This window comes from Trifolium pratense, linkage group LG7 (assembly GCF_020283565.1).
Source record: "Trifolium pratense cultivar HEN17-A07 linkage group LG7, ARS_RC_1.1, whole genome shotgun sequence".
NCBI classification, from domain to species: domain Eukaryota; kingdom Viridiplantae; phylum Streptophyta; class Magnoliopsida; order Fabales; family Fabaceae; genus Trifolium; species Trifolium pratense.
Genome location: NC_060065.1, coordinates 17,692,398 through 17,756,030, shown reverse-complemented (window position 1 = coordinate 17,756,030; position 63,633 = coordinate 17,692,398). Strand labels below are relative to the sequence as shown.

Sequence of the window (63,633 nt, the reverse complement as noted above, 5' to 3'; positions counted from 1 at the left end):
CTTCATCTGATTTGTGATGTTTGTGATCTTGTTAAAGTAATCTGCAATGCTTTCATTGTTTTCCATCTGCAGCAGTTCAAATTTTCTTTTCCAAGTTTGTAATCTAACCTGCTTCAACTTCTCATTCCCTGAGTGTGCTTTCTCAAGAATGTCCCAACATTCCTTAGCTGATGTTGCATTCTCAATCTTCTGGAAATTCACCAAATCAACACATTGATGAATGAAGAACATTGCTTTGAAATCTTTTTTCTTCAATGCACGATGTGCATTCCTCTGATTGTCTGTTGCATCTGCTGCTAATTCAGTGATAGCAGTTTCAATCACATCTTGCACTTCTTGAAACCCAAATATCACTTTCATTTGCTTATTCCATCGATCCCAATTGCTTGCATCAAGAATTGGCAATTTCCCACCAAAGCTGTTGCTAAGTGTTTCTAGTTGGCTTGTCATCTTCTTCCTGAGGTAATTGATCAAATTGCAGAGAATCTTGATCAATTCTTTAATGCCACGAACCTTGAGGCTCTAGATACCAGTTTGTTAGAACTATGAACAATGAATGGATGAATGTGAATGAACTAATTGTGAGAAAGAATGAGAGAAAAGGGGTTAATTTCATTAATGATCAATTGGTATATCTTTACAATGGTGTAGTATGGTTTTTATACACAAAACCAATGAGTTAGCATTAACCAACTATGGTTACTTATTAACATAGCAGTTAACTCAACTAACTAACCTACACACTAACTAATTCTGTTTTACTTGTAAAGCAAGTAACAGCTTTTGCAACAACCAAACTAACTCAATTTTAACTAACTTTGAATTATTCTTAACAAGTATACGATCATGAGTTCATGACGTTTCGTTGGAGCATGAACAACAAAATTAACTTGTCTTATAATAAAACTTGCAATAAATTAAGTTTGGATATTTGGTAAAATGCATCTTACAATCATTTGAAATATTGCCAAGTTTAGTTTGATTATGAACGTACGCTACCAATTATACTGGCAACCATTACAATCTAATCAATTAATAACATATATATTTGATATATTCATTTCACCAAAGCTAAGAATAATAGCTTCTTGATACACTTTAATTTTTGAGTAGGTTGAGTAGTGTTATTTTTATGATGCCATTTTATATATCATTTTTATTTATCTATCTTCGAAGGAAAAATATTTTATTTTATTTTATTTTTACTCAACAAAGGAAATATTATGAGTATGAAAGTTTGGTAAATGATAAATTGAGCCCAAAAAACATAAGAAAACTATCATTTCAATGTTTAACACGTTGTATTGGTCACTGATTCAGACGAAAATACAAGTACATTTTCCACTCTTCACTTGATTAGTCTCTTTAGTCCCCGGTATAAATAGTACATTAACTTGTTCAAAAAATGTTGATGTAGCTAATAAATAGAAGTACAAAACATATGATGATTAGGAAAAAGTTAATGTATATATTAGAGACCAAAATGAACAAAACAAAACAAGTTTTTTAGTGTATATATTAGAGACCAAAATGAACAAAACAAAAAGTTAATGTATATATTAGAGGCCAAGTTTTGTTTTTGTTTTGTTTTGTTCAAAAGATAGTTTTTTAGTGTATTTATTAGAGATTGTAGAAAAAGATGCAATATAATTAGGGGTATATATTGGTAAAAAAATATTTAATTTTCATGGAAATTTGAAAGACGTCTTATAAAAGGGACAAAAAAAAATCTCAAAAGGGTCTTAAAATTAGGGACGGAGGTAGTATATAATTGAATTTCTAATATTATTCAGTTATCTCTGTGTGTATTGCTTTTTATAAATTGACGAATTTAAGGATTGTGTTGTGAATTCGGATTGAATCACACCAATAAAATAATTGATGTGTGGAGCAAATAACGATTAAGCAATCAAATAATGAGATCGGCAATAAAAATCACAAATCAAAAGATAAAGCGATAAAAGAAAAGAACACAACAGAATTGTTTACCCAGTTCAGTCAATGTGACCTACTCTGGGGGAGAGAGCAGTTCTCCGATCCACTATCAAACTTGTTCCTTGATTACAATGAAATTCACCACAAGAGTTACAAGATTTAGAGTTTTTCCTAAATCTACCCTAAGCCCGAATTTCTTCCCGTGACCAAGAAATTCAATATGAAAGTGTTTCCCAAGGTGATAGAATGTTTCCCTAACCCTAGAGTCTTCCCAAGATGAAATCTCTCAACCCTAGCCTTTTTGTTAGCCTTTGAAACCCTAAAATCCCCTTAAAAAAGTCAGAAAACGCATAACATATATATAGGCCCGCAGACACTACGCCTGGGCGCAGCCTCCCACGCCTGGGCGTGAGCAACCTGAGTTCAGCCCAGTTTTTCACGCCTGGGCGCCAACTCCCACGCCTGGGCGTGAGCAGGCAGAGACTACCAAAACATGATTTTCTGATTTTTACATTATTTCAAGGCAATATTCAACAATTCTCCACCTTGCCTTTAAATCAATGGTGATGCCGACTTCTCATCAACCACCGTGCTGCTCTCTCCAACCTCCGTCTACTCTTCAACGAAGTTAATCAAGTCCAAGCAATGCTTGAACTTAGCTCTAGGTAACGATTTGGTGAACATGTCAGCTGGATTCTCCTCCGATGCAATTTTCTCCACCATGATCTCTTTTGTCTCAATCATGTCTCTTACAAAATGCAACCGAATGTCAATGTGCTTTGTCCTTTCATGATACACCTGGTGATTTGCCAAATGAATGGCACTCTGATTGTCACAATGTATCTTCACACATCCTTGACTAATCCCCATTTCTCCAATCATACCCTTCAACCATATGGCTTCCTTGACCCCTTCAACAAGGGCTATGTATTCTGCTTGAGTTGTTGACAAAGCTACAACAGATTGTTGATTGGCCTTCCACGTTACCGCTGTACCGAACAATGTAAACACAAAACCCGATAAGGATTTTCTAGTGTCTATGTTACCTGCATAGTCCGCATCCACATATCCCTCCAAAGCATCTCTTCCTGGATCAGTTCTTGTGTACTTCAGACCACCCTTCAAAGAACCATTCAAATACCTCAAAACCCACTTCAAAGCTTGCCAATGAACTTGGCCCGGATTTGCCATAAACCGACTTACCACGCTAATTGCATATGATAAATCAGGCCTACTACAAACCATGCCATACATGATGCTTCCAACCCCACTTGCATAGGGAGTACTCTCCATCTTCTTTCTCTCATCCTCGGATTGAGGACACTGTTTTATCGACAACTTTGAATGGTGACCAAGTGGCGTGTTCACTACCTTAGAATCTGTCATTCTAAACCGCTCCACCACTTTCTTCAAATAATCATGCTGAGATAAGAACAACTCACCTTTACTCCGGTCTCTCAAGATATCCATACCAAGTATCCTCTTCGCATTGCCAAGATCCTTCATCTCAAATTCACCATTTAGTTTCTCTTTGAGCTGTTGAATCACTTGCTTGTCAGAACTTGCCATAAGAATATCATCTACATAAAGAAGAAGGTAGAGAATGACTTTCTCATTCCTCTTCATCATGTACACACAACTATCATAGTTGCTTCTCACAAATCCAGCCTTCAATAAGAAATCATCAAACCGACGATACCACTGCCTTGGACTCTACTTCAACCCATACAAAGATTTCTTTAACAAACACACTTTTGAATTATCTTTCACAAAACCTTCAGGTTGTTGCATATAGATAGTTTCTTCTAACTCTCCATGTAAGAATGCGGTCTTCACATCCATTTGTTCTAACTCAAGATCATACATGTTAACAATCGCCATAAGTACCCTTATAGAACAATGTTTCACCACAGGTGAGAAGATTTCGTTGTAATCAATCCCCTCAACCTGAGTAAAACCCTTTGCTACAAGTCTTGCCTTATACCTTGGTGCTTCGACCCCTGGTATACCTTCTTTTCTTTTGAACACCCACTTGCTACCAACTACCCTTTTATTTTTAGGTAATGGCACAAGCTTCCAAGTCTGGTTCTTCTCCAATGAAAGCATTTCCTCATTCATTGCCTTCAACCAGTCTTGACTATCTATGCTTTCTGATGCTTCCCTGAAGTTCTTTGGTTCCGAGTCTTGCACTTCTTCAGCTGCATTCAAAGCATAACAAATAAGGTCAGCATAACCGAGTCTATTAGGTGGACGAATAACTCTCCTCTCCCTATCTCTTGCTAGCTGATAGTCAGGAACAGTTGTTTCATCACTTCCACTTTCATCAGGTACTTGAGTCTCATCCTCCTTTTCCCTCTCATCTGTGGAAGGCTCCACCTCAAACTGAATTCTCTCCACCCCCGTTTATGGTCTTTTCTCAAGGTCTTTGCACTTCATCCCCATTCGGGTCTCATCAAAAGTGACATCCCTGCTTATGATAAACTTTGATCCTCCAGGCTCCATCTTCCACAGCTTGTAACCTTTCACACCTTCAGGGTAACCAATGAAAACACACTTCACAGCTCTAGCATCAAGCTTATCTTGCTTGACATGTGCAAATGCTAAAGCTCCAAAGATTTTCAAGTTAGAGTAGTCTGCCGGCTTGCCACTCCAAACCTCCATAGGTGTCTTTAGATCAATTCCTGTTAATGGACATCTGTTGATCAAATATGCAGCAGTGTTAACTGACTCTCCCCAGAAACTCTTGGGTAATCCAGCTCCCAACAGCATACATCTCACGCGCTCCAGCAAGGTCCTGTTCATCCTTTCAGCCAGTCCATTCTGCTGCGGTGTGTATGTAATGGTCTCATGCCTCTTTATACCTATTTTCCTGCAAAACTCATTAAACTGCTCTGAAACAAACTCCAGGCCATTGTCAGTCCTTAAAAGTTTTAGTTTACTTCCTGTTTGATTTTCTATTAAGGTATGCCATTCTTTGAATTTTTCAAAAGTGTCACTTTTATTCTTTATTATGTAAACCCATACCCTCCTAGAGTAATCATCAATTATTGAAAGAAAATATGAACCTCCCCCATGAGTAGACACAGATGCTGGACCCCAAAGATCCGAGTGAACATACTCGAATGGCCTAGTAGACTTATGCACTCCCACCCCAAACTTAACCTTATGTTGTTTTCCTAGAGTACAATTATCACAAAAGTCTAGTTTGTTCAATTTTTCTTTCCCTAGTAAACCTTGTTTAGCTAGTTCAACTAAACCCCTTTCACTAACATGACCTAACCTCAAATGCCATAGTTTAGTTATGTCTGCATTTTCAACACTAGTTACTAATGCATTAGAAATAACAGTTGAACCTTCTAAAATGTAAAGACCATTCATTTTAGACCCCTTAGCAATTACTAATGCACCATTAGAAATTCTCATATCAAACATGCTTATGGAAATTAAATTTCTTTTAAGTTCAGGAATATACCTCACATTCTTCAAAAGGAAATCACGATCGTCATACATTTTAAGACGAATAGTACCCATACCTTGAACCTTGCACGCTTTATTGTTACCTAGACGGACGACTCCACCTTCTTTAAGCTCCAAAGTTTCAAAGTACTCCTTTCTTGGACAAATGTGATATGAGCACCCCGAGTCCATGACCCAGCTCTTCTCAGGTTCCCAACTTGTAACTGTCAATGCTCCTGCACTCTCATAACCTTCCTCTTCACTAACGACAATTTGAGCTGACGAACTACCACCACCCCTTCTCTCAGGGCAGTCCTTCTTGAAGTGACCTGGTTCATGACAATGATAGCACTTTAACTTGCCACCACCATCACCCTTTGACCTAGACTTGGACCTATGCTTCTTTCCCTTCCCCTTACTTTTGTTCTCGCTTCTTCCTCTCGTCACATTCAGCCCTTCTCCGCTGTCATCAATCCTCAAGTCTCTCATCTTAGTCATCTCCTTGGTTCTCAAAGCCGATTGGACTTCATCCAAGGTGATAGTACCTTCTTTTCCATAGAGCAATGCATCCTTGAGGTTTTCAAATGACTTAGGTAAAGCACACAATAGGTGGAAAGCTTTGTCCTCGTCCTCTAAGTTCACATCAATGTTCGCCAAATCGTCAATAATCTTATTGAACTCCGAAAGCTGCTCAACCACGGACTTGTTCTCCGACATACGATAGAAGAACAACCGTTCTTTGAGACACTGCTTATGTGCCAAAGACTTGGTCATATATAATGCATCAAGCTTCGACCACATCCCTGCAGCAGTCCTCTCCTTTGCTACTTCTCTCAAAACATTATCCGCGAGGCACAAGATAATGGCACTCAATGCCTTATCATTCATCTCGTTCTTCTCTGCTGCTGAGAAAGTATTAGGCATGTTCGCAATTCCTAACAATGCTTCTGAACACTTCTGTTGTGTTAATATTGCCCTCACCTTCACCTTCCACAACCCAAAGTCGTTACTCCCGGTGAACTTCTCAATGTCCCACTTAGAACCCATGATACTTAAATCGTTTGATCCTTTGCCCCACGGTGGGCGCCAATTGTTGTGAATTCGGATTGAATCACACCAATAAAATAATTGATGTGTGGAGCAAATAACGATTAAGCAATCAAATAATGAGATCGGCAATAAAAATCACAAATCAAAAGATAAAGCGATAAAAGAAAAGAACACAAGAGAATTGTTTACCCAGTTCAGTCAATGTGACCTACTCTAGGGGAGAGAGCAGCTCTCCGATCCACTATCAAACTTGTTCCTTGATTACAATGAAATTCACCACAAGAGTTACAAGATTTAGAGTTTTTCCTAAATCTACCCTAAGCCCGAATTTCTTCCCGTGACCAAGAAATTCAATATGAAAGTGTTTCCCAAGGTGATAGAATGTTTCCCTAACCCTAGAGTCTTCCCAAGATGAAATCTCTCAACCCTAGCCTTTTTGTTAGCCTTTGAAACCCTAAAATCCCCTTAAAAAAGTCAGAAAACGCATAACATATATATAGGCCCGCAGACACTACGCCTGGGCGCAGCCTCCCACGCCTAGGCGTGAGCAACCTGAGTTCAGCCCAGTTTTTCACGCCTGGGCGCCAACTCCCACGCCTGGGCGTGAGCAGGCAGAGACTACCAAAACATGATTTTCTGATTTTTACATTATTTCAAGGCAATATTCAACAGATTGATCATAGGTTATACAAAACTTCAATTACAACGAGAGCACCAAAAAAGAAAAGAGACAGTGTCTTAAAAAAGCACGTCATGTTGCCCCTAAACAAATTAAGGGGTTCGTATCTCACGTGAAAAAAGAACAATCAAAAATCTTGAAGCATGTTTTAAACCACCTCCACACCTATAATTTAATATTATGAATCACGGAATCAGCATCAAAAACCTTTCCATGAATTAACATATCGAATTATTGAATTAACGTGCCATAAAACTTTCCATGATTTTGAATTCACCCAAGATGTTAGGGTATATATATACTAAAACTGAGAAGGTCTATCTGAATATTATTTTAGAGGTCATTAATTTATTTGAATTTGAAAAAAGTGTGTTAAAAAATTTGTTGCTTCAAATCAAGTAGTCTCTCATATGGTAATTACCGGCCAAGCCAAGTAATAATAATATAAAGTTTTGTCCTTTTTCTTTATTTTGCTGACCTTAATCATTAATTTCCCTACTTGCATACGTTTTCGGTTCATACATATCTTCAATTCAACTAGCACACTAGTTGAATTAATGTAAATTGCAAAATGTACACAAATTTATTAAAGACGTTTTGTAAAGAAGCCAATGCTATTTGTCTGCTGATATAGCCCAATAAGTTATGTCCTATATACATGAAGAAATGAATCTTTGACCACAACTTTTAGAGTCTCATTAATGGAAGAGCTTTAGGGTCAAGAGAATAGGCTTTTTGAGAACAGCATGATCTTCCCTTATAAAATTTAATTTAATCCCTTAAAAGATAGTTGGAATTAGGTAGGAATGAATTAATTATGTGGATGATAAAGAGGCTTTATTTTGTTGGGTCATGTTAACTTGTGCCCTAAGGGCACATGTTAAGCTACCTAAAAATAGAAATATAGCATTTAATGATACAAAGAATTTAATGTTTAGATAATTGAATACACCACAAGTTCAATAAATTTTTTCCACATTTATCTTCTTAACATGTGCCCTTAAGGGCACAAGTTAACATTTTCCTATTTTGTTTTGGAACCATGGAAGCAAACAAATTAAAGATCATGAATTTGAATGAATGATTGACGGTTTGAGAAATGAAGGACTAGTATAAAATTTTCCAAAGAGTAATTTTTATATTGGCCATATTTGGAAAGAATGAACCAACATTGGTTAATGCATCTTTCCAATTTTCTTTTTCTTTTCCTTACATGCATACAAATTCAAATCAATACTTAATTTATTATTTATTTACCAAGTCACTTGAATATACTTGTAAAATACTACTTAATTGAGAGGAAATAATCGCTACTTTGTTAGAGTACTATTAATAAAATATAAGTTTTTTCTTATTTTAGCAATGATTAAATATTGTCAGAAAATTTATGGGTATATAACTTATAAGATTCGTTCTCTCCTGTATGTTTTTCATATAGAGAGTCAAGAGTTGAACTTTTGACTATTTAATTTGTTTGAAAGGCTTAAAACTAGTATCACTTAATCAATTTATTATTAGTATTAATATTTAAAATAATTAGTTAGATTCTCCAATATGATAATATAGTTAAAGATAAAATTGATAGATGGTATTATATATATTATTTTATTACATAAAATCATATATGAAAGGAGATTAAGAATGATTGGTGATGGGTGACATGGATGAGATAGGCTTATATCTCATCCCAAAAGTTAGTTCATAGGATGAGGTTGCCCTCACATATTTATACACTTCACATTCCGAGAATCTAAACAATGTGAGACTTTAAACAAACTCCGACAACACAAATAACATATTCAACACCCACCCTCACGCATAGCATGGTCCTGGGTCACACATTGCAGTCCTTAACTCGGCTCTGATATCATGTTAAATATGTTTGGATCACATCCCCAAAAGCTAGCTCGAAGGGTGAGGTTGCCCTCATCCAAGCATATTTAACATGATATCAGAGCCAGGTTAAGAACTGCAATGTGGGCATTTGACCTAGGACCACGCTATGCGTGAGGGTGGGTGTTGAATATGTTAGTTGTTGTTGTGTTTGAACTCTCATATTGCTTAGGTTCCCGGGATATGAAATGTTAAATATGTGAGGGCAACCTCACCCTTCGAGCTAGCTTTTGGGGTTGAGATCCAAACATATTTACATGGTATCAGAGCCAGGTTAAGAACTGTAATGTGGACATTTGACCCAGGACCACGCTAGGCGTGAAAGTGGGTGTTGAATATGTTGGTTATTGTTGTATTTGAAGTCTCACATTGCTTAGATTTTCGAGATGTGGAGTGTATAAATATGTTAGGGCAATCTCACCATTCGAGCTAGTTTTTGGGGTTGAGATCCAAACATATTTAACGCAAATAAAGAAGCTATAGTCAAAAGTAATTCAATTTCAATTTCAACAAATATTAAATTTCTAGTTTAAACAAAATACTGTTTCTGTGGAACTGTTTCTGTGGGTTCCAACACATCCACATATAGCAAAAAAAAAAAAAAACAACAATTTGCTTAATTAACTCCATTTGGAAATGTCACCGTGGGTTCCAACACATCCATAGATTGTTGTCATTTCACTGCTTGCCACAATCCCACTCCTTCATATGGCCTATATACACCTCATGTGACTGCACTAATAGTAAATGGATCAAAGCCTCTTAATTAGAGCCTTTCATTCATTTTAAAGGTCGCATATTCATTACCACAAGTATCCCATAGAATATTTTAAATATATATTTGGCCTTTCAAAAAATATTGTAATGCTTCAAAAAAAATAAAAAATAATTGTAAATATATGAGAGAGTTGGATTAATGAAAATTGATATATTTTAATAAAAAATTGATATATTTAGTTAAAATTTAAACCAAATATATAATTTTTTGTTGGTTAAACTTTTTTTTTTTGAAGCAAGGTTGAAGTTTCTTTTATATTGCTTTTCTCACAATGCAAATTTTAATTCCATCACCGATCACATGAGTCATATGAACAAATCACATAAATCATTCAATCACATACAAATACTCTCTCCGTCCCAAATCTTTGGTCCTTTTACCTTTTTAGTTTTGTCCCAAATTTTTAATCCTTTTAAGAAATTAATGCACAATTAGTGATATTTTACCATTTGTACCCTTACTAAAGTTAAACCATCAATTAAATATATTTTTTCTTTATAATAAAATAAGTGTAAAAATGACTTAACTTATCATTTTTTAATTTCCGTGCAAAACTCCAAAATAACTAAAGTTTTGGGACGGAGGGAGTATTGCACTCATCTCACACAATTCTCACACATGTTTCGCTTGATATATGCCTCTCAAGATGCCAAGACTCTTCACAAGATGTAACATATAATGCAATGCAACCCACATACAATTTCAATGACATATTTCTCTCCACATTTGGTATCATATACGTACTTAAGAAGACTTTGTGATGGTGTAGTTATGCTAAATTGAATTATAAAAGGGAAGAAAATAATAGTTGGTCAAGAAGAGGTGAAGATATAGGAAATATAAGACTAAACAAGGGAACCTAAACATGAGAATAGTTTAGAGTTCCTTGAGATATTATTTAGGGAATAGAGCTTAATGGACTTTTTCAACTTAGTAAGTCATGAGAATATATATATAGGAGACTTGTTGGTTTAAGATATGCTTACGCGCCATAAACTAAGTTAGAAGGTGAACCAGTAGAGGCCACGGTTTCTCCTTGACTTTTTTAAATATTTTTATACTAATATATCATTATATTATTGGTTTAAATTCACTTTTGGTCGCCCCTATTTTATTAAACAACTAAAATGGTCTCCTTTTTTAATTGAACTTTTTGGGTTGTATTGATACATTTGTTGTAAATTTGATCTCAGCAGATATTTTTTTCCCCAAAAATGGTTTTTTTTTTGTACCAAAAAGTTGATTTATTGCACTAATATTGAATTTAATGACAAAATATCTCTTTAGAGACTAAAATTCACGTTTTTTAATTTAACAAGTCGCAACTTTTATGGAAAAACGTATGAGTCGAGACTAAAGTTATAAGAAATGTCAAAATAGAGGGTCAAAAAGTTCAACTTAAAAAAAGTGGTCCATAAAATGCAGAATCACAATATTAACTTTGGATTTACCTTATAATTTTTTGTATATGTTATGCTTTTAAAATTTAGTTTTTTTTATATTAAATTATATTTTAAAATTTAGTCCCCCTAAACTTAATTCCTAGCTCCATCCCTGCTTAGTGCTTACGCTGACCGTTCCATTAATTAGAGAGAGAGAGAGAGAGAGAGAGAACACAAGTAATTTAATTATCATTTTTTTTCAAGTGGTTTGAAGGTCAGATCTGAAATCAACTAACTATCGGTTAATTATCATATCTTTAATCCATTAATTATATATCATTATATACACATCATAATAAATTATGGGATTGTTTAACATCCATTAATAAACCAAGGTAGATATTACGATCACAATCCTTTATTTTTTTTTTATTCACTTTAAACAATCTAAATCCTAACTAGATATCTTTTACACACAGTTGCAAAGATCAATTTCTCGAATCGGATAGGACCAAAATGCATAGTAAAGAAGTTCTTCCTCACACGAGAGATTTTCTTTTTGAACAAGCAAAAACCTCACACAAGAGATTTAACATTGATATATTTTTAAAGTTTTATTTAAACTTAGAACTTTTAGTTAAATTGAAAGATATCTCCTCTTGAATAAAACGGATTGCTTTGATTTGTTCGTTTGTTCAAACACTATCTTAGAAACGTACGTATTGTCTTAGAAACTTATATAGTCGATTCTTTATTTATGAATTTAATTTATATACATCGTCAGTGTAAAATTATTTTACACATGCATCCAATAATATACTGACACACCATGTATGATATTAAAAAACATATGATGTGTCACATTCATTAAATGATGTGACAACGCATCATTAATTGGATATATGTATAATGAATTTTTACACCGACAGTGCACAACAATTAAACTCATTATTTATTAGACTTAAAATATTTGTTTTACAAAAAGAGCTTAATTCTGAAAAAGTAATATAACTTTACAAAACTTTAGAAAACAATGTGTTGAGTTTGAGCTTTAACTCAACTTTACAAAATCAGCTTGTAAGATTATGATTATTCTCAAACTTGAAACCTAGACCTCTTGCTCCTAAACTCTTAGCTCAACTAGCTTAACCAGTTAAGTTACCCATCCCATCCATGTCATCTTGTAATTGATGTGCTATACTTCTTAGCATGTTTGGTTCAGCGGATTGTGAAGAAGATTTTGATACCATTTTAAAATGGCTTAACTACACATTTGGTCTCTTACGTTTATTTAAGGTTTTAATTTGGTCTCTTACGTTTAAAAAGTATCAATTTGATCCCTTACGTTTATTTTAGGTTTCAATTTAGTTTTTTCCGTTAGTTTTGTCACTAACACCGTTTGAACAGTACACGTGTCAGTGTGTCCAAGTGTCACGTGTTTGTCCACATATGCAAATTGACTGCCACATGTGACAAAATTGACGCAAATGACTAACTTGAAACCTAAAATAAACGTAAGTGACCGAATTGAAACTTAAAATAAACGTAAGTGACCAAATGTGTAGTTAAGCCTTTTAAAATTAAATATTAGGTTTAACTCAATCTTACATAAGTGACCTGTAGTGTAAGGATCCGGATTCCGTGCAGTCGAATTTTTCGTGCAGTCATGCAGTCGGTCATTTTATAGCCGTCCGATCAAGATCGGACGATCATGATTTAACAACTGTATTTTTTTACTATATTTATTTAAACCGTTCGATCGTGATCGGACGACTGTCAAGTGACTGCACTGAAAATTCGAATACACCTAATCCAATTTCGTAGTGTAAGGATATCTCTTAGTTATAAATATATGTAAGTATCTTGTAACTGATGTGAAACTTTTGAACAAAATAATTTGATTTTATCATCTCTTGTTGTCTAATTTACTACCTTTCTTTTCATCGTGCTCGAGTTGGATTGTTTTGGGGGTTTGCTTGGGTGATCAAATATACCACTTTGCCATCACTGGATGACTCAGATGCCACAACAGTCATTGCTACAGTGACACGTGGTATCCACTGGCTTCTCTTTCATTATTATATATTTAATTATATTTTACTATTATATATTTTACTATAATAATGGCAATGATTGTGAGCAACTTTGCACCCAAAAAAATAAAATGTGAGCAACTAGTTCTTGTTGATTTTTATCTTAGAACATGAATCTTGGGTGACTTACATTACATTAAAACACATCACAAACCCACCAAAATAATACACCCAATTAAAAATATTAATGATTGGAATATCAACAACAAGAACAAAAAATGATTGGAATCTAAATTCTATGTTAACCTATTAAAAGCTGTTATTATTTTAAGCTGTGAAACCAGACGGCTCAAGTTGTTTGTATAAAAGAGGATATGATGCTTCTCTAAAGTGAGCATCTCATTTTAAAATTTAAATAAATAATTCAAAAACTATCACAAATAATTAAATAGTTTTTTTACTAAAATAGTTTGAGATATTTTTTTAAGGACACTTTTCGACCTAAATTTATTTGAAAACTTTTGTTGTAAGTTTTTTTTTTTCTTTCAATTAGTCTAACGGCTAAATATTAATTTGGGGCATGATGAGGAGTGGTAGCAACACACTTTTTAATAAACACACTCTCTTTTATTGGTTGAAATTTACATGGGTCCCATAAAAAAATGTGGACCCATATAACTTTTATGGAACCCATATAAATTTTAACCATTAAAAGAGAATATATTAAAGTGTGTTTGTTAAAAAGTGTGTTGCTAGCACTCCTCTTTACATATACTTTGCAAACCAAAAATTCCTTGTGACCACATTCACACGTGAAAGAAAAAGTATGTACATGCATTAAATGAAATATTTATAAGGAATTTATATATTAACAATGATAATATGCATATCATGTGAATATAGAACACTAATTAGTTCCTTTAATTTTAAGTATTAAGTGTGAGTAAGAAGTCTCAAGATGAAAAAGTACGGTTGTTGTGCAACATATGTCAGTGAGAGGATCTCAAGTGTACGAACAGGACATAAAAGAAGGGAGCATCATGCTTACCAAACACCAAACAATACTTGGCCAAGGTTTGCCCAAGTGAAAAATAATATATATCTTGACCCCTCTTCCATAACAAATACATTCAGATTTTGGTCTTAATCTAATTTGTTTCAGTTTCATATATTATGTTATCTAAAATTAGTTTCAACATATTTTTGTTGTATTTTTTAATTAATTAAATTTACAACAAAAAAAAAACTATTATTAAAAAGACAAATTAATATAGAAAAATGACTTCCAAAATATTGGTAATTAATTACTTTTACATTTACCATTATATTATAGCATAGATTTTACACACAAAAGAAAATTGACTATAGACGAAGTGACAAATACCACAAAAAATTCACACACACAATTATGAGATCTCGAATTTAAACTCGGGTTTCAGCATAACAATATTGACACATTGAAAGTTGAACTAGATATTATGGATATAAATTTTACAATTATATTAGTATAAAAATAGCATATTAGTTGAGTTAATAAAAAAAATATAATTAAAAATAGCCTTATCAAAACTATTTCTTGATTTGTGTAAAACAAAATTGAAAGATATGTCTAAGGAAATATAGAAAATAACAAATGAATGTACCAACAATAAATTGGCTCAAGTGGTGAAGAATTTAAACCCTTTTATGTAGATGGTCAAATAAAGAAGGTTCGATCCATGTATATGAAAAAGATTTCGTTGGCAGCAGAGAACCCACCTTATGTGGTACCCCTTTATCTACCGATGGTGCATTGTATGAGTCACAAGTCATATTCATTCAAAATGATATAAACTTGTTTTGAAGTTTGGATATAGGACTTTTGTTTGTTGACAAACAAAATTATAATTTATGTGAAAGTTTATAAGTATCAAGTTTACCTAAATTTCATCATATTATTTAGGAACTTATTAACTTATTTTACAAGAAACTAATGAAATTCCCCAAATCACTGTAAACATTAGATAGTTAGGTTTTGATTACAAGCATAGCTACCATGACCCTTTTTAATTTCCATTACATTTGTAGGTTTAACAGATCAAATAATGTTTGGATTATCAAAGAACAAAAAGGATTAGTATCAAGTAATTTTCTAAGCGAGCAAGGAATGAGCAGATAGCGAGTCATGTCAGAAAGTTGGGGGAGAATTGCAATAGAAATTCACTAAGCTAATTTCAATTAGGTTAGATAATTGAGGCGACATTAGTTACCTAATGGATGATACTATAACTACTTCATTCTTAATGGGGACCAGATTATTTATATTGTTTGGTTTTAGTTTATAGGTCAATTAGGGAACAATGTAGTGTTCTCTGACTGGTGTAGCAATTCCTTAGATTGTTTTCAATGTATTTAAGACTTTGTTTTTGAATTGTAAGGGTTGAGTACATTGTACTCCTTATAATTCAATTTTGCTTATAACAAAAAATAACTACTTCATTCTGAACTACTCGTTCACTTAGCAAATTTTCACTTATGCGACACATATATAAAGCATCTCGGATCTCATTTTTTGGGATCTTTTGGCCATTTTTCTAGATTCTGGGTAAGACAGGAGTGATCATGGAAAAAAGTAAGCAAGTTTGAAGGAACTTGAGGAATCAAAATCAATTTTCTTTTCAAATCTTTTTGTTATGTATTTTAAGCCTATAATGCATAGCTAATTATCTTTATTATCGGGATTAGGTATATTTAACTAGGAATTTGACTCTTGATCTGAGTGATTATATATAATCTTTGATTCATTATATAGATGAGTTATTTATGTTCTAAATGCTTTTTCGACGTTAAAATATAAGCTTTTGATTTATGAAGTGTTAGACATAAACACTTTTATTTAAGGGATCTTAAATAATTTCATCTTTGGATGATAGTTACTAGACATATGAAGATATAATTGAATCATTGAGAGTATATAATCAATTAAGAGCAAACTTTAGATGAAAAGTTAATGAAATATAGTCCAAGAAATACTATCTCTCAATAAACAAACTATCAAATGCTTAAAATAATTAATTTGTACTACCTTTATTACCATCAAGATGCATCATTTTTTTTCAAGGAAAATGTTAATATGTGCACCAAAGACACATCCTTCCAACTACACACACCCAACACATCTAAATGGCAAAATTTTACAAGTGTCAAGCTCACAATCAAAGTTGGAAAAATCCTAGCTGGCCTAAATGACAAAATTTTTGCTTCTTTGGGTATCAATTTGAATTTGGTTTCCCTCCTTAAATTGTTTCAGAAAATGGGCCATAACACATTGGATCCATTGCAACAAGCCCAATATAAACCGGCTCATACAATATAGACCGGCCCAAGTGAAACAATTTGTTAACGGCCAAAAAAAAAAATGAAGAACAAGCAGAGGCAGAGGGTTCAGAAGCGTGTTCCATCCGTCCCTTTCATTCTGTCTGATGCATCAGTCTTTGACTACCATTTTTGGCTAATCTCATCCTGATAATATTTCTTCAACATTATAATCAAATATCACAAATACTGATTCATGAAATTTCATCTTCTCACTCTGCATATATCGGGAGAAATCCCAATCTTAACCCTTACCTATATTCAAATCTCATTCTGTTTTATGCTAATCTTTTGTTGTCTTTACATGAAGCAATCTCCAAGGTTGAAAAAATTGCCATTTCAGTGATAATTTTGTTTGTGGTTGCAGGTTGATTCAAAATCTATCTCTGACCAACGAAAATACCACCAAATACATACATCGATTCAACAAAAATTCACGGTAAAGGTGAAAGGTAAAACCCTAAACCCAAATTGAAATTCGAATTTTGAAATTGCTGATAATCCCGCCTTTAGTTTCATTAGATTTATTCATTTGTTAGTTGAAATTAGGGCTTCATAGTTTGCTATATAAAGGGGTTAGGGGTCAGTTGTGAAAATGCGCCGCAAGCAATTCATTTGCTTGCACTTCTTTTCTCTCATCCTTTGTTGGTCTTAATTATTTATTTAACCAAAATAATTTAATATTGCAATTTTTAAAAAAGTATTTTAAAATTTACTTCTGTTTTCAAATGGCTTTGATGCGCTGTAATCCAACATATTTTTCAAGCATTTCAGAGATTAATTCAGACAAAGCTACATGGAATTTTAAGGCAAAAGTTATCAGGCTTTGGGAAGTAAGTGATTTCAATCGTCCTAACAATCCTTTTTCAATCGAAATGGTATTGATGGATTCTGAGGGTGAAAGGATACACGCAACTATAAAGAAAACGCTAATTTATAAGTTTAAAGATGATTTGATGGAAGGAAAAGTGTATAGTTTTGAAAATATGGGTGTTTCGACCAATGGTGGTGCTTATCGTACCACGCACCATCGTTATAAATTGAACTTTCAGTTTGGTTCATTGGTTCAAAGACTTACAAATGTTGATGTTTCTGGGTCTCAGTTTAATTTAGTTCCTATTTCTGATGTTGTCAGCGGAGGTTATGACACTGATTTTTTAGTGGGTATGTGATTTCCTTCTTTTTTTTTTGTGTATGTTCATTCTTTTACGAATTGCTGTCTTTTTAAATCATGATAGTGTTTTTGTTAATTTCAGATGTTATTGGTGTTTTGACTGGTGTGGGTTCTGAGCGTGAGATAACCAATCAAAATGGAAGCAGCACAAAGCTTAATGTTGTGGCCTTGGAGGCAGATGGGTATGGACCTTTATTACCTTCCATTTTTAGTCAGTTATTAAAATTAACAAATAAATGTAAGGATACACTTTAACTGAGTTTATAATTTGTTATTAGGCATAAACTACAGTGCACTTTGTTTGGACCTTATGTTGATGAACTTAATAATTTTCTTGCTTCTGGGGATCACACCAATGCTGTTATGATTGTACAACTTGCAAAGGCAAAGACTTTTCAAGGTTATATGACTAAAACATGAATATTTTTTTTTAAGTTGTTATATATACAATAATGTTAATGTTAATAATATATGTTTCTATATATGTATATTTTTTTTTGCATATCGATACTGAAGTGATTGATATGGAATTTGTAGACAAGATTCATATACAAAATTGCATGAATTGCACCCGGCTGTTCTTTAACCCAAATTGTCAGGAAAGTATAATCTTGAAGGAAAGGTGTGTCATTGATATATTTTTATATTATATTAATATTATAGTTTAACTTAAGTATTTACAAACTATTATCTGATGATCCTTATTTTTTTGTTTATCAAGCTTGCCTGAAAGTCTAGAGAGTCCTTCTCCGATGACGCTTACCCAAATCACTGCTGAGCCGGGAGTTAGCCCACTCGATGAGTTCCTATTCAACTCACCAAGAATCACTTTGCAAGCCATGAAAGATGCTACAAATGTAAAAATTTCCTACGAAAAATATTTTTTAATTTATCTGCTCTTTCTTATAAAGTGATATACTTCATTACATATATTGTTTTTTTTTAGGAATCCGTGAATGTTGTCTGTGCAACTGTGAAAAGGATCTTGAACCCTGAATGCTTCTGGTACACTGCTTGTGTTTGTAACAAATCTGTTATTCCAGATTCAAACATGTTTTTTTGCGACAAATGCAATAAGCATGTGTTGAAGGTGATACCTAGGTACTTAATATCCTCTTACTGTAGCCCTTTGCTGAAATTTATTTATTTATTTATATATTAGAATAAATGTTGCTTCTTCATGTTATCTTACTTTTATATTTGTTTCAATGTTTAAGGTATTGCATGAAGGTTAGGGTTATTGATCAGACGGATTCTGCCACATTTGTGATATTTGACAAAGATGCAAGCTCTTTGTTCCAAATGAGCTGTGCTGATATGTTAGATGACATCCAAAGGGTAATATTCTGATTTAGTATAATATGTGTGAGTTTTATTAAACATGTTTTTCATATTGATAGTGTTTTCAATATGTTCTTATTTTAGGTTGCTGGTGTTGGAGGGGTGCCATCTCAATTAACTAGCCTGATTGATAAGACTTGGTTGTTTAAAGTGGAGACTAAACCTTCAAATAATCCCAGATTTGAACAGACATTTAAAGTCAGAAAGATCTGCACCGATGCTAACATAATCAAGCAATTTAAAGACAAGTGGGATCATGAGGAAGCTTCAATTAGCAAGCTAAACAATGTATGAAATATCTAACTCTATACTACATTTTTTTTACCATTGTCTTCCAAACAAATTGACTGATTAAATTTTTTATTAAACTAGGAGGTTGGTTCCTTGAGTACTTTGATTGGCAAAGGGAAGGATGTATTAGTTTGTGGTTCTACTAATATCTTATCTGAGGTATGCTATCATGTTAAATACGTTGAGTGTATATAAGTTTTTGGCAAGTCCATAGCACCAATATTTAATGTTAATTTGTTTGTCTTAGGATTCACTGTCATTGAATGAAAGTAACTCCAAGGACCAAGGAAAGTCAATTATTTGTGATAATACTCCTATTGCATGTACCCAAGATTTAATGTGTAAATTTTCTTCTACTGTTGTGGACCTTGACGATCCTTCTCTTGACACTTTTATTTGCAACAAAGATGTTGGTGATATAAAGAAAAGTGATATGTCTTCAAAGGTAAATTATGTCTATGATTGGTTGACATACTTTTATTTAGTTACTGTTATGTATACAGTTAACTAACATTTTTTTTGCTTCTTGCACTTGATAAGCTTTCAATTGCTGCAAGTAGTCTAGAGGGAGGAGGAAAGGACATAGTTGTTGAGGCGGTTGATCTTCAAAAATCCGTTGGAACAACGACCAAAGAAGAAGCTGTTGGAAAAACTTATAGTGGAGTTGTTCATAAAGATGAATTTGTGGCCAACAAAAACATCAAGGTTGTTGTAAATATATTCCTTAATTTACACATTTTATTTTTTATATATAATTATATGACTAACTATAAGTTTGGATGGTTAGGAAGAGAAAACATTGGCTGGATGTGGAGAAATGGCAAAAGGCATGGTCATTGAGGGTAGTTCTGTTGGAAAAATTCAACAAATTAAGGGAATGACAAGATCTGATGTTGTCAATCTTGATGAAGATATTCATGAGTCTGGTTCTAGCATGGTAATAGCTCTTAATCAAATTGGTTCAACTGACATTAAAGCAATCAAGGGAAAAAAAATAAGCAAGAGAATTTCTCCTGAAAAGCAAGATGAAGATGACAATGCACCTATCAAGCTTTTGAAAAGAGCAATCAAAATTGAAAAGATTACTTAGGATTTAAGTGTGTGAGATGGTGTTAGGTGGTTTTGTATTTGTTGAACTTGATTATGTAATTTTGTTGGCCCAGGGTAGTTGGTCTATTTTGAGGTTAATTTTTTTGTTTTAAGATAATCAGTACTATCAAATGCCTATTTAGTAAAAAGGGTTTTAGTTAAATTTCTATGTTGTTTTGTACTCTTTGGCCCAGTGGCAGTGGGCAATTATTTAGGTATATAATTAATTATGATTTCGTGTTAGTTACTTGCCTTATATCTGGTATTGTTATTTTTTTTTTTTTTTATTTGATATAATATTATTATTTAAAGCCTACAAAGTAATATAATTTTTAAATGTTAACAAAATGGAAGATATTTATCTAAAAATCATTACCTTCCAAAATTATTTAAAAGTATAATCTTAACATTTAAAATATTAGTTGAAATTTTAAATGTTTATATTACGATGATAAGTAAATAAAACACGATGAAAAAATAAATTTTTATAAATTCATATGCTACTATTATATTAAATACCCATTATATCAAATAACTAATATAGTCTAATTAAAAAAATGAAACAATTTAAAAACATTGACAAAAAAATTTGACAGGTGTCAAGCTCACAAGAAACTATTGCAAAATCCTAACTGGCATAAATGACAAATTTTTTACTTCTTTGGGTATGAATTTGAATGTTGTTTCCCTCCTTCATCTGTCTCTCTCAGGCCATATATTTGAAAACTGATGCTGCTACTGTTGTTGTTTTATCTGTTTTGATTGGAATCAATTTCAAAATTCAAAATTCAGTTTCTCTCTCTCTTTTTCAATATGTAAACTCATTTTCTTACTCATCTCTCTTCATTTTCTCTTGATTCCTTCGAACTTCTCTCTCTCCAGGATAAATAAGGAAGGTGTACCTTTGCAAAGTGTACCTTTTCAATATGCGACCAAAATTAGTGTACCTTTGCAATAGTTGATAAATAAGGAAGATGAGTAACAATATCTATAAAAGGGACGGCTCATCCATTCGTGATCATAAAAGCGACTGCTCATCCATGCTTCTGATCCCTTTGAAGCGGCTTCAAAATTGATTTATTGGCATAGATGAAAAGCTTATATTGGAGCGTACTATGTTAGGCCTACTGCAATGGATCCAATGTTTTGCGGCCCATTTGCTGAGGAAATTGAATGAGGGAAGCAACATTCATATATATGTATGCGAATTCCAATTTCGATCCGATCAAGCGGTTGTGACATAAGAACATCCAAACACTAAAGATATATATTGTTAGTTGAATCTCCACCTAAACATGTATTATTAGGCACAACCAATTGTATAATCAGAAATAATTAAAAATATAATAAAATTGTTCAGAGTTTAATCGTATAGTAATTAATAATGTTAAATATAACATATTAAAAATTAATATTTCTTTCCGATAATTATAAGTTTGTCTTTGAAACATATCAAATAGTAAAAAATATATTCAATTAAACTGACGAATAGTGTTCAGGTATGTAAAATTTTTCTAATATTTTTCAGTATAAATTGACAAAATAAAAAATGTGTAAATACACTTATATTTTATTACGGTAGAATGTGTATTTTTATTAAAGCCTGGGGTATGAAAAACGATTTGTCACAATTTTCATGAGTTGATTGTTGCTTGGGCCTAATACTAAAATCAATATAAGGTTGGGATAGCCCAGCCCAGTTAAGCCTATGTCATCGTGTAAAAAATGATGAAAAGGTTACACGATCTCAAAAGGTTTCACCAAACCTTATCTAAGCAAGGAGAGCTAATGTCCATATGTTTCCTCCTTGATCATGCGATAGCGTAGACGACAACGACAGCGACAAAGGGGCTCACACACACGCATTAGGACCGGCAACACTTGGGACCATCGACAATGGCGTCTTCTTCCAGGTTCTTATATGTTAATAAAGCTAATTTGTTCCTATACAATAAATTAATACTTTACCTTTGTTCCCTATTTTCATGAATTTGCTCTGCATCCCAATACTTAATGTATACTATTCATGTACTTTTGTCAGAGCTACACATGCAATTTGGGAATTAGGGTTTGACTTATATATTTATTTGTCAAAAAACGTTTTTTACTAAATGAGGGTTTGACTTATATATAATTAGAATTTCTGAATCCATTTTGCTAAATTAGTGTTTGACTTAGTCAAGGATAGTTGGAAAAGGTTTTACTAAGTTTCATTTATATAAATTATTCATTTAAAAGGATGGTTTGATTAAGTAAATCAACGATTTTTACAAATGGTTTTACTATGAGTAACTTATATAAATTATTCATTTTAATTTGTGGTCTCATTAACTAATTAATCATTTGGTTATGATATGTTTACAAACTAATTAGTTATATATGTTTTGTTATACAAGGGGACCTTCGGTAGGTGACAAAATAATTCCGTGTTGGTTTCCGACGAGAATTTACCCGGATAAGGTATCGTAGTTGTCCTATTCAAAAAAATCTATACGAAAGTTCTTGATTGAATTTTATACTTTCATATCAACTAATACAAATACCAATATTGTTTTATATCATAGGAGAAAATTCATGTTTGTTCTAAGTGGATCAACAAGTATGGAAGCAGAATTGATTTTCAAAAGCCTGGAGTTATTACAAATCTTAAGAAACAAGCGACCAGTTTTGTTTTTAAGCAGAGTGACGGTAGATGGTTTATACATTCTGGGATTATGGTAGCAAGGGTTAATGGTTTCGTCAAACCAACTGATGTTATACTTTTCTATAAAGAAGATAACAATTTCAAGATTTGGCTTGATAAGGCAAAATCTATCGCTTCAGTGCCACCCACTCCTCCTTCGGCTAACGTGTATGTGTATACAACTTTACAATTTATGTTTTGATAAAATCAGCCGCATTTCATACTTAGTATAGGTTAGAATAAATATTTAGATAAAATATTTAATTTAAAAAATTGTGTGTATTTGATTATATATGCAATGTACCTGAAGTTCGTGCTAAAGTTATATATGTTTTGTTATATACAAGGGGACTTTCCGTAGGTGAGAAAACATTGCCGTGTTGGTTTCCGACAAGAATTTACCCGGATAAGGTATCGTAGTTGTCCTATTCAAAAATATCTATAATAAAGTTCTTGATTGAATTTTATACTTTGATATGTACTAATAGAACACTAATACCAATATTCTCTCTATTTGTTGTTTGATATCATAGGAGAAAATTGATGTTTGTTCTAAGTGGATCAACAAGTATGGAAGCAACATTGATTTTCAAAAGCCTGGAAGTATTACAAATCTTAAGAAACAAGCGACCAGTTTTGTTTTTAAGTGGAGTGACGGTAGATGGTTTATTCATTCTGGGATCAATGTAGCAAGGGTTAATGGTTTCGTCAAACCAACTGATGTTATACTTTTCTATAAAGAAGAAAACAATTTTAAAATCTGGCTTGATAAGGCAAAATCTATTGCTTCAGTGCCACCCACTCCTCCTTCGGCTAAAGTGTATGTCTATACAACTTTAAATTTATGTTGTTATAAATTCTGCCGCATTTCATTTTAGTATAGGTTAGAGTAAATATTTATATAAAATAGTTGATTTAATAAATTGTGTGTTTTTTATAATATAAGGAATTTACCTGAAGTTCGTGCTAAGGGAAAATCTATTGCTTTGGTGCCACCCACTCCTCCTTCGGCTAAAGTGTATGTCTATACAACTTCAAATTTATATTGTTATAAATTCTGCCGCATTTCATTTTAGTATAGGTTAGAGTAAATATTTATATAAAATAGTTCATTTAATAAATTATGTGTTTTTTATAATATAAGGAATGTACCTGAAGTCCGTGTTAAAGCATCTAGGCACTTCAAAACTACCATTTACCCTGATAAGGTATTTTGTATTTTTATGATGCCGATAATTAACGTAATTTGAAAATTGTGACTAATTAGAATACAATACTAAGTTTGTTTTTTTTTTTTTTATATGAATTACCAATCAGAATGCAATCAAGGTATGTCCTGAATTTTTGAATCACTGGTACAAAGAGCTTGATTTTGAAGAAAGTGGTTGCATCATTAATGCCGCAACAAACAAATCTACCGCTGTAAAGTTCAAGCCAAAGGACGGATTATGGTTTCTTTCTTCAGGGAGGAGAGTTGCCATGAATAATGGCATTATGAAACCGATGATCATTGTCCTTTATTTGGAAGGAGGTGTAAACAGATTTTCAATGTACCCTGCCTATGGAGAAAATATGACTCCTACTCCTACCAATTACGATCCTATTGTGATATCATCCGATGAAGACATGATTCATGAGGAGCATGGTGATGTTATTAATCAACCTGAGGTGGAAGACCCTGTAGACCCTTCTTCTTATTACATGTTTGATGTGAAGATGTCTGAGTCAGCTGTTCGAACAAATCAAGTTTTTGTAAGTGCATTCTATTCACATTTTTGTTTCTTATTTTTCATTTGTATATCTGTACTGATTTATTGTACACTTTTAATTACGTAGCATTTTCCCAACAAGACGTCAAAGTATGTTCTTTGGGATAAGCAGACTATGATTAGGTTGAGGGATCTTGCCACAGGACGAGTTTATCCATGTACCATAATCACTTCAGGCCGATACACTCACGAAAAATACCTAGGCGATGGCTGGTATGACTTTAAGTTTGACAAAGACTTGAGGGTTGGTGATACATTGCGTTGTGAAATTGATGAAGATGCCCGATTCATGAATGTTGAGGTCATACGCAATAGGAGAAGGCGTCGATGAAGGATATGCTGGTAGCTTTTTTATTGATGAGGAATATGTTGGAAGCAGTTTAATTGATAATGATGTATTAACTTAAGTTTGAAGTTTATAATGACTTGTGGTTTTGTTATTTGGTTGAACAACTTTTATTTAGTTTATCGTCTTTAGTTGGGTTGTAACTAATTCACAATTAGTAATTTCGATGGAACTTATATTATTACCGAATTTAGTTTTTTGTGTTTCAATTAATAGTTGTGTGATTCTTCGTGATAAAAATTATAAAAATTTCATTGCACTACCATACATTATCTATATATAAATTTTAATTATATATGGATTGATGGTATGCATAAATGCTTTCCGATACATGTTTTTTTACAATACTTATTATTTAATAAAGTAACAGTGCTATATATATAGCGAAAAAATTTCTAGCGAATTTATCACGAATGGCTAGCTACTTTGAAAAAACACTCACTAACCACACATGTGCAATTAGTGTTGACTAAAATAATTACTCTTAAAATGTGCTACGTTGCCGTCGTGATGATTCGCGATACAATCTTTCGCGATAAAAAGCAATTTCTTTATGTTCTTCAAATGTACATGTTAAACTTCAAGAAAAATGTATATATTCAAACTTAATATTCTGTAAAAAGGTAAAAATAATTTTTATATAACTTAGGACAAAATAATTTAGGATAGAATTATATCACTTTAAATCATATATATATATATATATATATATATATATATATATATATATAGTACACATAGGATCAAAAGGGGTGTAGCCCACTTAATGAATCACTTATATCATAAAACATCAATGTAACACATGCACTTTTTGCTATCAAAGCTGCCTAACATAAGGACATAATAGTCCATGACAAAGACCTCATAAGGAGTTACTTAAAAAACCAACATCCTACACTATCCACATTTGCGACAAGGAGGGACCACAAGAGACAAAAATCATGGCTTCATCTAGAAACAGGTATGAATTCTTCCACTTTTTCAACTTTTTTCCTATTTTCAACTAGATTGCAAGCTTCCATCTTTGTTAAAAAACATTACCAATGAACTGTTGTCAGATCTACAAGTACACATATTGTGTTGGAATGTATCTACACATACACATGAAAAAATATCAGATCTACCCAAAAATTTCATGTTTCTCAAATTAATGATTTTTATTTATAGGATGCATGTTTTGCAAGTGTTAATTTTTCGAATTAAATTGTATTTTGGGGACCACTGAATCCTTAAATGTTTGGGATAATGTTGCAAATTATTATTTAATTTGTTTGCATTTTAAAACTCATTGTAGTTAAAAAAAGTTAAATCTAAAGGAAACAATAATTGTTCAAAGTCAATGTATTTTTGTGAAATTTTTCTCTAACTAAATGTGAGTTAATTTGTCTATATAAGGAATGTCGAACCATACTTAGTTGGCGCAAAGGATTGGTTCACAACCATGATATACCGTGATAAGGTAGTTTTAGTTTTTGCAATATGTTTTATGTTGGTTATATTTCATGTTATTAATCTCTTTTTTATATGATAGGAAGAGATAAAAATCTGTCCAGAGTTTCTTACCAATTGGGGTCACAAAATTAATTTCAAAAGACATGGATATATTATTAACAAAAATGATGTAAGGACTCTTATTCTGTTTAGCAAGAACAATGGGACTTATTTTATAAGATGTGGTATAGCAGTAGCCATTGTGAATGAGTTTAGGGTACCAACTGAAGTATGTCTTCAGTATGAACATGACGGAAACAATTTCCGCATGTATGAGCTTCAAACCACTAAGGAAAACCCTTCTTCTACGGACATACCAATCAAAATCCCTTCGGATGATAATAGTAGTGAATCAGATGGAAGCATTGACAGGAAGCTTGAAGAAATTGTCTCATTTGCGAGATCACTTGAACCGTTGGAAAACAAAGATGAAGGAGAATATGTGAATAGTGGCGAACGAGTGCAACAACAAGCTGTCAACGAAGGTGAAGATTATCGATGGACTAGAGTGATTAGTGATGCCTTTGCAAAAGGCAAGTCTGTTTTGGTAAGTTTGTCTTAGAAATTTTATAATATCGTCTTACATGGTTAATCATTATTCTATTTATACAATTTGTCCAATAAATAGATGTATTATTATTTACATTGTCATATTATGAATTTAAATTTACATTGGCTTGGTAGCTATCCATTTTAGTTTTTAAAATTCTTTGTTTGAAGAGAATGGTAATAAAAATTTTACAGAAACATTTACATATGTTACTTTTTCAGCACTTTCCAAGCTATGTGTGCAACGACTATCCATTCTCATTAGATCATGAGCTGAAAGTTATTAATCGTGACACAAATTACACAGTCACATGCACTGTTGCAAAGGCCAATACCAAGATTCCTCAATTTCAACTTGGAGGTGCATGGTACGGTTTTGTCAAGAGGATGAACCTAAAAGAAGAAGACAAGTTGTCGTTCCTACTCGACAATCCTCCTACGGTTCTTACCGTGTGGAAGGATTAGAATTATCATCGTGATTACAAGCAAATGTTAATGTTGTTTCTTTATGTATGAATGTTGAACATCTTTTTTTTTTTTTTTGAGATCTCTATAGATGGATCTAGACTATATCAATCGGTGTTTTATGTTGAACAACTTGGTCTGTAATATGATGATGACACGTACTTATTTATGTTTTATGCATATTATTTTCCTACATACATTAGTATATTGAATGTTTTGTTGTTTCATATCTTATGAATGTGTGTTCATGTTATGAACCATAACTTCTTAGGTGTAAACATGCACCATAAATTTTGAGCTTTATAACAGACATGAGGTAATATTATTTAATTGTCAAATCCACTATATGTAATTTATTTTTTATGCAAATATCTTCATGTTTTGTATAACATAATTTTAAGTTTGACTTATTATATTACATGCAGTTGATAAAGGTTAAACTCTTCACATTGTTGCAGGACCAAAAAATATATCCAGCGAAAGTATATATCAATGGAGTATAAGAGTTATTTGGAGGAGCAAAACAATAGTTTTAAAAGCTAATTGGAAGAACATTGAAAAGGTAATTTACATTTTACTATTTTTTTACATATTACTTAATGTTTATTTTGGGCTGCAAGCCCAAGACTAAACTCACAATATGAGTTATATTATAAATCCATGTTGGGCCTACACTTAAACAATCATATATCTTTTTAACATGTTGAGACAAAAACATAGGGTTGTGGCCCACATATTTATAGATATATAAGGTAAAATTAGGGTTATGTTATTAAGTTTCACACAATCTCTTCTATCTTCACAGCAGCCGCCCCTCCATTTGTCTCAAAGATGAGCCTCCCTCCTTGGATTTTATTTCCAGAAATTTTGGAACCAAATAATGGGTAAGTTTCATGTCATGTACTATAACTTGGACTATTTTTTGCTATGTGTTTTGTAAAATGGAAAGAGATAAAAGTAAATAAACACATGCATGTGCAACTCAACTAGCAAACAAAATCATACCCTACATGTTTCAAAGTGCATAAACATAATTTATACTATGTCCCCACACCACTGAATAGAAAACTATTGTATTTACAAATTTATTATATTTTATGGTTTTATGATAATATACAACACTTTTTTTTCAAGCAAGTCATTTTCTTTATTTATATATATTAGGCAAGATGAAATGGATGCTCATTCTGACAATATTGAAGACCAAATTGATGCAATCCATGCTGATGAGATGGTTTACAGTCCAGATCTGCAAGTTGAATGTAGTGAAAGGATACAGAGCTGGCAGATAGTAGTTTCAAGAGCTATTTGGAGTGGCAAAAAAGTATTGGTATTTACTACATCCTTCATACTTTATAATTAGCACTAATTACATTCATATTACTTACTTTATTACTTATCTATATTGATAGCATATCCCAAGACATATTGTAAAGAATTGTTTGCGTGAAGATCAACAAGAAATTACTTTGGTCAATCAAGATAAAGATCTGATTTATCATTGTAATTTATTGTCATATAATCGCGATTATATGAGGCGGACTTACATCGAACAAGAATTCTATGATTTTGTACAAGACGCAGAGCTCGGTATTGGAGACACACTTTGTTTCACTGTCTCAGTTCCACCTGACTTCATTGAGGCTACGGTCATCAAGCGCGAAGTTTAACCTTTGTAATGCATAATTTATATTCATATTATCTAATTCCAATATTATTAAAATGTGGTAGTTAATACCATTGTTGTAATATTGATGACCAAGTTGTTTTGTTTGTCTCATTTTGGTTTCATTTTCATTACTGAACCTTTGTTGTATGTTATTAGCCTTCTAATTTTGTGGTATGCATCAATGTATGTTATGGAATTTGTATTTATATTAATGTTGGTATTATAGATTTTAGCAAGTTTCAACTTAAAAATCGAAAGCAAAATAGCTCTATGTCTACCAAGCCAAAGCCAAAGCCAAAACTTCAATTTTATTTTGTAACATTTAGATGATAATGCAATATCATGATTTCACTATATATACAAATGACAGTTATATATGAGTGCATGATATGCATATATTTTATGTAATATAAATTTACAGATTCATATAGGTCAAATATCCTATATGAAAAATTCCTTTTCATATTACATTTTGATACAATCAATATCTATGATAGTCTAATAAATAATCTTTTCAATTTATTACCTTTTAGGTGTAATATTAGCATTGAAAATGACAACTCTAATTTGGTCTCTCAAATATTTTACTTTGATAGAGACAATACCATGGAAACACATGCTAATGTTAGTATATTACTTTAACACATTGATAACATTTGTTTTATTCATTGACAAATCACTTTCAAACAAATCACATACAAACAAAGTTTATGACACAAATAAGTTGACCAACATTTGTTCCTTTTATTTGTCTCAAAGTAGTCATAAAAAAATATTTTTTCGTTGGTTCTATGATGCAAACAAAAGTTATCTTTTCATTACACTATGAATTGTTAACAAAAAACTAAAAGGAACCACCCATTGTTGGGAAAACTATGGAGTTTTCTCAAGCTAAACTAGCAAGATTCAGTAGAAAGCAACAACTAAAGAAGCAAGCAAAGAATAACAATGTCTCATCTTCAGGTTTATGTATTTATATACTACCATATTTCTTATTTCATAATTTCATCAAAAAAGATACAAATGGTTTCATTATTCATCAAGTTATTGAATGATACACATTTGTTTTTTTGAATAGAAAATGTTAGACCAATGGATGCAACCCAAAGAAAGAATTCAAGGTTTGATGGAATGAGCTCAATAACACAAGATTCAATGGAAAGATCTTATTCAAATTTAGGTATGTATACCTTTCAATCAAACCTTCTATTTAATATGAATGTTTATTTAATAGTTGTTTAACTAAAATATTCAAATATAGAGAATGTTCAACCAATGGACATAAGTCCCAACTACAATATTGTTTGCAACACTCCAATTGCTAAGAGGAAAGCAGATAGGATTCCTCTATCACCTTTGAATCCAGGTATGTATTGAAGTTTTTCTAATATATATGTTTGATGTTTGTATATATATATATATATATATATATATATATATGTCCTTTATAATAATTTGATGAAAAATAAAACCAATACATAAGGTGAAGTATATTTATTATTTTAGTTGTGATTGATTGAATAAACAGGTTCTATTCTCACAACAAATTCATCTCAAAACGTGAATTCAACCATACCATCTAAAAGAATCCGAACTCCAAATCCTAAGTATTTTTCTCCTACGTCATGTTTCGTTAATTCTCTCACCGAGGATTCAGTCATTACTTCAAAATCAAGACAACCAAGTCAATATCAAAAAGGTTAGAATACAAAACTAGATTTATTTATATGTTCTAAACATAACTATGTTTGTTATTCCTAATAAAATAGTTATTGTGTCAGGATCCACTTCGGCTTCTAATAATAAAGTGAACAATTCAGCTTACTCTGAGGTTATCAATCCAACTTTCAAAAGTTCGGATGGAAAATACTCCAGGAAATTTCCACTACACTCTAAATATATCGGTGTTCAAAGATTGGATTTTGAGGATGACACACAAGGTATGTAATTTTAAAACATTTTTAGGTGTTTATACAAGATGAAAATTTTAGTCAATGCTATTATAAACTGACATTATCTAAACTTCCAAAGCAGGTTCTTCTGTTGACGTGGATAATAATGTTGATCATTTCAAATCAACTTGCTATGCAGCTTCTGAAATCGAGCGTATGTATTTAACCTCCTTTAAGTATTTTTATAAAACGTTACAATATGAGAAACTATACTAATATAAATGTCTTTCTTAAAAACATGTAGCTATCCTTAATTTTGGACTTCCTGAATTTACATGCACAAAGTGCTTTGCTGAAATGTGGTATGAGGAAAGATCAGAAAAAACAAGAAATGGTCTTCAAATTGAATTTTCCATGTGTTGCCAAAAAGGAGAAGTTAAGTTGCCTCTTTTAAAGAAACCTCCGAAACTATTGATGGATTTAATTAGTGGTCAAGATCGTAGGAGCAGACATTTTAAGGATAACATTAGAGCTTACAATAGCATGTTTGCATTTACTTCCATGGGTGGTCAAATAAATGATAAAATCAACGATGGCTTAGGACCTCCGCAATTTATATTAGGTGGTCAAAATTACCATAGAATTGGTTCTCTGTTACCTGAGGTAGGAATGACTCCGAAGTTTGCACAGTTGTATGTGTATGATACGGAGAACGAAGTAAATAACAGAGCTGCATGTTTTAGGTAATTCTTTATAATTTTTTATAATGTTGTCCACTTTGATTCTTTACAAATTTTCAGTTTCAAACGTATATGTATCATACTAATATAAGCACATTATGAAAAAAAAATTAGGTCTGATAAGAAACAAAAAGATCCCATTGATCGCACTTTAGTTAAAGACCTTCAGCATATGGTAGATAATTACAATGGTCTTGCCCAAGCTTATAGGAGAGTCAGAGATGCACTACAAAATGGCAGTGAATGTCAACTATCTCTAAGATTATATCGAAACCGTGAAAAAGATTCAAGAATGCATAATATTCCTACGGCTGATGAGGTGGCAGGTTTGATTGTAGGAGATTTTGATGATTCTGATATTGGAAGAGATGTAATTGTCAATGAAAGGAAATATGGATTGACAAGGATTCATGAAACTCATGTGTTGTTCTTGCCTCTTCAATATCCTTTACTCTTTCCACGTGGTGAAAATGGTTGGGAACCAGATATTCCACGTTTTTTTACAGAAGAAGTATCAAAGGAAAAAAAGAGAGAGAGAGTTTCAATTAGAGAATTTATTGCTTTTCGACTTCAAGATAGAAAAGTTGAATTTGGCAACATTCTTTATGGTAAAAGGTTGTTTCAACAGTTTGTTGTTGATTGTTACACCATGTTAGAAGCCCAACGCCTGTCATTCATAAGAGAAAACCAATCCAAAATCCGTAATGATGTTCTTAGTGGTCTACAAGAAGCTGTTGATAGAGGTGATGTAGATGCGTCTTTAGTAGGGAAGCGTGTTATTATTCCTGATTCTTTCACCGGAGGTCCAAGATATATGTTCAATAATTGTCAAGATGCTATGGGAATTTGTAAGAGGTTTGGTTATCCTGATCTATTCATCACAGTTACATGTAATGCAAATTGGCCAGAAATACGCGACTTCATTCGTCCTAAAGGTTTTCAACCATCTGATCGACCTGATATCGTCTGTAGAGTGTTCAAGATGAAGTTAGATCAAATGTTGATTGACTTCAAAAAAAATCAGATATTCGGCAAGGTCATAGGAGGTAAATATTCTGGAAGTTTAATTAAAAACATTTATATACGATCGTTGTTAGATTACGTTGTTTCATTTTCATAATGATTGATTTTTAAGATCTTATTGTTATTATGTATTATGATAGGCATGTATACCGTTGAGTTCCAAAAGAGAGGACTACCACATGCACATATGTTATTGTGGTTAGATGGTGAACATAAGATAACTTCTGGTGCTGATATTGACAAGTTAATCTCTGCTGAAATTCCTCATCCTAAATTATATCCAAAACTCCATGCTGTGGTTACTTCATATATGATTCATGGTCCATGTGGCAAATCTAATCTCAGTTCTCCTTGCATGAATGGCACGCTTCAATGCTCAAAATTCTTTCCAAAGAAATATAAATCATCCACAAGTATTGATGAGGATGGATATCCGTCGTACAGGAGACGTGATACCGGAGTAGTTGTAGAAAAGAGTGGAGTGAAGCTGGACAATGGCTTTGTTGTTCCCTACAATCCATTTCTTTTGATGAGGTATCAGGCTCATATTAATGTTGAAGCTTGCAATAAGTCCAATGCCATCAAGTACTTATTTAAATATGTTAATAAAGGTCATGACCGGTCAAATATTGAGATTTCAAATGGCAAAAGGGTTGCAAAGAACACTGAATGTGTTGATGAAATAAAAAAATATTATGAGTGTCGATATTTATCTCCGTCTGAAGCTGTTTGGAGACTATTTAAATTTGACATTCATCAAAAATTTCCAGCTGTTATTAGATTGTCTATTCATTTAGAAAATCAACAATGTGTCAAGTTTGATGATAACAGTAAACTTCATAATGTCGTGAGTTACCATGAAATGATCGACACAATGTTTCTTGCTTGGTTTAATGCAAATACTCAGTATGAGGAAGGCCGTGATCTGACTTATGCAGAATTTCCTTCAAAGTTTGTTTTTCATCCTAGAGATAACCGTTGGGAACTAAGGAAGAAGGGTTTTAGCATCGGAAGACTTTCATATGTGCCTGTTGGAGCGGGTGAACTGTATTACTTGAGAGTTTTGTTGACAAAAGTCAGGGGTTGCACAAGTTATGAAAGTATCAAAACGGTGAACGGAAAATTATGCAAAACATTTCAAGAGGCATGCAGTGAACTGGGCCTTTTAAAAGATGATCAGGAATTCAAAGATGGACTTATCGAAGCTTACGAAACAGCTACAGGTGGTCAGATGAGAAGGTTGTTTGTTAGATTATTGAACATGAATACAATGAGTAATCCATACGATGTTTGGCTCTCTACTTGGCATTTATTAGCCGATGGTATACTTTACAGTAAAAGAAGAGAACTAAATCTTCCAGGTATTAATTTGTTTATTATCTTTATTACCCTGTTTATGATATTTTCTATCAATTTAATTTACGTCTTATAAAATTTATATTTTGTTGTAGAATTGCAATTAAGTGATGAAGAGTTGCAAAATCTCTGTCTCATTGAGATTCAAAAATTGTTGCTTTTAAATGGAAGAACATTAAGTGATTACAAGACCATGCCTGTACCAGTAGATGGAGATGTCAATAATTTTGAAAATAGACTCATAGCAGAGGAACTGAGCTACAATAGAGATGAATTAGGTGTTCTGCATGCAAGTTTAGTTGAGCAATTAACTGAAGAGCAACTTTCTGTCTATCAAAAGATCATGACTTCTGTTTTGTCTGAAACCGGTGAGTTTTACTTTTTGTACGGATATGGAGGTACCGGGAAGACTTTCTTATGGAGGACACTATCAGCTGCCTTAAGATCTCAAGGTAAAATTGTGCTTAATGTTGCTTCCAGCGGAATTGCTTCACTGTTGCTTCCTAATGGAAAAACCGCTCATTCAACTTTTTGTATCCCATTAGAAATAAATGATAAATCTACTTGCAATGTTAAACAAGATTGTCATAGAGCCAATTTGTTGAGAGCAGCAAGTCTAATCATATGGGACGAAGCTCCCATGATGAATCGATATTGTTTTGAAGCATTTGATCGTACAATGAGGGATTTGATGTCGAAGGTAGATAAGGACTTGAACACTAAGCCATTCGGTGGAAAGGTTGTTGTTTTAGGTGGAGACTTTAGACAAATCTTGCCTGTAATTAGGAGAGGTACAAGAGGAGATGTTGTGAATAAAACATTGTGCTCATCAAAATTATGGAAGCATTGCATTGTTTTAGAGTTGACAAAAAATATGAGGCTGAAAGGTGATTCCGCGGACAAGTCACAATCTGAGCTTAAAGAATTTGCTGATTGGATTTTGAAAATTGGAGATGGACTCATAGATTCAGATGAAAATGGAGAGGCCCAAATTCAAATTCCCGAAGATTTGTGTAATTTAGAAGTCGATGACCCGTTGCTTTCTTTGGTTAATTTTGTTTATCCAGATGTTGTAACCAATTATGGGCAACCAGCTTATTTTGAAGATCAAGCAATACTTGCTCCAACTTTAGAAGTTGTTGAAGATGTAAATGATTATGTGTTGTCTCTGATTCCCGGTGAAGAAAAAACCTATTTTAGTTGTGATACACCGTGCAAATCTGATGAAGATTATGAAGTTCAAAGCGATTGGTTTACATCAGAATTTTTGAATGACATTAAATGTTCCGGGATACCTAATCATCGCTTGACACTAAAAGTTGGTGTGCCTATTATGTTGTTGCGAAATATTGATCAAGCTGGCGGACTTTGTAATGGTACTAGACTACAAGTTAGGGATTTGGGGAAGAATATTATAAAAGCAACGTTTATCAATGGAAAACATGCCGGTGAAACTGTTTTTCTTCCAAGAATGGACTTGATACCTACTGATTCAGGTCTGCCTTTCAAGTTTGGCCGCCGTCAATTTCCTATAAGCTTGTGTTTTGCAATGTCAATCAACAAAAGCCAAGGACAGTCTATGTCAAAGGTCGGACTTTATTTACCTCGGCCGGTTTTTACACATGGTCAGCTCTATGTAGCCATTTCTAGAGTTACAACCAAGAAAGGATTGAAGATGCTTATTTTAGATGAAGATGGAAAGCCTTGCACCACCACTCTAAATGTGGTATTTCCTGAGATTTTTGAATCCTTGCATAACATAGTTAGTTGATGGAACCAACAAAAGGTAATTACATGATAATTTAATTTTCATATCATACCAATAAATGATTTTTTATATTAATTTATATTTATTCTAACATATTTCCATATGTACTTGCAGGTTTATAACATAATTAATGACTTATATTTTGACTCTCTCATGAGGAAGTGTCCATCTCTTATGGTCAATGTAATGTCATGTGTCTAATTTATTTATTGCAACTTTTGGGACAAATATCAGGATTTTTATTCTCAACATGTTTTGCACTTAAAGTCTTCATTTGTAAGGATTAATATGTGTTTAAGTAGATTAATTGTTTTACTTTGACTTAGCATATGTTTAAGGATGATTGCCTTATTTTGATGCAAACAATTAAGAGCTTAATTGACATTGGCATCTTATTGTTATAATCATCATTATTATTATTATTATTATTATTATTATTATTATTATTATTATTATTGTATTTGTTGTACCAATAATTACTTTTCATTTTTTAGTTATTTATTTTATAATGTGAATTCATTAACAGATTGCGTCAATGAATTGGAAGAGGTATTATGATGCTTAATACTTTTTGGATGTGTTTTCAGATCTACAAAAACACATAAAAATAAATGAAGCTAGAATTTATGATGTTAAATAGCATCATTATACTATTGTTGTGAAAATAATATTTAGACCAAAGTAATTGTTTATATATTGCTGTTTTGGATTCATCTTGGTAGACATAGGTTCTGTTTTGGATGTGTTTTCAGATCTACAAAAACACATAAAAATAAATGAAGCTAGAATTGTGAGTGAACTTTAGCATGGATTATATGATATTGGGATGTTCTTTGCAATCTAAGTACATTAATTTTCGGTTAGAAATAAAAACTTCTTAATACAACAATTTCTTTTAGAATGATTATCAGATTTTGTGAGTCAATTGGATTCAACATTGTAGCAGAGCTGCAATAATAGTAACTTCTTAATACAACATTTATATTCACTTTCAATTTCTTTTATGAATATCATATAATAATCATATGTTTCCGATATGTATACCAGATGAATTTGATTCAAGATGACGGTATTGAACTCGAAAGGTATTGGGAAATAAACATCAGTCAACAGCATGTAGATCAAAGAGCATTCTTGGTAAGAATATAGTATTTGTGTTTTAATATTCTTGATATAAGTTATAATTGCTTAGCTTTGTAAAATTGTATTTTGATTTTGTATGTTTCCACTATTCAGCATTTTCCTACAATAATAAGTAAGGCTTTCTTAACACCGCAACAACGACGCATTAGTATGGTTCTTCAGAACACAAATATTTCCGTTGATTGTGAAATTCGAATGGCCGCAAGAAATCAACATGAGAGGTACATATCTGTAGGTTTTAATACATTTCTAAATGTTGCTAACATACAACCTGGCTGAAGATGTCGCTTCACTTTAGAGGATCCACCTCAAGTCTTGAATGTTGTTGTCATGGATCAACAACAGTAATTGTATTATGTCAAATAAACTTATCATGGCTAATGTGTTGTAGTTGATTATTTTATTAAGTTAAACCTTTGATTTAAACAATGCTATGTATTGGTTTAATGTTGTTTTTTGGTTTTCAGTTAAAGTTTAAAATATATAAACAATTATATTTATTGATTTTGTTAGGGTATTTAACATAGGTCTAAATATTATATTAAATAAGCTATGTCATTATTCAATCATACCAGCTATAGTCGCCCCGTGCATTGCACGGGTACGTATACTAGTTAAGAATACAAATGTAGTAATATTCTCTTGTATTTTGTACATTATACTTTTTAAACATTAAATTTTTTATGTTATTAAATGTAAATTTCTACTTTTAGATACCTTAACATGTGTCTTTGATGCACATGTTAACATGACCTTTTTTTTCAATAATTCATACCATGATAATTAACTTAACAGATAAGCGTGCTTAACTTTCAGTACCCTTTGGATGGGTGACATTTTGGGTAGTTCCAAGAAAGTGTGTGAGTGAGGACAAAGCAAGCTTAAATATTCGTGTTGGTTTATGGGGTCGTTTGGCAATACTTAAAAGCAGTATAAGATATTACAAACGGTATTAGAAAATACCCCTTCCAGTACAATGTGGATTTATCGGGAGTGAATCAAATGAAGGTTGGTGGGCATGTGACGCTAAGACTAAGCCAGTGCACATACATGGAAAATGAGCGGCTTTTTAAAGCTTCTAAACAAAAACAAAATAGGACATGAATGAACTTCATTCATATTAGAATGAGAGGGATCTTGAGGTCGTTTGTAGGTACTATACATGGTTGGAGGAATGCTTATAAGAATTAATTTGTACTACCTATATCAATAAGATGCCTTTTCTTTTCAGTACATCATATAAACATAAGAACTCCACAGCTAAACATGTTTGATTTGGAGCATGCTTTGGATTGATGAGTGTGGACAAAAGCGCATTGAAAAGACTTAAGTTGGTTTGTGGATTCAGTCAGCATGCGGTACCTAAAAAGCAAACTCATATATTACAAATGGTTTAAAAGTAGACATCTCCCAGCATGTGGTTCGTAGGCTAACCAAGCAAAATCGGGTGAGTATACGATGCCTGGGACTAACAAGGGAGAACAGTGATCGCTATGGACAATGAGCAGCACATGATAAAAGAGGAGACATAAATGAACCAAATTAACATTGGAATTAGAGAAATTAAGAGGTTGTGTAAGTATTCATGGGACTGTATTGTTGAAGGAATGCTATACTACCTCTACCAACAAGATACGTCTTCTTTTTTATAGCACACACCATAATAACTCCATAGTTAAAGATGGATGATGTTCTAAAAAAAATTCTGAAACAAAGCATACTAAAAAAACACATTGGTTTGTGGGATTAGTCGATAGTACTTTAAAAATAGGGATTAGTGTTCAAATTTTGTGGCGAATCAGTGTTCAAATTTTGACGATAAGAAATATCTATTTTTTTTTTTTTGGGTTAAGAGAAATATCTATATTTATTTAGTGTCTAACAGTATGTTAAAATTAGGATTACTCCAATAAAAGATGCCTAAAATTGGTTCTCATTAATTGGTTAGTGCTTGCTTGCACACAATTAACTCACGCATAACACCTGATTTTGTATAAAAGGAAAAAGAAAAAGAAAGAATGATCTTTTAACACGGAATGTCATATAAAGAGATTAAACTATGAATCACTCAAAGTCACTTTAAAAATCATCAAAAGAAATAATTGGTAATTATTTCCACATGCAATGAAGAATAGTAACTACTCATAGTAGGTTTTGTTAATCATTTTGTGTTCGAACTCCTACTACGTGAGAAGAGACACTTAATTTGTTCAAAGAATTATTGTTTAAAGTGACACAAAATCAGAACCTTACGTCAACCAGATTATTTAGTAGACGCCAACTAAATTTCCATTATCATCAACACTGTAAAGTAAACTACCTTGCTATATTTGTGGTTGTTACAAATTGAACAAACGTAAACAACTATAATATTATTTCACTTAATTATATTATTATTAGGTAAATTTAGTTACTATATATAGTATATACTCCACATGTAAACAAAAAGGTTTGATTTAGGGTCTGTTTGGTTCGAAATAGAAGGAGGGGAGGGGAGGGAAGGGGAGAAATTTTAATGGAGGGGAGGGGAAGTGAGGGGAGGGGAGGATAATATTTATGTTTGGTTCAAAAGAGGGGGAAGTGAGGGGAGGGGAGGATAATATTTATGTTTGGTTCAAAAGAGGGGGAGGGGAAGGGAGGTGACAGATTTTTACTAAATATGTGTTTGGTTCACAAGGGGAGGGGAGGGATTCTAAAATTAATTTACTTTTTTATCCTTGTCATCTTTACAAAATCTCAACATTTTAAAATTATTTAGTATTCACTACATAAACAATTAAATATGAAAATTCAATAACCGAAAATGTTTGTTGATAATTTTTTTTTAAAAAAAGTAAGGGTAGAACTCACACGCACTAAATAATTAATGATGTTGGTTAGTATTTTGTTAACACATTGTAAAAAAAAATAGAAAAAGTTAATAATTTCGGAAAATACTAGTATTATTGAGTGCTAGAATTTCATCTTTTAAAGTAAATAAGTGGAAGAATCAGAATTCAAACTTCGGTCATGCATATTACATACAATATCCCGACTAAATAAGTTATAATCACGTAGCGGTTGGAAACAACAACAACCGCAAGCCCTTATATTTAGTATAAATTTAAATAAAAAATAGAGTTTAATTGATATGCACCGACGGTGTAAAATAGTTTTGCACAATCGTTCAATAAACAAATATTATTTTGCCTTGTCATATCAAGAAAGTGGGGTGGAATGGGTGATGTGGCAGAAAACATGGTTGGTATTGGTTGACAGTGTAAAATTATTTTACACCGTCGGTGCATATCAATTAAATCCTAAAAAATAATACCAAGAGATATATTAGATGAAGAAAGATCAAAAATATTTTAGGCGGTGGTGTAAATATAAGAAATGTAGAAAATTTGAATGCAGTAATTTACGAGTGTTTTCAATGTCAAAATGTGAAAGAAAAAATTTGCACTGTTAATTTATAGAAATTAATCCTTTTTTTTTTATAATGTCGGCAATGAGGATTGAACCTAAAACCTCATGCATACCATACAAATCTCTCACCACTAGACCAAACCTAATAATTTAAAATTAATCCTTAATTTTACCCAAAAAAAATATTAATCCTTAATTTTTTATAATTTCGGTAGTAGTTTATTAATGTTTTCTAATAGTATTTTTCTTTATATAAACATTTTTATTTTATAGATGAAGTAGCGAACACTACTTGAAATTGACACATACAATACAATTGTAAAGTTACGAGTTTGAATTTGGATGAAGATGTTAAAACTAATAATATCAGTATTACGTGTTGAGCTATGTCTTACATACAACCGAATTTTTTTTCTAATAATTGATATTGTGAAATGAATATTAAGTAGTGTATCATTATTTCCTCGCTATTGGGTACCTGTTAGAATCGTAAGATTTACCAACAATGAATTGATCAAAATGTTAAGAGTCGTAGGCCTCCTAAATAGGTGGTCAGCGGTTCAATTTTTGGTTCTTGCGAATAGAAAAATTTAGTTGGGACCAAAGAGTTCACCTTTGTTTTCACCCATTCTTTGACAAATATTAGTCACCATTAAAATACAGCGAAAATTTTATGTCTCTTTTTTTAATTGGCTAAATTTTATTAATGAAAAAATCCTCTAAATAAGAAGTATAAAGAATTGTCGGATCAAACAAAGAAAGACAAGGTGATTAAAACACCTTAACCAATCAAAAAATACAACAAATTAAACAACCGTCTCAACCCACCCCTTACAATAGTTTGAAATTCTACTGCAAACAACCTCAACCAAAACTACCGCTCAAAACCAGACAACATCGTTTAAAATTCTACAATGAGTTTCTAATGTCTTATTCCAACTTCAACCTAAAACTAGAGCATTGAAACTGAAATGAAGCATAATAGAAATACCTCCTACCGAAAACTCCATAGCCGAACTAGACCCTTCTAACTACAAGGAAACGCCAACAACTAAACTCACTTCGCAGATACCTGAGCAAACTGCAACGTTAACGAAAACAAATTGTGAGGTTTAATTAAATAAGTGGGATGGCTTTAAAAATGGATTATTTAATTCAAGTTAGAACCGAGCAATAAAATAATTTTTCGATTCCATTGAAACTATGAAAGGCAATTGTTCCCATATAGAAGATACATTCATTCTTGTAAATGAAGCATATTATTGTGCATTCTTTTAAAAGAAAAAATATATTATTCTAGAAATAACAACTTTATGTTATAAATAATTAACTTTTTTATGTAAAACTTTACACTCCCTCAACTTCTTATTATATGAAAGAAAGAAAAAAACTTTTTAAATTTATTAAATAACTAATTTATCAAATTTATATTAGATATTCCATACATCAATTATAATTATAATAGTGATCTAAAAGTACTTTGTTAATCATTATTTATCCCATTGTGTTTCAATGTTTTATTTTTATCACCAGTATTTGGCTCACTGGACCGCTTAATATAGTTCAGATGTCAGTTTTCGTTCTGACATCAAGTGATTCAGCCTCCTCCCAATCGCAGCTACGTAGGATCGAACTATAATTCTTCTACTAAGTTCAGCGTTGATCACAATTGGACCATCTATCTAATGTGTCTGTTTCAATGATTTTAGTTGAGCAATAAAATATATACATTGTCGAGTTGCCCCCTATTCCAATAAAATCCACCAAATATTGCCAACCCCACTATAGGAGCCATACTAAATGCAATTATACGTGTACATGGATATGACGTAACCAATTAAATTCCATGTTGGTATAAATAATAGGACCCTTCCCATGCTACTACTTAGGAAGAAACACAAAACCTTCTTTCAAGTGTTCTTCCTCTTTTCTCTATAATACTACAATACAAAATAATCTTTTTTCTCAAAATCAAAAAACAAAAATGGCCACTGAAAAATCAAATTCCTATGAGAGTTGTAAACACTACATGGCTATGATATGTTTACAATTTGGCTATGCTGGTATGAATATTATCACTAAGGTTTCACTCAACCAAGGAATGAGTCACTATGTCCTCGTCGTTTATCGTCATGCTTTCGCAACTGCTTGCATAGCTCCATTTGCATTTTTTCTTGAAAGGTTTGTATCATAAACATATTTAAACACAAAGTCGCATTTCTATTGCAAATTAATGCTAACTTTTATGGTTTCATTTTTCCAGGAAAGGTCAACCAAAGATAACATTCCGAATTTTCATGCAAATTTTCATCCTAGCTCTTCTCGGGTTAGTCTTATAACATTTTTTTTAGTCTCTCTCGAGAGAGAGAGTACGAACATGCAATTTTTTAATTTGTAGGGACTGAAAACTGGTACATATGCATGGATTATAAATAAAATTTGAGATCGATAGTAATAGTGTATAGAAAATTAAATTAAAGTTGCATATTTACTAATTATGTGATTATTGTATTTGATTAACAAAACAGGCCAGTGATTGATCAGAATTTCTATTATGCTGGGTTGAAGCTTACATCACCAACTTTTTCTTGTGCAATGAGTAACGTGCTTCCTGCCATGACTTTTGTGATGGCAGTTATATGCAGGTAAATTAAAATAAAATCCTGATTATTTTTTAAGGGTATATGTTTCATAAAGAGAATATCCTGGAAAATATGGAAGAAGGAATTCATATTTTAAATTTTTATAATTCTTTATTTTATATATAGTACTAACTTTAGATTTATTAAATAACTGATGTATCTAGTCTATAATATAGACCAGATACACTAGTTATTCAGATATGAACTTAAAATGTCAATTGTTTCTTATAAAAAAATCGGAGGTAGCAAATCAGAGACAGAAAATCAGAAATCCCTCTCTATATCTATATCTATAACTAAATTTTTTTTTAAGCAGTTAATTTATACTAGAATTTTTTCCTTTTTTTTTATGAATTGCTAATATTTATTTTTAAATATGAAAAGGATGGAGAAGATAAACATAAAGCAAGTAAGGTGCCAAGCAAAGATATTTGGCACAATATTGACAGTAGCTGGTGCAATGCTAATGACATTATACAAAGGTCCTATTGTGGAGATGTTTTGGGCCAAACATAGACATCCTCAAAATGAAACACATGAAACAACCACCACAGGATCTTCTGAAAAAGATTGGATTTTAGGCTGCACTTTCCTTATCCTTGCCACCTTTGCTTGGGCTTGTCTCTTTGTTTTGCAAGTAAGACATTTTTTTTTTTTTGCTGCTACGAGGTTTTTGCGCGCCCTATTTTTACTTATCTTCTACTTAAGCGTCGGATGTTATAAAATAAGAAATTTGAGGAAAAAACGTTATTTGCTACTTAAGTAGCAGATGATGTTTCAGAAAATAGTAGGGTGTCACAAAAAAAATCCTCATACATTAAAGTATATAGTAAAAGGAAAATGCACTAACTTTAATTCACATACTTTATGTTTGAAAAAGTGTATAATTTTTAACATTTATGGTACAAATTATTGGGCAGGCAAAAGTTATAGAGACGTATAAGCATCATCAGCTAAGTCTAACTTCACTTATGGTCTTCATTGGTACTCTTCAAGCTATTGCTGTTACTTTGGTGGCTGAGCACAATCTTTCTGTTTGGAGGATTGGTTGGGATATGAGTTTACTTGCTGCTGCTTATGCTGTAAGGATCTTCTTTTTTCTTTAACTTTGTTGTAAGAATTTAATTTTGATACCTTTTTAATGTAAAAACTTTTTGCACCGTCAATGATATAAGTTATTCATATGTATAACTTTAAAAGTAGTTACGATAAAAGTTAAACTAATTTTATAATTTAACTATTATAAGATTCATTTACAACGTAAAAAATATTTACACATGATTTTTTTTGTCAAATTAGCATAATAGTTAGACTCGCACACTTTAAATGTGGAGAATTTAGGATACGAACTCTGAATTTATCCGACTTTCAAGAATATGATTGGGCGGGTCCTCTGCAACCCTTCATAGAAGGTGAGTAGTTGATTCACGCCAGGATGTTGAGTCTGAATTTTGTTGATTGTAAAAGTTCAGTACTTTTTGTACTCCTTATAATAATATTTTTTTTATTTAAAAGAAAAAAAAAACTGAGCTACATTACGAAATTATTTACACATGATTTAAATCCTTATAAAAAAGGACTTGTTCAGCTTTACTTTCCAATTTACGACAAATTAATGACATTGTATTATGCTTTTCATACTCACAAATATATTGGGGATTTTGCTTTTGGTCTCTCAAATAATTTCTCATTTTTAGTTTGTCAATCTTTTTTTTGTTTGAACAAGTAGTTCGTCAATCTTAAACACGACTCACAGAAAAATACATATCATTATTGTTTCTTATTTAGGGTTAATAATAAATAGACTACAAAGTAAAAATTTCTTATGTTTAGAGGGATTAAAAAGATATTATACTATTTGTATTTTGTATTAATTTTTTTTTTTCCTTATGATTATTTCTTTTAGGGGATTGTGACCTCAAGCTTGGCATACTATGTGCAAGGGCTAGTGATTAGGAAGAAAGGGCCTGTCTTTGCAACTGCCTTTAGCCCACTTATGATGATCATTGTTGCTGTCATGGGCTCCTTTATCCTTGCAGAACAGATTTATTTTGGAGGGTAAATTTCTATTAATGCCCCTCTATTAATGGACATATTCACATAAACAATACATGCATATTTAAATTTAGTTACCATCTTTTAAATTATTGTATGTTCCTCAATAGCAAATATTGGCAAGAAAAAATATATATTTCAATTTTAGTATAACCCATGTAATATATATTAAGACTATATGTCCCATTAATAGCATATGTTGACTTATGATAATCATTTTTTTTCAAACAAAAAATTTATAGGCAGTAAAATATTCCCTGACATATATGTAATTCAAATTTTAGTATAACCCATGTAATATATATTAAGACTATATGTCCCATTAATATAAATTAATAAGAATATTTTCTAAGACCAAAAAAAAAAATTCTAATTTTAAATTTATATTGACTGTGCCTAGATTTTTTTCTCATTATTATTTCCTTTGTACATTTTTTGTTATGCTAATTTTGCATTTCTTGTTCCTATTAGCTTTGTTAGTTAAATATATTTTTCCTATTAAAAAAAGTTAATAAAAATATATTAAGCTTGATTGATTGCCACAAGATTTTAAAACAATTTATTATAATATGCAAATAATTTTATATTATGATTTTTTTTAATCAAAATAATATATTTTCTTCAATATTACTCCAACTTGTATTTGAATATGTCATGATTCTAACTAAAGAATTTGGTTTTGGACATTGTGGATGCAGTGTGATGGGTGCAATCTTGATTGTGATAGGCTTATATTCTGTTCTATGGGGAAAGCACAAGGAAGAAATAGAGAGAAAAGTTGATGATATTCCTTTGCCTATAAAGAGTACTCAAATGAGTGGAAATTTAGGGCCAGTGATTGATGACACAGATCAAGTAAAACATGGTCAAGTTGGTGATACTAACAACATGCTTTCTTCACTTGCAATAACTATGCCTACTAGAGAGCCTACTAATAATAATGTTAACCAACAATAAAATGTTTGAGAAAAATGGAATATGAATAGGAATGTCATTTACTTCATCTTCCAATATTATCCCCCCATTTTGTCCCTTTATCAACAAATTTTCCTCCCCCACCCCCCTTTTGTATTTGAGCAAATATATATAATTTTGTAACAAATTCCAACTAATCCATGTAGGGAATCATAAAGTTTTTCTATCTCTATCTCTTTTCTCTCTCTATCTTTTTTTTTTCATTCTAGTCGTTTTTCCTGACATGCACAAGTGATACAAGTCTTTTATCGTATACACGTTTATTTTTTATCATTGAATCAACGTCATATCACATCTTATTTAATATACTAGTGAGATTTATTGATCCAAAAATTAAAACAAACTTGTGCATAATAAAACACTTGTCTCACTTGTGAAGCATAGCCCCCCTTATCGGTATAGATGTTGTGGAATTTGTTGTCAAAGAAAAAGTTGTGGAATTTCTTTCATTTTATTTTATAATAATTTTAATTTTAATGAAGCCTGATTCAGATTCCACTAAACAGGTAGTGATTTGTGTTTTCTCATATTGATGTGTGTAAAACCATTTAACTTTGTTTGAGAATCTTGCACCAAGAATGCTTCATTCTATTATTGATCATATATTTAACAATTCTAGACTCGAGTGGAGGCAATGTTCTAAATTTTAAATCCACTGTTTGTATTTGCAGTCATAGTCGTGCTTTATTGCACTTGCATGAATTAATCTTTTCAAATAATGCGACAAAAAATATAGATATATTCTGCAATATGTTTTTTCTTTAATAACATATTTAAAATATACTTTTTTTGTTTACAATGAAGCCGATGATCGAACCCAGGATCTCTAGCATATTATCTAAATCCCTCACCACTAGACCAAACCTAGTAGCTTCTATTTCAAATATATTTGTTGTGGAATATATTCTGCAATATTTAAAAAAATGTCTTTAAAATTTGTCAACAAAAAAAAAGAAAAATCCTTACAATGTATCTAACATTTAGATACACTTTTTGAAGATATAATAGTTGCTCAAAACAAAAGAAGCGCATTATTAGTATCTAATATATATATATATATAATGAAATGCACCCTAATGGCTCATCAAATTATTAACACAGTCCAAATAAAATAGCCAATAGTTCATCAAACTACAATGATACATCCAAATAACCCGATATATAATTATTAAATGGAAAATGTTTATTAAAATAAGTTTTATCAAATGAGTATTGTAGTTGTAAGAACTAATCCTACTTTGAATTCCTGAACCATTGGTGTTGTAGAAAATGGAAGTAATAGGCTTTCATTTTTTTTCACAAGGTCTCTTCAGCTCAAAAATCCCATTATATGTGATACACAAACAAAAAACTTAAGACTACAGCATCATGCTTTTTTCATATGCTCCAACTCCAGAAAAGTTGAAACTGCAGACCTTATTCCAACTATTAACATGAATGAGTAAGAATGACTTTTCTGTAATTTATTTCTATTAGCATTGTCATCTGTCATGTAAAAATTCACAATCAAATCCCCAAGTTATCATCAATCTCTATTTGTAGACGGCAAAGTTTTTGTATAAAGTTGCAAAAGGAAACAGAGCTTCTAGAATAAGCACATTTACATAGAAAAATGATTTACATTAGTCTAATTTGAAGGCAGCTTTAATTTCCCCTTGAAACAGAATCGTCTTTCGGAAGAGCAACATAGTTCACTGTAATTATGTTCCCTCTGTTATTTTCTCTGCGATCCTTTGCACCTGAGGTTCCATAACGACCTGAAGGAGTGTGCATTCGGCGCCCAGTCGGTGTCCCAACTATGGTGTTAGCATGAGTGCTCTGGCTTAGAGGCTTCTTTGTTGCAGATCTTGAACCAAACATTGCTTCTTGCTCTACAGCATGTTGTTCAGTAAGCCGTTTCTGCTCCTGTTAAGAACACCAGAATAAATAGTTGTGTAATCCAAACTTTGAAGCTGAAAAAACCAACCAATTACCATCTAAATTGACTTGTGACATAAGTACTGTAAAGACATGATTTATTTGAGAAATGGTATAGGACATATTTAGATTGTTTCCTTCATGTGAGAAGTTACAAAATATATTCTAAAATTTCATTCTATTTCAATTTTAAATTAACAATCATTTCTACATATATCCTCAGTCAACTCATTGGCAGTAATGACTTTTCATTCTGTGAGATACATCATTATTTAAATGAACAATGTTAGGGTGAAGGACTATAAGTGGTATGTTTCAAAGACTCGGGATCAAAATGATACTCTTTTTTTTTTCGCTGCTCAAAAAAAAAATGGAGGAATTAATAGCTATTGTCATATTTATAAAGAGTAAAACTAAATTTAACCTTCATAACACATTTCTTTTCAAAACATGAATATTAAAGAAAATACACTTAATTATAGACAACGTTCAAATAAATTTACCAATAAGTCAAAACAAGATCAGCAGGAATATACATACCCTTGCTGGGAAATGCAAATTGATTTTCATTCGAAATAGAGTTTTAGTTCAATGATATAGAAGAAGTAAGATTAAAGAGAAGAACTAAAGAGACTGAAAAGTACTATGACTGTATGTCATACCCGAGATTTTCGCTTCTCCTCTTCTCTCAATTGCCGTTGTACATTGTATTCATCCAAGCTTTGCAACAATGGAACCTGAAATAAATTTGAGTCAGAACCTGACTGATGTTCCCCATATTACAGTCAATAATATGAAGTATAGTCAGCATCACCTTTTCATATAAGAAAGTTATTCCTTTATCCACCTCCCATGCTTTCACTTTTGCAGTCAAATTCTCAACCATAGCTGCACAGTAAAATATTTGAAGGATAGTTAGTCTTAAACCAATGAGGAAACTAGCAGCAAGTTACCTGGAGCTTTGCACTTATATGTGATTTTTTTTCTGAAAAGAGCATTATTTTCAGTCCTTCACATATGATATTCACGCTATGAGAAACAAGAATGATTACTTAATCTTTGCTAATCTGCCAGCTTTAGAACATAGAATAAAGGTTTTGGATTCACTTTCAAAATTAGATAGTCCTATAACACCATTAAATTATATAGACTTTTACTGCCAACAACACCCCCATATGAACAGCTCTTTGTTAGTCGATCACAGTTAGAAATTTCAAGTTCTCAGTTTGTAGGTTGCATATTCAGTAGCTACTGGCAAACAGAAAACCTTTGTGCGCCTGGTTAAGATTTCTCAGATAGATAAAGATAATAGCAGTAACATATATTTTGGATAGCTTTCTAGCATCCCAAAGTTAACATCTACCTATGTTTTGCTGGTTAATTTATGGTTTGCACTCCAAGAGTTTTTCATTTATAACACAACATCTCAAATATTTATTGGTCAGATATAAGTGGATATTCCAATGGCTTCTTTCACATAAAAAATAAGAAAGGAAGTTACCTCCAGCAATGTTTTAAAAATTAGACCGAATCGGAAAGTTTCAACCTGGTGAACTAGGAATTTGGCCAGTTTGCCAATTGGTTCAAAACTGTTTGAACAGTAACTGTGGTTGGTTCACCTTTTTGCATATATTTATTTTACTTTATTACATTTTTTTATAAGTCATCTATTTCAATCATAGTTGAACCAATTGAAGCATGACCTATATAGGTCTCATCAATTTGATTTCTGGTCCAATTTTAAAAACATTGAGTACAGGTACCTTTACCACATAATCAAAACTATATATGGTCATACATGGAATTACTTCTATAAAATTATGAAGAGTTTCTATTCACTCAAGCTTGTCCGCAGTTTAATTGGTCTACTATTTCAGTGTGTTCTGAATACCATTAACATCTTAATAGCATGCTGATTCAAGCATACGCAGCAACTAGTTCGCAGGTTTCCCTTAACATGAAGGCATAAAAAATTTATAATCATCACGATTCTAGATCAACTAAAACTACTACAAATGTAAAATCTTAAATAATGACTCACATTGAATCTTGCTGACAAGAATCCGTGCTTTCTCTGCACGCTTCAAATTTTTGTGTGCTCCTCTTACTGCACTGTATCGATTTTCATCCTGTTATGACGGTGAAAATAGCAAATTGTTTATATTTTGTTATCTTTCTCAAAATAGATCTAATCTACTAAATAATAAAAACAATAGCAAGTTTATCAAACATTTTTAATTGATTAACGGAATATAAAATATTTGTAGTTAGAATTGATGTATTAACTTCTGATATTCAAAGTCAATGTACACAAATGTCATTGATAACATTCATGGATAACTTAGTATAGCTTTCAGTAACATTTATGATTTCATTTTCAACATAATGCAAAATGACCAAACTAGAGAATGTTTAAAATCTAATATTCTTTTATGCACCATAGACATATATGATTTACCACATTTACAAAGTACACAATAAAGATTTTAAATCATTCAACTACAAATTGCTCAGAATCATCATATTCTTTAAATAGAGAACCTATAAGATGTTATACTATCCACATGCATATATTACATGTAAACTGTTAGATGATTAATTATCCTAATAACTAGATTTATGAGTGAATGCTTGTAAATAAATGATTTTATATCTCCTACACTAAGGATATTTGAGGTTTTAAGCGTGGACAATACACAGATCCGCCCTACCTAGTGCTAAAAATCAACTTTATTAAGAAGAGGTGCCCACAGCTTGTGAGTATCTAAGTTTAGATTATTAGGTAAAGTCTCATAAATAGTTACTCCCTCCATCTCATTATAAGCTTCTCATTTGTAATATTTCTGTCTCAAAATATTTGTTACTTTAGAATACAACGGATTAATTATTTTATTTTTCACTCATATATCCTTATTTCTTATATCTTTAATCCACCTGATTACTCAATTAATAAGGGTGCTTTAGTAAATGAAACTCCTGTTTTATGAAATCAGCACAATTAATCATTTTCTTAAGAACTGCACACAAGGCAAATAAGACACTTATAATGAGACTGAGGAGGTAATAGTTAAGTATTAAAAAGGGAAACCAAATAAACTGAAATTGAATTACCATTAAACAACAATAAACAATAGTAACCTGTGTGCATATGACAGTCATCAAGTTCCCTTTTGACAAGATTAAACTAAACATATGGGTTGAAAACAATTAAAAAAAATCATATATAATTGAAAAAATAACATTTTTGTCCGCTAAAGTGATAAATTTCATCTGCATCAATTTATAGCTTCTTTAAGAATAAAATAATTTGAAATAAACTTAAGAATGGTATCTACCTTTTCATATTCATCTAACCACTTTTCCTCCTCAGCTGCAAATTTCCATTTCTCCACCCTATCTAAGATGTCTCTTCTGCTTAGAGCTTGCTCTTTGGCCTTTCTGATTTGATCATCCATGTTTTGAAGCAATTCAGACATATCAATATTACCTGCAAAGCAATTAAAGCTTATGTGATTAAATGAAAATAGAAACTAAGAACAGATATTAAGAATGCGCGTATAAGTCTGTAACAACAGTTACAGAGGGTATTTAAGAGGAAAGAATACGGAAACTAAAGGTACATTCGAAGTAGCCGCATTTAAATTTTTCAAGGAAAAAAAAAAATCAATAACACTTTAGGCATAGTTTATGTACCAGATTCTATGAGTCTGGTCAGAATCTTTCTAGCAGATTCACTGTCAACATCCATGTGAACACCTCTGTAAATTTCTTCAAGTTCATTCTGTCTTTTAAACACTATTTCCTTCATCTTACTAGCTTTCAAAACATTTAAGCGCTGAACTTCAACCTCAACCTGCATAAATATAAATAATCAAGCAACTAAAATTCAAACTATGCAAGTAAAATTGCGATGCAAGTTCAAGTCATATAAGTTTTCACCTGCTTGATTACATCAGCAGAAAGGCACCCTGGGATTGACACTTCATCAACTGATGCTGAAATTAATCTAGTAACATGGCTAAAGGCCTTTTGCTCATCAATTGGCATCTCCATAAGATCCCATAACTCTACCAAGAATTTAGCAAGTTCTTGTATCTGCAAGAAAGTAAAATTATATTCATAAATCTTCAAGAACTTGTTGGAAAAAATTGCTCCATCAATAACAAAGTTAGACATGCAATCCATTCTTATTTATTTACATGAATTAAAACAATAGTACCCTTTCAACCTCATGATTCCACCCTCGCGTCATACTCCCTCTAGTCCTTATTATAAGAAAAAGTTTATTTTTTAGGTTCATAATATGATTAATGTATTTGGTCTATATTAAGGACTAAATACATCAATCGTTCTATGAATCTAAAAAGTTAACTTTTTTCTTATAATAAGGACTAGAGGGAGTATTAGAAAAGAAGCAAACCCATCCCATACACAAAAAGAATAGTTCCAGTAATAAAGAAAAGACAATATTTATGACTTAGTTTGGTTCATAGTAGTCAATCCTGGATAGCAGAGCGGCCAACCCCAAAACTGGGATAGCAGGATAGCGTATAGCGGGATAGCCGCTACTTGAATTATTTAATATATAACTATATAATAATTATGACTATATATATCTAAATATTTTTATGTTTATACTAAATATATGCATATGTAGTTATTTTTTATTTAAAACAATATTTAATAATTACTGAAATAATAAATTATTTTTACTATTATTTAATTAGTGCCAACTATCTCCTTCATATTGGAACATATGACATTTTAAGATAATGAAACAAAGCATCACGTAAGACGACCAAATCATGCGATGGCGGCAAACGGAGACCATGTAATGGCGCTGATCCGGCGAATTCAGCCATAAAAAGTGATTCGTGCTCCATGAAAACACAAAAGCAGACTATCCCCTAGGCTGGAGCGGCCTCCGCTAACCCGGCTGGAGCGAATGCTATCGCTAACTGCTCCGCTCTGCTACCGGCCTTCTCATCGGTGCAGCACGTTGCCGCTCCGCTCCACCGCTAGAATGCCACTATAGCGCGCCATCGACTACTTTCGTTCATTGCATCTTAAACCTTTTTTAACATAAATTTCAACCTTATTTTTTAAAGCATTGAGTTTTACTGTCTAATACACTTTCTTCTGATTGCATAATCACCTTATTCCAAATTCCAATTGCATACAAAGCAGGATATTAGAAAATCAAAATAATTATGCAAGCTGCAAGAAAATAAGAGATAGAGCATCAAAAGATACTGCAATTCGATGCAAGAAATGAATGAGTTGACTAGGATACTTATGACCATTTAACACTAAACCAGTAACTGTTGGTACAGCTTTTACAGTGATCATTTGCTGTATCAAATATGATGATCCACCTGTACTACTTTCAATAGCAACAGTGAGACACATGCAGTATTTAATCTAGATCAGAAAAAGTGACCTTTTGTAGCCTTTGTTGTTTTTCCTGCTTTAATGAATGAATAGCCCCAGTTAAGCTAGCAAGAGTGTCGTTGCTAATGCTTAGCGATGCACCATTTGATGAATCACTCAAGCTTGGGTGGATATCATTTAATGTCTTCGAAAAATCAATTGACATTACTTCTGAAAGCTCACTAATAGTACGGATATGACTCTTCACTTTCTGCAGGCGCAACATCTGATTGGAGAGAAAATAAGCAATATTAGGCTAACACTTAGGAAACTAAAAAACATATGGAAGTGTCGATATTATGCAACTATATTTTGAATTTGGTAGCACCTTTTCATTTTGAAGTTCATCGAGGTGCGAAATGAGTTCCCCCAATTTCTTCATTGTCAGATCACATTGATCAACATCTTGATCCGTGACACCTTTCGATTGTCCGCAGCCTGCTATTTCAGCACATATCTGAGAAATTTGGGACTTTATTTTTAAAAATTCCTTGAGTCTCTCGTCCTTCTTTGACCTCAACTCCTCTAAGGCAGGTCTGATGTTGGCTAGTTGCTGCTTCAGAGTGCCCTTTCCCTTTCAAATGCGGAACTGTGTTAGTTGAGTATTTATCTACCAAATTAATTGGCAAAATTCTAATTGTGCAACGGAGCAAACATAAGGATTTGGGAATGATCAAACAGGGATTGCAATTATTAACACACAAAAATTGAAGAAAATAATTAATCATAAAATCTGATAATGATTACAGTTAAAAAATGTGTCTGTAAAATTCAATTTCATAAATAACTACACATGTTGATTATTAAGAGTTAAAATACAGTCTTCTATCTAACTAAACACTAAGGATTGCAATTATTAACTACACATGTTGATTATTAAGTAACTTATAAATGCTAAAACTACATTTTGATTTGCTTATAAAAGATTTCAAAAAAAAGTCCAACTTTGGAAAGTTTTAGGTTCCATATTAGTTATTGAAATTGTAAGATAGGCCAATTTGGTCCATGACATTAAGAAAATTTTAAAATGATCTCAAAATTTAAACTCAATCACATTATTAATCTTTGGAAGTTGGTCACTTAAATCCTTGAAATGGTCATAAAATGCGCAATATGGCTGAAGACATTCGACTAATCTTTTAGAGTTGATCAATTTGGTCCTTGAAATTCTCACAAAACGACTGATATGATAGAAGATAATCAATTTGATGGACAGTTTTGAAATTTTGTTAATTTTAGGGATCAAAGTCAGACCCTTACAATTTCAGGGACTAGATTAGGGATTCACAATCTTAGCAAAAATATAATGGAAAATTGTACTTAGAGTGTCGTGATAAATCACGCCATACTGGCTGTTATGTGGTGCCGTTATATTGGCCTATGGCGGAAAATCTCACAATATCAGCCTAAATAGGCCATGGCGGAGAGGGCCATGGCCGATATTCAATAAAACTGGCCGTGTTAAAAGAAACAGCAACAGTACAAAAGAGAATGCCAATGGAACATACCCGTGAGAACATCACAGAATCCCCAAGAGAAGAAGCAATATTGGTGACTTCAGATTCAGCATCAGCCAGCCACTTAAACAAGTCAGCTTTGTGCTTTCTGGTTTCCTCAACCTTTTTGTGATAAATGTCAAGACACTCTTGCTCCAGTTGAAGAAGCATATTGTCTCTATCAGTGTCACTCTCCCCAATCTCATCCCATATCATCTGAAAAACAAAACTTTAGATCATTAATTAATAATTCATTCACCAAAGATTACATCCCATCAATAAGAAAACAACTCAGCATATCACATTAAGGCTGATTCTAATCTGTTCCTTTGTTGGAAAAGTACACCCATATTATCCTTATCAATACCAATTCGTTCCTTTGTTGGAAGAGTACACCCATATAAATCTCTAGTACCATTCATTCTATTAAAGATAACTAAAATTATTTTTTGACAAAATTATAGATAACAAACAACCACCATTAAAAGGTGATTATCAATGTACCCTTTTCACTTGCATACACATTTTTAAGGTAAACCAAGATAACCACCAATAAAAAGGTGATTATCAATTAATGTACCCTTTTCACATGCATACAAATTTTTACGTAAATCGCCGATAAAAGTTGATTATCAATGAGAGGTATTTATGCATGCAATTGCAGAGACTAATGAGATGCATATAACAAATTGACATCTCCTAACAAATATTTTTCAAACCGACAAACAAAATCAAACTACCAATCAAATAGTTAAGAAATCCAAGTATCTATCACATGTGCCATACCACGTCCATAACTGTGTACACCTAAGATTAAGTAATAACTAAACTATTCAGCAACAACAACAAAATCTGATATTTTTATGATTATTAACCGAAACAAATAAGCTAAAAAGGAAAAATAACACAAAAGAAAGGAACTGCAATGAAAATCTATAATTTCTGCCACTGAAATTTCATTAAAAAAAATTAATAAATAAAAAAATTGAAAAGGTTGAAGTGGGTAAAGGAACCTGCAATTGACGGAGGAGAGAAGCACATGTGGTGCGAGAAGGAGAGAAGGAAGGAGGTGTGGACGCCATTGTTGTGAAGAAAGGAGCAAGAAACAAAACCCTAGAAAGAAAGAAAGAAATGGGAAATTGAAAACGGTAAGCGTTTGGAGCGTTGATGAAATTGATATGTAGTAATGATGAGCGAAGGAAAATCCCTTGATTTGAGTTTTCTTTGACGGAATAGAATCCTCCTCAAATTTGCTTTTGGGTTTTGGCGCCACTCACACCATCTTTAAATTAATTTTATTATTAATAAATTAATTTTTTAAATTTTGGTCAAAAAATTATTAAAAAATAAACAATTTTTGGTCAAAAAGAAAAAAATGATAAGTTAATTTTTGTTCGACGCAAAAAAATGATAAGTTAATTAAAATCGTAAAACTCAGTAAGCAAGAAACGTAACCATCTCCTTAAAAAAAAATACTCCCTCGGTCCCAAAATATAATACCTAATTGACCATTGCAAGTACAGCAATGCATAATTTTGATCATTAGTATTTTTGATTATCTATTAATAAAAATTATAAAAATTTGATATTTTGAAAATATTTATCAAAACAAATCAAACAAGATTTTATATACTCATATTTACATCTATATATTATTAAAAAAAACACGGTCAAAACAAGATAAATGAATAGTACATTTAATCAAAGTAGATCATATATATTGGAACGGAGGGAGTACGTAACAGTCATTTCCTCTTTATTTTATTTTCTAAAAAGGACAAATGTTAACGAGTGTGTAAAGTGATTTTTTTAAATTCATTCGATCATTTATGGAAATAAAACATTAAGGTGATAAATCAACAATGAAATGGTTCAGGTGATAAGGGTATTGGTCCCTTAAGCATGTGATTAAGGGTTCGATTCTTGGCTCATGCATATGAAAAAAAAAACGATGAGAATGTAAAAACTCACCTTGCGTGCCTCTTTATTTTATTTTTATAAAACAATCTATTTCATGCTTCGGCCACTTTAAATAGCTTGAACTAAGATATAAAATTAGAAATAAGTTATATCCAACATAAATGTGAATTTTCAATAATTTTTTTTGTTTTTCACCACTAGTTGAATCTGGTTCGAAAGTCAGTTCTGGCATCCAGTGGTTTCAGTCCCCTCGTGATCGCAGTTGTGGGGATTGAACCGCGGTCCTCCCTACCAAGTTCAGCGTCAATCACCACTAAACCAAATAACTATTGGTAATTTTAATAATTTTTCATTTCATCAAATAAAAATTAAATTAAATTAAATGCACACTCTTAAAATAAATAAATATATTTATAAATCGGTTTCTTAACCTGCACAAGCGTGTGAAATACGTGGCTTCGATGCTAAGCAACGCGCGTTTAAACCAATAAATACGGCGCTGCCACCCACACAAACACTTTACTTACTCACTGCGTTAAACCAAAGCATTCCTTAATGAAACCAACTTCTTCTTCTTCTTCTTCTTCTTCATTTTCAATCTCATTCTTCATCTTCTTCTTCGCTACCTTCAATTTTCTAGAATCTTCTGCAGATTGTACCCATTTCGATCACGCGCCAATGTCTACTTTATGCGGAGGCATTCACGATTCACCAATCAATCAAAACTCTGATGAAATTGAATCTCTTGCTCGATTCGCTGTTGATCAACACAACGCCAAACAGGTTCCTTATTCCTTCTCTTCTATTCTATTCTCTTTTTGTCATCATAAAAAATTCATTGTAATTTTTATTTTATTTTTTATCTAATTAGTGTTCTTTCTTGAATTTCCAATATTTTGTTTCTAATTGTAGTTACTCTGTAATAAACGCTCTTTGTTTTGTTGGTTTGTGAATGAAAAATTAAAATAGATGCATGTCGTCATCATATTCACTATTAATCACTTGACAAAATATTAATTAATTTTGAATATAAATATAATAAGACCCTTTTTGATAAAAGAGCTTAATCAGGTGATTATAGCATAATAAATGTTTATATAAGCTATTTTTATAACAGAACTCTTTCAATATAAGCTATAAGTTGTTTTCATTTGCTTTCTTGAGCTTATGAAAAAAAGTTGAAAACATTTCATAGACATGTCATAACCAAGTTTATGCTTGTGTTAACTAGATATGCTCAAGTAAACAAATCCAAACATGCCCTAACAGTCTGTTTGGATAAACAGCTGCAAAACCGTACATCACAAGCGCTTATGCATAAGCTTGCATAAGCTATTTTTATAGCAAAAGATAAAATAAAGATAAATTGTGTTTTTATATATGTGCTACTGCTACAAGCTATTTTCATAAGCTATTATGGAGAACTTATGAAAATAAGTTGAAAAAACTTATGAATATTGTCGTAAGCTGTTTTCACAAGTTCTCCCAAACAGTCTTACAGAATATATGCCAATAGGTAAGCTCAAATAAGCCAAACCAAACAGGCCCTGAGTATATTACACATTTATTTTCTTTTTCATAACATTTTCTTAAAAGAAAACTCAATAGAAGTAGAACATTTTGTCAATTGTCATCTATCTTGAATTTGATCAACTGTGACAGTAAAACATTGTCCTCATTCTATAACTGCTTGGGAGATCATAACATCTTAAAGTATGATTTGGTTTCTCTAATGAGCTATTCACTTTATTAGAGGGTAAAGAATAAAGATCATCAAATTATGAGAAAATCAACTATTGATATTGTAACAAATCTATGATTTGGTATTCATGAATCATGAGCATTAAATATGAACAAGTTAAGATTACGTACTTTTATTGCTTAAAAGTGAATTGTTCATTTCGTAGAAGTTAAATCAAGTGGTATTTGGTTTCATTCTCGGTTAGTCAGAGTCCAGTATAGTTCCCTCCAAATGCTAGTTCATGCCTGAAAAAATCTTTTAATTACATTAGTTCGAACCCTGTGTTGTGTTGATTGGATAAATGAATGTGTTGAATCTCATAACACATGTTTGATCCAAAATAAGGGGATGTTAAGAAATTGGGTAGCTCGCTTGTGTTTGTCGTCATTAGGCTGTTCTAATGTTACTTGTTTATTGGATTGCTGAGATTTGTTATTTTTGTGTTGAAGAATTCTCTTCTGGAGTTTGCAAGGGTGGTGAAAGCACGTGAACAGGTTGTAGCTGGTACACTTCATTATCTTACTCTTGAGGCTGTTGATGGGGGTGAAAAAAAGATCTATGAAGCCCAAGTCTGGGTAAAACCCTGGTTGAACTTTAAAGAACTTCAAGAGTTCAAGCATGCTGATAATGGTGGTGCTCCATCATTTACCTCTGCAGATCTTGGTGCGCTAAAGGGTATGCCATTTTGTGTAGACCGTATACTTCTTGATATGACTAATAATCTAGCTATTAATAGGGGTGTTTGAAGGGGTGTAGTAGATTTACTCCCTCCGTCCCTATTTATTTGTTAATTTTTTTAGTAAACATTTGTTTCTATTTATAACTTGTTCTCAAATTTCAAGGTTATGTGGACTACTTTTTGTATCAATTATTGACACTTAAATTAATGAAAAGATATGCTAAATGAGTGAGTGGACGGTAGAGGAATGAAAGACAAGAGTATATTTGAAATTTGCTTATTAACCAAAGCTATTTCTTAGTTTGTGCAAAACAACCTTAAAATCTGCGCATTTGAGTGATTAGAAGGCCAAAATTGTCGTGCATCATAAATCCTGCTTTAGAGTGAACTTGGAGTTAGTGTTGGTTTTAGTCAGTGAGGTAAGTAGTGAGGAGTGAGGACCAATCACTGGAAGATTGAGTGTTATATTGAATTGAATCTAAATGCATTGAAGAATTCATAATGTCGGGAAAGATTACAAATTAGATGGTTTCATGTCTTATAGGGATGTATCAACTCATATTTAGTACTATATCAGGATGTGTGATGTGAATTTATAGAGTTTTCTTTACTTTGGATTTATGTGCACTCAGTGGCGTCTCCAGGACCCTGAGTCAGGGGATGCAATTTTTTTTAATAATCACATAAAGTTTTATAATTTACATTACTTTTTGACACTTAAAAGTTTTAGTGTTTTACACTTAAAAATTAGAAGGTGAATTATTATCATTATCATTATCTTTTCTGTTTTTTACAGCATTATCATTATCAATATTTAACAATTATTATAAAAAAAAATTTAGTATGTACACTTAAAAATTCTTTGGAAAAAGCAGGAAATTTGAGAAAACTATTTTTTTTACGCAGAAAACTATTAAATAATAATAAACATGCTTTGAATTACTATGTCACTCTGCACTCTCTAGAAGAGGTAAGATCGACATTGACTATATGGTGCAAACTCAATTATCCAGGGGATGCAAAACAGAAACAAATAGGATAGTATGTGGAATTTTCAAATGTTGAAGTGTATGTGCACCCGCCACTGTGTGCACTGGTATTTATCCATGGGCAATTTCCACTGAAAATGTAGAAATAGGCTTGTAGGAGTGAGGCCTGATTTTTATCAGGGATTTCCGTTAAAGTTTCAGTTATTTTGGAAGTACAAAGGACAATCTAGCCGTTATAAATTATAATTACAGTCATTAGCTGATAATTGATGTACAAAGTTCCTTTACATAGCTTATGATTGCTTCATTTCTCTTGTATTTCTTGTTGAACATTTGAACTTCAGGTGTTTGCTAATACCATGTTTTGCTTTTATTATTAGATGGCCACAAGCCAGGATGGCAGTCTGTGCCAACACATGACCCTCAAGTTCAAGATGCAGCAAATCATGCTATTAAGACCATCCAGCAGAGGTCAAATTCACTAGTGCCCTATGAGCTCCATGAGGTTACTGATGCAAAGGCTGAGGTCAGTTCCTTATTTTGTATTGTTTGTTTTAAAAAATGGTTTTGAACTGCCACATGAGTTGTCGGTTGTAATTTGATATTTATATTTTCGACACTAGAAAAATATCATATAGATGCTCTCATTTATTTCAAGTTTTATAAAAATAATAATAATAGAAGTGAAATTAAAAACAAGGTTTTTTTAATTAGAATTTAAAATTGAAAACAATAAAAATAGAAATATTTACTCAAACCAGATGGGCCCTAAAAATTCTCTGTGGTCGTGAGAAAAGTACTTAAGTGGATTTTTTAGATCCTTTTCTTTTCATATTTTCAAAAAACACTTATATTACTTCAATAAGTTTGTAAATACAGTATCTTTTAACTAAAAATGCTTTTTTACTTAAGAAAAAATAAAAATTAAATGCTCCCTTATTATTTCTCCGAAACTTTATTTTGGCCATGGGAGAATGTTACTTAGGACCCAATATGAGAAAGTGGTTTGTGATTCTTCTGGTTGCTGTAATTGGATATTTAGTGTGTTCATATTGAGCTAGTTCTTATATTGCTCTACTATTTTATATTATTACCTGATCATCGTATGTGCCAATGCTTGTTTATCAAAAACCTATATGTATAATATTTATCTGAAAAGTGCATTTGGCATTATCCTATTAACTGCTTATAATATCTTCTGAAGCTGCTTTTGTCTTATAAATTTCTGAGACCAGCGGGGCATTGATTAGTAGTAGTCAGTCAGTTTAAGTCAACAACTTTGGTGTTATTTCTGTGGTTTATAAGAAATTGTTATATATGTTGTCTTTAGGTACTATATTCTCACATGCTTTTTTCTTTTTGAACAAGTTCTATGAGCCGTTTTTACTACGTGTTTGCATGCTGCCCCTTAACAAGAAAATCTGCATTTGGGCTGCTTACAGGATTCTTGTTTTATCATCACTGATGGATGTCTAAATTGTTGTGCAGGTCATCGATGATTTTGCTAAGTTTAATTTGCTACTCAAGGTCAAGCGGGGAGAGAAGGAAGAGAAGTTCAAGGTAGAGGTGCACAAGAATAACGAGGGTAGTTTCCATCTTAATCAGATGGAAGCTGATCATTCCTAATCCTGATATGAAGCTTGGTCGCGGTAGCAATATAGGCCTGCTTGGACCCTAAATTTGCACTTTATATATATATGGGATGGGATGGGATGTATCATGTATCGTTTATGACTCACAACACAACTAGTACTTTTCTAATATTGCCCTTGTTTTACTACTTGTTAGTGACTATGAAAATGTGTTTGCTTACTAGGGATTACAATGGATGTGGCTTGTGTTAGGGAAAACTATTGGGATTTGGGAGGCTTGTAACCTTGTACCAACTAAGTGTGAAAGATTCCAAAATAATGGAATTAAATAATTTTTCTTAAAAGGTGTGTCTATGCGTGGATTTGAAATTCTAGGACGTTTTCTTTTATGATAGATGAGTTCAAGTATGAACTAATATATCTTTTCATTTCAGTCAATTCATGAAAGAATGCAACTTTTAAATTTCTTACTCTAAATAATAACTGGAAATTATGAATTTAATCCAAAACTCTTAAAAATCAAAATACTTTTAAATTGTCTTCTCTCTTCCCTTATTTGCCAATTTAAGTTAGATTTATAAACTATCATTCAATAGGTTTTGATAGCAGGAACTTCGAAGTATCCTGAAAATAATTTGAGTACCATATATTGTCCCCAATTTAGAGAAACTGGTGAGAGATATATTTTTCTCTCTCTCGGGTCTGGGTAGTGTACGTAATTGCGTTCCAAAGACTTTTTCAACTGATTTGGGTATAGGTCATGCATTGGGGTGACAAAATGAATAGATTGGATAAATATGATTTATTTATTTTTGTAACAAGGATGAATATAGATTTAGATTGTGTTGGAACAATGTGAAATTTGGAGGGAAGTTGGTAAGAAAATTAAACACATGGTTTTGAACTTTTGAAAAAGATCATGAAGTCTCATATCAGAGACTATACAAACCTTAGTAGTGTTTATACGGACGATGATTTCTTGAGGTGTGTCTCAAGGGGTATCCATTTTGTAAACGGGAGACTCTACAAATACTCTTGACCATCATTTGTGCCGCCGTCCGGCCGGCTCGGGCCAGACATGATTCGATAAATTTTTATGGATCAATCAAATCCGTTTCTGGCTGATCCGCTTCACCTTTTTCTCTCCTTTTTGGTTTCATTGTTTAATTAGCTATAAATATATGTCATTTTTTTTTTTGGTTACAATATATATGTCTATTTTGTCTGCTCTACTTCATCTAAATTCTTTTTTTTTTCCCTAAGATTATGTTTTTCTTCTTTTTTTCATCGGATATTTTTGGATTCGAATCACTCACGTACATCTTTTTGGATTCGAATCCTAAAGATTTTTTTTTTTGGGTTTTTTTTTTTTGTGATTTCATCTTCTCATTGGAATGATTTTCCATCTACTTTCGGTATTTCGTTTGATTTTTCATCTTG

General features: G+C 32.1%; 5 protein-coding genes and 1 pseudogene across 5 annotated transcripts; 5 read left to right on the top strand and 1 right to left on the bottom strand.

Annotated features, from left to right (window-relative positions):
- Positions 1 to 16,603: 16,603 nt before the first annotated feature.
- LOC123895980 lies at positions 16,604 to 20,655 on the top strand. The gene is made up of 15 exons (XM_045946440.1): positions 16,604 to 16,675; positions 16,928 to 17,012; positions 17,335 to 17,393; positions 17,664 to 17,724; positions 17,817 to 17,916; positions 18,013 to 18,134; positions 18,272 to 18,356; positions 18,456 to 18,591; positions 18,681 to 18,835; positions 18,952 to 19,072; positions 19,160 to 19,363; positions 19,448 to 19,525; positions 19,614 to 19,811; positions 19,907 to 20,071; positions 20,154 to 20,655. Exons 1-15 carry the CDS (start codon positions 16,604 to 16,606, stop codon positions 20,454 to 20,456), a joined length of 1,944 nt encoding a protein of 647 aa, XP_045802396.1. The 3' UTR covers positions 20,457 to 20,655.
- An 8,334-nt stretch (positions 20,656 to 28,989) lies between these two features.
- On the top strand, positions 28,990 to 29,428 carry LOC123895979. The gene is made up of 2 exons (XM_045946439.1): positions 28,990 to 29,088; positions 29,171 to 29,428. The coding sequence occupies exons 1-2, from the start codon at positions 28,990 to 28,992 to the stop codon at positions 29,426 to 29,428; spliced, it is 357 nt and encodes a 118-aa protein (XP_045802395.1).
- Positions 29,429 to 30,302: 874 nt separating this feature from the next.
- Positions 30,303 to 36,771, top strand: LOC123895978 (annotated as a pseudogene).
- A 5,879-nt stretch (positions 36,772 to 42,650) lies between these two features.
- On the top strand, positions 42,651 to 46,595 carry LOC123894560 (WAT1-related protein At5g07050-like). Its single transcript, XM_045944579.1, has 7 exons — positions 42,651 to 42,938; positions 43,021 to 43,083; positions 43,286 to 43,402; positions 43,784 to 44,036; positions 44,320 to 44,481; positions 45,306 to 45,457; positions 46,153 to 46,595. Exons 1-7 carry the CDS (start codon positions 42,742 to 42,744, stop codon positions 46,409 to 46,411), a joined length of 1,203 nt encoding a protein of 400 aa, XP_045800535.1. The 5' UTR covers positions 42,651 to 42,741; the 3' UTR covers positions 46,412 to 46,595.
- Positions 46,596 to 47,857: 1,262 nt separating this feature from the next.
- LOC123894559 (65-kDa microtubule-associated protein 5) lies at positions 47,858 to 56,503 on the bottom strand. Its single transcript, XM_045944578.1, has 11 exons — positions 56,286 to 56,503; positions 55,285 to 55,488; positions 54,105 to 54,350; positions 53,787 to 54,002; positions 52,286 to 52,441; positions 52,040 to 52,199; positions 51,682 to 51,833; positions 50,388 to 50,475; positions 49,161 to 49,234; positions 49,009 to 49,083; positions 47,858 to 48,334 (listed from the first exon to the last, which is right to left on the bottom strand). Exons 1-11 carry the CDS (start codon positions 56,352 to 56,354, stop codon positions 48,074 to 48,076), a joined length of 1,701 nt encoding a protein of 566 aa, XP_045800534.1. The 5' UTR covers positions 56,355 to 56,503; the 3' UTR covers positions 47,858 to 48,073.
- Positions 56,504 to 57,625: 1,122 nt separating this feature from the next.
- LOC123894558 (cysteine proteinase inhibitor 6) lies at positions 57,626 to 62,537 on the top strand. The gene is made up of 4 exons (XM_045944577.1): positions 57,626 to 57,975; positions 59,383 to 59,608; positions 60,982 to 61,127; positions 62,090 to 62,537. The coding sequence occupies exons 1-4, from the start codon at positions 57,748 to 57,750 to the stop codon at positions 62,225 to 62,227; spliced, it is 738 nt and encodes a 245-aa protein (XP_045800533.1). The 5' UTR covers positions 57,626 to 57,747; the 3' UTR covers positions 62,228 to 62,537.
- Positions 62,538 to 63,633: the final 1,096 nt, after the last annotated feature.

Coding starts and splice junctions, on each gene's coding strand:
- LOC123895980 (XM_045946440.1), top strand. CDS start 16,604: ATGAAGAACAAGCAGAGGCAGAGGGTTCAGAAGCGTGTTCCATCCGTC. Junction 18,836..18,951: donor GTGTTGAAGGTGATACCTAG/GTACTTAATATC, acceptor TCAATGTTTAAG/GTATTGCATGAAGGTTAGGG. Junction 19,812..19,906: donor AAAGTGATATGTCTTCAAAG/GTAAATTATGTC, acceptor GCACTTGATAAG/CTTTCAATTGCTGCAAGTAG.
- LOC123895979 (XM_045946439.1), top strand. CDS start 28,990: ATGGTTTACAGTCCAGATCTGCAAGTTGAATGTAGTGAAAGGATACAG. Junction 29,089..29,170: donor GGAGTGGCAAAAAAGTATTG/GTATTTACTACA, acceptor CTATATTGATAG/CATATCCCAAGACATATTGT.
- LOC123894560 (XM_045944579.1), top strand. CDS start 42,742: ATGGCCACTGAAAAATCAAATTCCTATGAGAGTTGTAAACACTACATG. Junction 43,084..43,285: donor TTCATCCTAGCTCTTCTCGG/GTTAGTCTTATA, acceptor TTAACAAAACAG/GCCAGTGATTGATCAGAATT. Junction 43,403..43,783: donor GTGATGGCAGTTATATGCAG/GTAAATTAAAAT, acceptor AAATATGAAAAG/GATGGAGAAGATAAACATAA.
- LOC123894559 (XM_045944578.1), bottom strand. CDS start 56,354: ATGGCGTCCACACCTCCTTCCTTCTCTCCTTCTCGCACCACATGTGCT. Junction 52,200..52,285: donor CTGCTGATGTAATCAAGCAG/GTGAAAACTTAT, acceptor ATATTTATGCAG/GTTGAGGTTGAAGTTCAGCG. Junction 48,335..49,008: donor AGGAGAAGCGAAAATCTCGG/GTATGACATACA, acceptor TGTTCTTAACAG/GAGCAGAAACGGCTTACTGA.
- LOC123894558 (XM_045944577.1), top strand. CDS start 57,748: ATGAAACCAACTTCTTCTTCTTCTTCTTCTTCTTCATTTTCAATCTCA. Junction 57,976..59,382: donor ATCAACACAACGCCAAACAG/GTTCCTTATTCC, acceptor TTTGTGTTGAAG/AATTCTCTTCTGGAGTTTGC. Junction 61,128..62,089: donor TTACTGATGCAAAGGCTGAG/GTCAGTTCCTTA, acceptor ATTGTTGTGCAG/GTCATCGATGATTTTGCTAA.